At 42.3% G+C, this 69,778-nt stretch overlaps 5 protein-coding genes and 1 long non-coding RNA gene across 9 annotated transcripts in view; 2 read left to right on the top strand and 4 right to left on the bottom strand.

Moving 5' to 3' along the window:
• PLPPR1 (phospholipid phosphatase related 1) overlaps positions 1–2,776 on the top strand; it is a 150,107-nt gene extending 147,331 nt beyond the window's left edge. For both annotated transcript variants that reach the window (XM_035309823.1, XM_035309824.1), the window contains exons 7-8: positions 135–266; positions 1,489–2,776. In XM_035309823.1, the coding sequence (XP_035165714.1) occupies positions 135–266; positions 1,489–1,521 (165 nt within the window). In that variant the 3' untranslated portion in view covers positions 1,522–2,776. The remainder of the gene's footprint in view (positions 1–134; positions 267–1,488) is intronic.
• Positions 2,777–3,846: 1,070 nt separating this feature from the next.
• LOC118156073 lies at positions 3,847–22,473 on the bottom strand. The gene is made up of 3 exons (XR_004746140.1): positions 22,232–22,473; positions 11,902–11,908; positions 3,847–3,857 (listed from the first exon to the last, which is right to left on the bottom strand). It is a non-coding gene; the product is annotated as an uncharacterized LOC118156073 (long non-coding RNA).
• MRPL50 (mitochondrial ribosomal protein L50) lies at positions 8,412–9,613 on the bottom strand. The gene is made up of 2 exons (XM_035309825.1): positions 9,464–9,613; positions 8,412–8,937 (listed from the first exon to the last, which is right to left on the bottom strand). The coding sequence occupies exons 1-2, from the start codon at positions 9,589–9,591 to the stop codon at positions 8,547–8,549; spliced, it is 519 nt and encodes a 172-aa protein (XP_035165716.1). The 5' UTR covers positions 9,592–9,613; the 3' UTR covers positions 8,412–8,546.
• Positions 12,402–22,514, bottom strand: ALDOB (aldolase, fructose-bisphosphate B). Its single transcript, XM_035309822.1, has 9 exons — positions 22,480–22,514; positions 16,049–16,170; positions 15,541–15,752; positions 15,023–15,077; positions 14,707–14,867; positions 14,394–14,477; positions 13,732–13,906; positions 13,372–13,571; positions 12,402–12,886 (listed from the first exon to the last, which is right to left on the bottom strand). The coding sequence occupies exons 2-9, from the start codon at positions 16,158–16,160 to the stop codon at positions 12,791–12,793; spliced, it is 1,095 nt and encodes a 364-aa protein (XP_035165713.1). The 5' UTR covers positions 16,161–16,170; positions 22,480–22,514; the 3' UTR covers positions 12,402–12,790.
• A 9,090-nt stretch (positions 22,515–31,604) lies between these two features.
• On the bottom strand, positions 31,605–41,453 carry PGAP4 (post-GPI attachment to proteins GalNAc transferase 4). Of its 3 annotated transcripts, none has more exons than XM_035310340.1 (2): positions 41,242–41,453; positions 31,605–33,057 (listed from the first exon to the last, which is right to left on the bottom strand). In XM_035310340.1, the coding sequence occupies exon 2, from the start codon at positions 32,938–32,940 to the stop codon at positions 31,753–31,755; it is 1,188 nt and encodes a 395-aa protein (XP_035166231.1). In that variant the 5' UTR covers positions 32,941–33,057; positions 41,242–41,453; the 3' UTR covers positions 31,605–31,752. The 3 variants fall into 3 exon arrangements, with proteins under 3 accessions (XP_035166231.1, XP_035166233.1, XP_035166232.1); XM_035310342.1 differs by lacking the exon at positions 41,242–41,453 and adding an exon at positions 40,836–41,208; XM_035310341.1 differs by lacking the exon at positions 41,242–41,453 and adding an exon at positions 40,859–41,208.
• Positions 41,454–50,736: 9,283 nt separating this feature from the next.
• Positions 50,737–68,941, top strand: RNF20 (ring finger protein 20). The gene is made up of 20 exons (XM_035309596.1): positions 50,737–50,807; positions 53,057–53,227; positions 53,377–53,544; positions 53,652–53,799; positions 53,958–54,140; positions 55,324–55,442; positions 56,364–56,510; positions 56,701–56,778; positions 57,069–57,188; positions 58,949–59,128; positions 59,321–59,456; positions 60,681–60,802; positions 61,795–62,192; positions 62,788–62,905; positions 64,974–65,123; positions 66,058–66,270; positions 66,528–66,653; positions 67,750–67,890; positions 68,259–68,360; positions 68,591–68,941. Exons 2-20 carry the CDS (start codon positions 53,099–53,101, stop codon positions 68,765–68,767), a joined length of 2,955 nt encoding a protein of 984 aa, XP_035165487.1. The 5' UTR covers positions 50,737–50,807; positions 53,057–53,098; the 3' UTR covers positions 68,768–68,941.
• Positions 68,942–69,778: the final 837 nt, after the last annotated feature.

The following is a 69,778-nucleotide window of genomic DNA, read 5'->3' as shown; positions in this document are numbered from 1 at the left end:
GCCTTTAACCAAAACTCCAGGTGAAGTTCTTTGCAAAAACTGGCAGCTGAGAGACCCTGGTGGGAATTGCTTTGAGTTACTCCTGTGGACAGAATATGCTGACCTCATTTTTTCTTTTTTTCTGCATTACACAGGGGATATGTGTTGTCCATAACTTTAAAGGCACCCATGGAGCTCCTTCTAAACCGAAGCCTGAAGACCCACGCGGAATGCCACTAATGGCTTTTCCAAGGGTGGAAAGTCCACTGGAGACACTGAGTGCACAGGTACTGTAAATTCACTTGCCCATGCCATCACCAAAACACATTTTCTGTTATGACATTGAACAGAAGTAATACAAAGGGGAGATTTTTCTTAAAGGCACTTATCTTTTAAACCAACAAATTCTCTTGACCTCCTGCCCCCCTGCACTTCCATAGATAAATCTATAGGATTTCAGGTGTCCTGTGCAATAGCAAAGTTTTGCGTAGAAGAACAGAAAATTGAGAGAAAAGTGAAGATAATGCTGTGTATTTACACTTGAGAATGCTTTGGAGATGTCTTAAAGATTTACCCTAAAATTTGTTACCCTGAGGATGACCTATGCTGCCCAAAAAATAAGAATATAAATTGGTTTTTATTCTTACTACAGTTCAGTATCCTCTATAAGAATAAATCATATACTCCTCTCTAAGCCATCAGAGAAGATGCTAACAACATTCTCTGAAGTTTGCAAAAAAAGTAAGCTAGCATGAGCATCATCTTTGATGGTGTTTTTGTTAAACTACTTTTGAATAGTTTGTGTTGACATAACTGAACTGTACCATCCCCCCCCCCCAAAAAAAAAAAAAAAAAAAAAGAAAATGCCACCTGCAGGTGCAGCATGATCTGGAGATGACCCTGTGCTGCCACTGAATTCCTGGACTTTGGCTTCCAAGAATCAACAGTTTCAATCCAAAGAGGACTTCTGTGTTGCAGTGTATCTATGTCTGCCTGTGTTTTGGCATACTTCCCCACCTATTTATGATCTTAAGCTCTGTATGTTGCCTAATCAGAAAAATACATAGGAACTACATGCATACATCACATGAAGCTAACTTATGTGAAGCTATATCGTGGTATTTTTAGACTCTTGGTGACCAAGGACACACACTAGATGGCATCAGTTGTGTGACTATGTAGTTTTTTGAACCTATAGTGGCACATTTCTCTGGACAGAATCGAGTCCAGTTTGAAAATCCCAAGTGAAAAAGTGGCACCTTCTTTTTTAAGCCTGCTAGTGAGTGTTCATAGCCCAGAAGCAGGGCTCAGCTTCAGCCTTTCCTACCATTAGCTCAGAATAGACATCACATTTGCAGTCATTTCTTGCTTTTAAGGTGCTTTGTTAGTTGGGCAACAGATTTTACATCTTTGCATTTTGCAAAGGGGTTTTGCATCCGTTTCACACACTAGGATGTGTAAGTGACAAAATGTGTACAAATGTTCACATTCACATTTTCCTCTTTGCAGAACCACTCTGCCTCTATGACTGAAGTAACCTGAGATGGACAACTGGCAACAGAAGCTATTTTTTATTACCCTTCAGTACAATATTTCAAGACACACAGTTACTAAATGTCAAACTGTGATGACCAGTATTATGTTATGTCTAGTTAGAGGCTAATGTTTTGTACATTTTTTGTATGAGGAAGTGATGTAGCTTGCCCTGATTTTTTTGTCAGCTTTAATATTATTATGCCAGAATTTAAAAGCAAAATAGAAAAAGAAAAAAGGAAAAAAAAAAAAAAAAAAAAAAACTTGTTTAAAGTGTGCACTGAGGAACTACATCTATGGAATTGTTGGTGTTGTTATGTGATATTTGTACACAGATTTTTTTTCATTTTTGAATTTATATATCTTGAGAAAAAAAATCACTTTTACCTTTTCTTACCATAAAAAGTGCTTCTACAAGTGGGTCAGATTCTGATCTTAGTAAGCTCAGCATAGATCTGAAGTAATTGTGTATATTTAATTCAGATGAAAATAATGGTTATCAGGAATCTAACCCAAATGAGAATGATACTATCAACAAGTAAGCATCCAGCCTTGATTCAGTGAGTTGCTTAAGCATTCCTTAGCATTATGGACTTCAATTAGCCATGCAGTTTCCAGACTAATTGGCAGAATTTGAAGTGTATCCTTAAGCATCTTACTGAATCAGAGCCTGATTGTTCTAGTGTGGGTGATTGTGCTAGTTATTGAAGAATAACTAAAATGACATACTAGGTCTGCAATATAGACAGACTGGACATGAAAATTTATAGTAGTAGCTGATAGCATGTGAGCTGACTATAACACGTCACTAGAGCTCTGTTCCTCCCTGAGGCCCAGCTAAAGTTCCCAGTGAAACCTGGCTTCAGGAATTGACTATGGGGATATACAGCCATCACTGTGGAGCGGAGGCTGCGCTTTAAGTGTTTCATAACTTCATCATAGATTTGTGGGGTAACAGGTAACACTGGTGTAAAGGAAAAGTGACACCGCTTCTTCAATGAAGTGGCATTACTGGGCATTCAGACTGGCATGACCAAGAAGCCAATTTTGCCCTGACATTGTAGTTTTCACCAAGGGGCGTTGGCAAATCAAAAATAAAAACAAACAAAAATCACTAAAACTGACACCGTCTGTAATAGCAGTCTGCATATTTTGTAAATCCTGCCATACAGAACTTGTATCAATACTGCTATTTTAAAGTTCAGAAACGTTGTTTAAGGAATAAAAAAATAATGGGGGGTGGGAGGGGACATGCAGAGGGGAAAACAAAAAAAGAGCCCATATGCCATGGCTGGTACTGGGGCAAAGGCTTCATTACATGACTTTTCACTGTTTCTAGGCGTTTCCTGAATCTCATGCTTCTAGCATGGTGATAACTGCTTTGTGTCTCCTTTAAAGAATGGAGCTTCTGTCTGTACTTTTACTGGAATGTTTACCTCACATTTCCATTTTGGTTCTTCTTGGCTTTTTTTGTATATTTTTTTCCAAAACAGATTAAAATAAATAAATAAATAAATAAAAAGTGTAGGCTGATTGCAGTTATTTGCCTGTGACACAATGTGGGATGTCTGTGTATTTACATGCAATTATTCTTCTAGGCTGGTATTTTCTCGTAATTCTACTGATGTCTGGTTCACTCTTAGGAATATAAGGATCAGACTTGGGCCATGCAGGCTTTCTGTGGCCATGAGGAATCACTGATTGTGTACAGGGTCACTCACTACAACTTTGATCCAAATTCCACTGAAACTGGGGGAAAACTGCTGAATAAATTTGGCCTTGGAGCTGGTCCTTCCTTGTTCTGCTGCTTTAGGAAGGCAATGACATTAGGAAAGCTCATCAGTAATGAACACTCCATTTAATATACCCAGTTAGCAGCACCTAGTTCATTCATACTGCAAGAGGTTATCCGTGGGATTATATTCTAAAATAAATAATATATCCTTTATACTCTTTATATTCTGTAGCCTACTCTTTCTGTTCTGTAGCCCTTTATATTCCCTAGCCTAGTTTTCACAGCTATAGTGCCCAGCATTATGGGTCTCCTGAGTGTGCTGGTAGCACAGCATGCATCTTGCATTCTTGGTTAGTGGCACCGACAAAATTGGTAGTGACACTATGATGCTATTCCCCATTGTTGAGCCATTAGCACGATGGCATGGACAGTCTTCCTGAAGGTGGAAAACATGTTTTCTGAGTTTCCTCCCCATCCTCGAGGATGAAGACGTATTTGAAGAAGGATTTTCCACTTGCTGAAGAAGTGCTTTATCCTTACAGTTAACGTGCAGTGTGGTAAGAAGCCCCCCCCCTCTCCACCGTGAAACATGTGAGCCTTGCTCTGTTCTCTGACATTGGGTATAGGGATGCCTGTTCCTGGAGAGGTCTGCAGATAGATGCAGATCCATAAGCATGAGCATGCTTATACCTATGTTCTGGATGACTGGAGAAATGAAGCTGGGCCTGTCTTACATTAGATTTAGAGTGCCCTCAGCCTTTTCCAGTTGACACATGCCCCCAGTATGGACAGTTTAAACCTAAAGGTGCATTTGCTTTCCATGGTTCTCTCTCCCTTCAGGGAAAATGTATCCACCTCCTGGAATCTGTGACCCAGTGAAAAATCAGTCTCTAAATAGCCTTTGGATTTTTATTTATTTTTTTCAGTTCCTGTTCTGAGGAAGAGTTTTCTCAATGTGTTATGTACAGAGAGTTTAGGCACCTTCCATACAGGGACTCAACAATGGCTTCTGCAATCTACTGTAAAGACATTGCCTAAAATACTGGCAGCAGTGCCTGAACTGCCTGTTTGGGCAGAAGCGACACTGCTGGAGAGCTGTGGTCTCTCTCTGTCCCCCAGGCAGCACTCCTGCTGTACCCACAACTGTTCTGGTTCCTCCTGGCATATAAACTGTGCCTCTTGCTGTGCAAAGGCTCTGGAACGTGACTCAGTATCAGTAACAGCCTTCCTCTGCTTTGATTGAGTACACTTATGAAGGGAAAATTGGCACATTTCACCAAAACCAGTATAAATAAAGTGTTTGTCCTCCCCCAGACTTGAATGGGCATATCCTACAAAACTGTGCTCATTGAAAAGCCTCAGGTGTTGGACAGCATCTTATGCTACAGATAACTCAGACGACATTTCAAATGTATCCAAACAAGGCCTGCCTGGTTTGCAACCTTGCACCTCTTGGTAAGAACATCATTATTTCTTCCAAGATCACTTGAGGCACAAACTCAAGGCTTAGGACACACGTTGAGCCAAAGCAAAGAGAATAATCACATGAAAGCTTTGAAGATCAATGATATGTGATATGCAGTGTTGGACTGCAATCGTTACCACCTGATCAGGTCCCACTTGTTTTCCTCCATCTACCACCAAGCTACAAAACAGCAAGTTGTTACAGAAGCTAGAAATGCAAATTTTAATACTCTAGGGCAAGGGCTGAGACCTTAAGAGCTTGTACCAATTGTGCATAAGTTAAAATTATAACTATTTAATAAAGTAAATTCGTATTTGTTCCTCTCTAAAGAAGGAAGCCCTCAGATTTAATTCACCTGATGTAAAGGCTTTTAATGTTGTGCCTGAATAATCATGAAAAGACTCTTCCTCTGGATAGTGATTGTTCCACTGTTTTGGAAAATAGTCTTTACCTGTTGCATAAATTAATCAGCTACCACTAGTTACAAGATGCGCTCATAACTCATAATGGTTGACCTGTTTTAATTGAGAAATGCTGACTGACTGCTATCTGGGATACAGGGAAAGGTTTTCATTAGCAAGGAAATTATTCCTGGGAGAAGGATGAAGGATTGACACTACTTACTCAAGTCAGTCATTGACACTATATTAACATGTCACTGCATTTGACATGGTGTCACTATGTTTGACATCCCATTGATGCTACCTTCACAGGTGAGCAGAGAGCCCGCTGGAACAGGTTACGCCAACCTGTGTTTTCAGAGCAACCTATTACCTCTTTGTGCTGTGGGCAGCCGCAGGCTAATGGTGTGTAGTGAACAAGTGGCACAGTCAAGTCCAGATGGATGTGCAAGGTACTCACAGTCACATCCTATTTTACCAACCAGTGGAGCAGCTTCTCTTCCATAAGATTCTGTCAGCTTGTCTTTATGCTGCTACTTTAAGGCCAGCTATTTTCTCTTCTAAGGGTGAAAGCTTGGTTTCAGGCCATGGAACAAGCACAACCCCTGCATAGCAGTGTAGCCTTATACTTCCATCCCCGCAGGGCAGCAGCCTGTTCCACGTCCTCCTCAGCAGCACCACTACTTACAGAAGGCATGGATTCGGCACCCTTTCTACACCCGTCACAAAGCTGTGAGGGAGAGAGATTTGGGGATGAATACAAGCATGATCACTGCAGAACTACACATTGTGGCAGGTGAAACAGAGTGCAGAAAGGGACAAGAGGAACAGGAAATGCTTAAATAGAACGGAGTGAAACCTGTATTAAAAATAACAAAAACAACTGAATAAAAGAGCCTCATAAAATCAGGTATCCAACCTATTTACTAACATACCATGGTACTACAGACAGAAACATCGCAGTAGCTGAGTGAAGTTGTGCAGGATGGGAAGCATTTCCATAGTAGAAGTCTATGTTTTGCTCAGACTTTGCAGCAGGAATTAGTAATGCAACACTGAATAAAGACTTGAAAGGGCTCAGTTCCATTGTCAAAAGGAAGAGGAGATACTGATGTAGGTTGTGTTTAATAATAGGAGTTTAATGTGACTGCATTAAGCAGAACTAACACTAGTTTTAAAAAATGACTTCTTATAATTAAGTATAGCAATACTTGGGCAATTCAGTGACTGAAGCTTTCTGGAACAAAATCGTAATTTCTCTTCAAACATACCTCTGCAGGAGCTGGAAAATAATACAATGCTATTGTGAAATACCTTTGGTGTCTGAAATATGTTGGTCTACTTCTGCTAAGAGCATGAGCTTGGATTAGCTCAGCCAAGCAACATTTCTATCTAAAGTGTACTTCTGGAAAGAAACTTCTGGTACCTCATTTTTTACCATGTTCTCTGCCTTAGTTTCCTGATGTTTTATAAATGTTCGTTGTTTCAGCCTTCCTGTAACATACAAACTACGATAAAGCCAGTTACTTTAGTTTACAATGGCTTGGCAGAAAAAGGCAACTGTATGTTTTCACTTTCTCGTTCTTCCCCAGTGAAGTTTTTTTTCAAAATGGTCTTACTTCCAGATCCTCCCTTAAAGTATTCAATTCAAATACCCACATCTGATCTTTTTTATTTTTATTAGTCCTTGCAGCTTATTGCACAAGTGTGCTGACAGAAGCGTGAGACTTAGACCTCAGAGAAGCATGTATAAGGAAACATCGGTGTATTTTCTTTAATGGAAAGACATAATTTCATGATAATTTCCAGTGCATTGTTCCCAGAAAGTCTGTGAAGCAGATGCGTGTTATGTACCTTATTACAGCCAAAACCATCAAGGTGGAAAAAAATAAAACAGCATGTAGAAGTGTCCCTCTGCCCAGAGATAGCAGAGCAGTATGCTTCAGTTCACAAATATCTTAAACTTCCTTACCAGATGAACCCCCCAGTTTTACCTTCAGATCTTCAAGAACCAAAACGCAGCTCACGGACCATTTTATGGCACAAGCTGTGATTATTAGCCAGTATTTGCTTTTGGTGTGTCCATCTAAGCCCACTGCTAATTTCCAGTTTTGTGCTGCTCACCTGCTTCACTTTCATTATGGGGTACTTAAAAACATTTAGAGATGTTACTTATATCCACCTTATAATGCTTCTCTGAAGAGGTCTCTTCTCTCCCAACATGGGCCATATGCATACTAAATTTCTTAGAAAATGTCCTTGTGGCATACATGCCACAGATTTTATGGCACAATCAGTGCTGACCTACCTCTCTGCACACATATTTATCTATTTATCACACTGTGTTCTTCCACAAGATGCAACGAAGGGACTTATTAACAGAGAGCATTCTGTAGTGCCAACAGAAACATTCTGCCCCTTCCTTTTTACCCGGCCATCACACAGTTAGCATGCTAAAACCACTCTGCAATTACATGGGACTTAAAAGAATACAAGAACAGGTTTCTTAAATTTCTTCAGAGCTGTAAGAAGCAGTGCAAGAAGTTTGCCAAATAATGAAACTGAGCACCATCAGACAAAAGCTGCAGTTTCTAAACATGTTTCAACTGGAGATGGGGTTCAGAGGAGTGAACTGTATAATCCAGCACATTTCTCCTAATTTCACTGCTGTCTTCCCTGATTACAAGCCTACACAATCAGTAACAAAGGAATTAAAACTAACTAGTAATGGTTATTACAAGGATCAACAGAACTTAGAAATATGAAAATGCATCCAGAGAATGCTACAAGCTGCCTTGATGGCAGCCACTTTAATAAGACTGTTAGAGTTCACCATTAATGATCTCATAGATTTCAGAGTTCTACCTGGTACTCCCTATGGCCATGTAGTAATTTCTAGTAGAAAAAGGGGAGTTTCATTTTAAGACTATGTCTGTGATGGGTTTTAGAAACATATCTGACATGATTTCAAGTCTCAAAAAGGGGGAAAAAATGCTGGCATAGCTCCCCGCACCTTCCCAGTCTGCGAGCCTAGCCTGAGTGGCTGAGTTGAACACCACAGCAATACACACTTTGTAAAATCCCATTACACAACTCAGAGCCAAAGGCAAGACGTTTATGAGGTGTACAGAAGAAATGCAGAAGCTGGTCCTCTCTGTTTATCCCCACTAGACTCTGTAGCTGTTAGGCAGCAGGGCAGAGGTCATAAAGCAGGCGTTTTTCCTTTACTGACCACACTGTGTCACTGTTTCATAAAGAACTTCTGCTCTTTTTTCAGTATATAACAGAAACAATGAAATCTCAAGATAACTTGATGAACTTTTATTGAACTCATATACTCGGTTGATATCACAGCGAGAGGGCTCTGATTCCACTCTGCACTTCTGCCTTAAGAGCACAGCCAAAACAAAGCAATGCTTCACAGCAGCACTCACTACTCCCAGTAAATCTTCAGGTTTGGGGGTAGCTCTGAGGCATGCAGTTCATCAAACTTTGATCCCTCCTTCACAGGAGTGCTATAGAAAGTCAAGACATCCTGGGCACTGCACATCAGGTGGAGCTGTGAATTGGGGACAGCATAACCAAGTTCTGATGCCAGCTGAGCCAGGAGCCAAAACTTTAGCTTGTTTTCTTTTAGGGACGTCTGCTGCCACTGATCGGGAAGCAAAGGTCCAAAAATCTTCCTGACATGAGACTCGAGTAAGCTCTGTATATCCTCTGGAGGAACATAATTCCTGCTGCGTGGTGGGGGACAGATCACGCTGGGTTCAGTCTTCTCTTCAATGACTGCATTTGTTCCTGCTACTACTTCTTTTTCCTCCTTCCTGTTGACATCAGACAGAAGTATTTTCAATCTCTTGCCTACTTAAGCTGAAATCAAAGCATGTTTCTGTTCCTAGTCACTTAAAATGATGGTCTGAAAGGAGTTTACACATCCTACAAACGCAGCAGGTCCACTATGAACGAAGTGCCACAAAGGTCAACAAGAACAAAAATACCTAAGCTAGACTATTGATTTTGCCCCAGATGCTGCTTGGCAGATGGGTTTTCTCTAAGTAGAAATCACTTGGCTGCTTTATTTTATTAAAGTAAGTAAAAATCCTAACCAGCTTATGTGACTTGTTACACAGCCCCAGCTCAATTTTTTAGGGGACTGTAAAGATGTTAACCGAAAAACAGTAAGCGCTACCACAGAAAAAAACAATTCTTATACACTTGTAAGTAAATACATAAGTGAAACAGTTTCAACCAGAAAATGAAGCCTACCCCCAGCTATTGGACCCCAAACACCGCCCGGTGCCCACGACAAACCCTGGAGCCCCCGGCAGCCAGCACCCCACCAGCCGATACCTGCGGGCGCCCCAGAAGAGCCGCCGCGGAGCCGACCCAAGGCCCCGGCCCCGGTCCCGGCCCCGGCCCCAGCCGCCGCGGAGCCGCCGCCCTGCCACCGCCATCAGCCTCCCGGCGGCCGCCGCCATTTCGCGGATCCCTTCGCCTTCCTCTTCCCCTTCCCCTTCCCTCCCGGCGGCCCACCATGACGCCACTTCTGGCCGCTCCCGCCCTGCCTGACGGGAGTTGTAGTGCCACTGCTGACAATAAAAGCTGGGCACGAGAGTATAAGACCTCTTTTTTTTTTTTTTTTTTTTTTTTTTTTTTTTTTTTTTTTTTTTTTTGAGTGAGTGAGTGAGAGGTGATGCCACAAAGGTCAGCCAAAAGACACACCTGTGCTTTGATTTCCGTTTAGTGCACATCTCTTTGCCCTGGCCACAAAACAAAAAATACATGTCAGAGCCAGGCAAGGCCTCCAGCCGCATATAGCACAGTGTTGGTGGTAGTTGTCCTGTGAAGGAGCAGGAAAGCTTTAGACAAGACACAGCTTCCTCTTGCTGAAGTGAAGGGTTCAGGGAAAACTCTTTTCCACCCTTCAGAGAAGCATCACACTGATACATGGCACAGCAATGAGATACGTAGCGGTGAAACGTGATTAGAAATTAGAGAGCGACTGATTAAGAATAAATGTTTAGGCAACACTCATTGCTTAATATGTGCTGTGCTTGGAAAATAGAATGTTACATTTGTGATATACTGTGATTGTGCTGCACTGGGAAAATACAAAATGTACGTGCAAATACAGCATGAGAGAATGCGCAGATGAGGAGTAAGGAAGAGGACTAAAAGAAGGTCACACTTGCAAGGTGCCTAGGTAACAGGGGGCCCTCCGACCCTGGGAACCGAAACAAACTAACTTTATGGGTTGGACTGAGACCAAGGGTTTAGAAAGCATGCGCAAGAAGATAAGGTGAAAAGTTCAACTCTGATGAAGACATCTTACTTCATCCCAACAACCACCTGGACAACCACCAGAGAATACTGCGCAAGTGCAAAGGACTGATAAGCTAATTAGCATACGAAGCTAGGGTTTAGGTAATGAATATGTATAGGTGTTAATTGAATATTCATCGTTGTGCTGTATAAATGTGAGCTAGTTTGTCACTTCGGGTATGCACGTTAGGCGGAGAGATCCCCCATGCATCCAGCGCTATCAATAAAGAATACTTTGTCACTAAGAAGAAATTTTGACTTCGTTCTTTAAATCAGCAGGAGCAGTGTTATTTGAACTCAGGTGTATGGAAACCTACAGGACAACAACTGAATGAGGAAAGAGGTGTTCATGACTCTGCTATAGGCTCCTGGATTGCTTTCTGGCAAGTCACTTGATCTCCCTTCACGGTTTACATTAGGACACACTAAATACACACACTGATTACCCAATGATTGCACCTTTGTGAAAGAGTTTTGTTATGTATTGCCTCTGTAACACCAGGATTACCAAGACACACCCAAAACCACCACCAACTTCAAACTTATGGGAAACTAATACTCCCTGCTTTCCTTTTCCTCACCTGCAGGAGCAGTGGGTGTCAGTGGCTGCAAGGAGTGAAGCGCTGAGCCTGGTGGCTGTGGCTGCACAAGCTCAGTTCTCCATGGCCCTAGGGGGCCTCCATGTGCAGGTGACATGTGCAGGTGGAGGAGGGAGAGCTTATGTGAAATGTGTTCATCTGATTTGTGTCAATGTGGAGCAATGCTAGGGCCACATGATAAAAAGTGACCTTCTGTCTTACACATCCTTGTATAACCACAAGACTAAGAAACTAGAGGTGGTTACTGTATGTATGTAGTTCTTCTGTTCAGTAGTTAATGTATGTATATAGTTCTTCTGTTCTGCAACAGTCACCTGACAGGACCAGCTTGGACCAGTTTTGTTGCTGGCCAAGCAGTGTTAAGCAGAAGTCTGTGGGGGGAGCATGCATGGAGTCTGGGGTCAAGAAGATTCTAGAAGATTCCAGAAGATGAAGAAGGCATGCTTGGAAGAGGGCACGCCCACTAATGAATATGCATTAGTAGAGGGGATATAAACCATGAATGGGAACTGTAAAGTGTGCGTTTTGGTGGAGTGGAGACTCCTGGTGCACCCAGTGCTGTTTGCTTGCCTTTATTCCTTTAATAAATTGCTAACTTTAATTGGAATCCTATTTCAGACTCAGTCATTTATCACAGCATACTTCTGGATTTTATGCTCTTGCCTGGTGGGCTGTTCCAAGGCATTACCAAGTGATTAGTGTAGCATGTTGACCAGTGAATATCCTGGTATGACTTTAGTTCTGCTGTTTCTGCCATTTATGGCAAAGAGCAGAGCTACATTTTTTCATAACAACTGTCAAATGGTGCTTTTTCTAAGAGAGCTTAGCATCACTAACAACTACTTGGCAACATATCAAAGGTCAAACTGTGGGCCTTCAACATCAACCTAATTATTTAAGTTATGACAACTGGGTAGGCCAAGATCCTTCTCTGGACATTTAATGTTAATTATCATGAAAATGCCACAATATAAGCACCAAGATAAATAGGTTTTGGACAGCACTAAGCCTGTGCAAACCTAAGTCAGTGTATGGCAACCTTGCTGAGCCGAACCAAGTGCGTGATTCTGCAGGGGCCCAGAAGTCTTTTTGTGGTAACGTTTATCTGTCTGGAGTCCAGTGTAGTGCTTGTCACATTCATCTCTGAACTTTTTTCAATTTCTGCCTTCAGTTAGCAGAATTAACATCTCCAGTTTTATCACTATTATTTATCACTATTTATCACCATTTCACATAGATCCGCTTAGGATTTCCCAAGCTCACCAACAATAGCACTTCAGCTTAATTTTTGCATAGGCTACTGAGAACCACAGAGGTGTGAAAGAGACTGGAAAGTTTATACAGAATAAACATTTGTGAGATACAGATTGGTTTTGAATTACTGTTTTATTCACATGATTAAAGACAGGTTTTAAGATTTTGGCGGCAAAAATCTGATAATGGGCAAGGGTATCTAGTGGTAACTACTTAATATGCCTACTACTCTAGGGACTAAGTTTAAACCAAAGGGAGAGCGTATTTGTGATTCAGTGTTAGTTATTGTTTATTCTATGGAAATAATTCTTCATTTTTAGAATGTGTAGATGAAAAAAGAATATCCCCTCTGTAAATTGTGAAAGTCAAGGCTAGACGAGTAAGCTAATCCATTTCCAGTTTTGTTCAGGGTAAGGAAAATTAGGCTTCTTTGTTTTTCTTTCCTTTCTGAGCACCTTTCACCTTATAAAGCAGGACAGGACAAAAGCAGATTCCTGTGCTTTCAATAGGTGTAGCTGGCAGTGAAAAGCGACTGTGTAGCAGCTGCATCAGTCTTCCCAGACACAACATACTGTCCTCTGCATGCTAAACTATTAATCTGAAAAAGAAACAGAAAAGGAGGAGATCATATTAGCTCGGAGTAAGAAAGACAACTGTAGAAAGACAGTAGCAGTAAACAAAGTGCAAAAATTGGGAACATGGAGTCAGCTTCTGAATTCACCGATATTTATGAGCTAGCTTAGTTTTGTGACACTGTCAAGACCTGTTTGACGGTCACTAGCTGGTTGACAGAAAGGGGAGCACTTTTTTTCCGACAAACACAGGGTGGATGTAAGTCCACAATACAAAAGAAAATTATCCAGCTGTGACTAGTAACAGCCTCTGCTGTTTCTTGCATTAGACTTCTGTCATGCCAGCTAGAATAACTTCCTTGGTGTACATGAAGCACCAGGAAGGGCAGGAATAAGAGGAACCTTAGGAAGGTTACACATGTCTCCCATAGAACACAGAGACAATATGACTCCTCTCTGACATAGAAAGGAGGGAGCAACTCCTCTTGGAATCAAGGGGAAGGCCTCGTACCTGCGCCCGCTTGCGGAAAGCCTCCTGTGCAGCCTTCTTGTTCTCCGATTTGCCCAGCCACACTGCCAGGGCAGAAGCCTGCAGAGCCCTTCCGTATGAAAAGGTCAGTTTCCAAGGTTTAGGCAAAGAGGACTGATTCATAGCATTCAGGTTGAGAGAAGCCTCCTCTTCACTTTGACCTCCAGACAGGAAGCAGATTCCTGCAAGAAAGAGATCTCAAGACTTAGAAACTGGGGTGCTTCAGACACCAAGCCACCATCCCTGACCTCTGTGTGCCAGAGGAGTGAGCATGTCAGATGGAGGAGCAAGGCCAGTAAGAGTGACAGTGGAAGGAATATATGGGAACAAATCAAGAATCACCAGGAACAGCAGCAGGAACGGTGCGAAGGAGAGTAGTGACAGTTGCTGCAGCTACATCCTGAGGGGTGTACTTCTTGGGGCAGGCATGCCCGGCTGTCACCATGTTGGGTTTCAGCAGTGTCCCCTCCAGGTAGACATGATGATCGTTCAAGGCCTTGTAGACAGCAGCCAGAACCTGGAGAGTGAATAGGAGGATTGAATACACATCTGTGCTCAAAGTTTTACCTCAACCTGCTGTGGAAAGACACCTTATTCCCCGTGAGTGAGATAAGATCAAACTGAATTTCTTGAAATTTGTCACAGGAATTGCAGCCCTGGAGGCACCACTACTTTTGTGATGACTAGGACACATTTCCCTTTTTTATTGGGTTTGACCTTACAAACTGACATACTGAACAAGGAGTAAATGCCTTTATCACCAATGTATCCTTTTGAGCTCAGGAATGCTTATATTGACAGTTTGATTGGAAATCCAAAAACAGGGATTCTGCTCTCACATTTACTATTAGCTAATAGTAACTATTAGCTACTATGAGTAACCCATTTCTGTGATACAGTTATGGAGGACCTTTTTGGTCAAAACTTCTTGAGATCTGTCAATGCAAACCCTGCATAAGATTAACTACTGATTTGTGAGGGAACAGGGATCAAGAATCTCTTACCTTTTCTGTGACATACTGGCAGCGCTGGAGATCATGGTCACCATCAGGTAAAACTTCTGGTTCCACAATGGGCACCAAGCCATTCTAAGGAAAGAAAAAAACGAAGTCTTTGGAGGTATGGAAGAAAAGCTGTCTGCCAGGAAGAAAAACTGTCAATATTGTCTTTGGTGGCATGCCTTCTTGCTTCATTGTCCTTTCTCCACATTTTCCAAGACCCTCAAAGAGATTCGCTGTTCACAATACCTAGTCTATTGTCAGAGGGAACAGTGAAGAAGGGACAACATCTCAAGAAAGGTGGCAGGATGGTAGATACCTGCTGGCAGATGCTGGCATAGCGTGCCAGTGCGTTGGCATTCTCTTGGATGGCAAGTTGAGAGGGTGTTGTGCTGGTGATCTTCAACACTGCACGCCATTTGCCAAAGTCAACACCATCTTTCTTGTACTGGGCACAGCGCTCAGACAGTCCATCCAGTCCTGCAGGTAAAAGAATAGTGCTTCAGTGAGAACAGCTTTTTCAGAAATACCTCTGAAAAGTATCATGACACCAGTCAAGGCTGCAACTCCTGTTGAGTCTCCCCATGACTTTCACTACACCAGTCATAGCTGAAGCTTCTTAGATCTCTCCTTACCTTCAATGGTGGTTTCTCCGTTTGTTCCTGCTAGTGGTGATGTTCCTTTATCCAGCTGAAGAGACAGCAGAAACAGAAGGTGTTACAGAGTGAAGGAGGTCAGTCTGAACCTTGTGCCCCAGACTTTGTCTGCCTTTGCAGATTGACTGTGAGTAAAATATGGGGCTGAACAGACTGCTAGTGGAAGGAAGGGAAAGGCTGCAGTAAAGGGGAAGAACAGAAGTGAATTGGGTAGGGGGGACAACTTGCAGGTGGCAGTGGGGATTGGCTCAACAGTTCTGTCAGCTGCAGAAAGGATTGAATTGCATGGAAGGATGTAACTGCAGTGAATAGTGAATAGATGGGTGTTGTTGGACAAAAGGGTCCTGCATCAGTTGCAAACGTTTCCTAGGTCAGTTGTACAAAAGCAATGCAGAGAATGGTGGCAGAGATGTTCTAGGGATTTCAAAACCAAAAACAAACAAACAAAAGTTGTTGTAGAGAGTAAGTATAGCCCCCACACATGTACAGATACTCACTTTTATTCCCACCACAATGCCTTTTTCTTTGATGATAGCTGGAAAAGGCTTTCCACTGCTGTCTTTCTGATAGAGAGTCTCGTGGAAAAGTATCACTCCCCCAATGCTCTGGTTGATGGAAGTATCAGAAGAGAAAAGTATCTCTCGAAAAGCACGGCGATTTTCCTCAGTGTTCTCCACATTGATCCTCTGCAGCCTGTTCCCCATGGTACCTAGAAAGGTGGCCAAAGGCCAGACAGAAAAAGGTGTTAGGCCTGGCTGCCCTCCTGCCTTCCTGGTCCCAGAATGTAGTAATTAGAAAGAACTGGGGCTTCAGTGAAGAAGTGCATAATTTGTCAGTATTTGCAGGCAGAGATGTTACCGCTCAGTCAATGGATTTTAGGATTTATTTATTTATTTATTTATTTATTTATTTATTTATTTATTTATTTATTTATTTTCCTTCACTGAATTCAAAGATAAAGCAATATGAGGAGAAAAGTCTTGGGTATTGCTATCCAGAACTCACCCACTGATTCATCTGCAGCTAGGATCCCCTTTCCTGAAGCCACAATCCGCTGAGCAATGTCTGAAAGAGCTTTCTTCTGCTCTGGAGACAGTGCTGGAAACTGGTGAGTCATGGTGATCTATCTGTGGGAGAGAACTGTAGTTACAAGCTGATGGGAGACTGTATGCAAAAACCACCATCCTAAGGCACCAGGCTTGAGTATTCGTATCGGAGGTCTCTTGGTGCTTGTCCGGTCCACGTTGTCATAGACACATGCCCAGAAATCCTGTGTTAGTCCTTCTTGGTTTGGTACATCTGGTGAAACTAGAAGAGGGAAATGCAGGAGCCACATCCCAACACATCCTTCCACTACAGAAGTAGGAAAGACTGTTCTGCATGGATTTGCTCAGAGACTAAAGGAAGGTAAGCCTGTCAAAAAAATGTTTGTGCCAAATTAACAAGTGTGCTAATTGCAGACACTGCAAACTTCTTTGTGAAGCATTTACAACCTGTTGGTCCTAATCAGAAGACTGCCAATTATCACACAGTTTGCTTTTCCACTTTTCCTAATAGTGCCTCTTCTCCCATTCCCTTGCCTGTGTTGGCAGTATTTGATACTTTGCTTGCCTTTTCACCTCTGCTGTTCTGCCTTGCTTTGTTGTTCTCTCCTCCCCCACACCTCCTCTCAGAAGTGTACCATGTTGCTTGCAGTGGACAAGATGTAGGAGTTAGAAGGATTCGCCATCCATTTCTGTCTTCTCAGCTCTGGCAGAGGCTTACCAGCTGCACATATCTTGCACCTGAAATCTAGGTTCTGTCTTGTTTTGACAAAATGTTTGGTCTTATTAAAGTTCTCATTAAATGGGATTAAATTATAGTTTATCATATGAATAATCCACAGTACTTCACTATGAAGACTCTCTGACTTCGCCATGAAGACTCTCTGTCTTGTGTTCATCATCTTCTATACCTAGACGACCACCAGTGTTTTTATTAGCAAGTGGTACATCCGTGAGATGAGTCATTGAAAACAACACAAAATATCTCTAATAATAAGTTTTATTCCAGAGGAACAGACCGGTGGGTAGCATCTGCGCCTTCTGTTTCCCCAACTCAGCCCTAGAGAGGCAAGAGAACGTCAGTTCCCAGTAGCTGCCACCAGCTATTTCAGCGTGTACAACCCCCCATATAAGCATATATGCAGCCAAGTCCTCCATCCTCTCTCCCTGCCCACAGTTACTACATTGCCAGGATCCCTGTGTAGCCTTCCCCATTGAAGGGTATAATAGACAGTATAAGGAGTCTGGCTGCTACTAATGCTATGGTAGATGCTGACATCAGTGGAGCTCTGTGCACCATGCCATGCCAAGTGGTGCCCAAATTTCCTAGTAACAATGCTATCACGCTGCTCTGACTGCTCTCATGTCTCTTGTTTAAAGTTCAAGGTGTTTGTATTGTTACTGTGCAAGATTCAATGGTATTTTCTGTCAATACAGGCTGGTCAGTATCCAGATATTTTACTTTTACCTTTTTGTGAGTTCTTTGAGGCTAGAATTTATCCTATGTGACTTAGCAGCACTGAGTCATTCTAGGTTTAGAAGAATTTTGAGAGAGGATGTGATGAAGAGTATGCTAAATGAAGGGGATACCCTCTTCTCCCAAGTGCTGAAGTGCATTGTTGTGATCCTGCAAAAGCATCCTTTGGTGAATTTTCTGTGGCCAGAGCTTTGGGATGCATCCTTCTACTGTGGTGGCTGCAACTACATCACTCCTGTTTTTTATCCTGTTTGGCCCACCTAAAAGAACTTGAACTATGGTTTATTCTACATAGTTATAAAGTTGACCTCTAACCTTCCTCATCACCTGCTTCAGTGTGATAACTATAAAAATTAATGTTCTAAGCACTTCAGCCAAAACTGTAAATTACTATGTGAAATGATGAGGAACAGCTCTAGTAGTTCACAGTCTCAGTGGAAAAGACTGTCAAAGTTTTAGAAAATGTGACCTAGTCCAAGGTCAAATTAATGAATTGCTAAACCAGTGAAGGGATTTCAGAGTTGCAGTTTGGAGGTGTGTTGCAGCATAAGCAGGTGTATCCAGATAATCTTTAATCCAGCTAGTTGAGGTACAAAATCATCAGTCACTATGGTTACATTATTACGGGTATACATTCTCTCCAGTAATGCATTAAACAATGATACTAATGTCTTCTGTATTTTGCATGTTCCTTGTGCTTTCATAAAGATAACGAAGACAGTTATCACCCAAAACCAGCCTGCAAAGCAAATTGCTGGAACATGGAAATACGAGCTTTTAGTAGGTAATATTGGTCCCGCTGTGTGCTGAGGGAGACTGAAACAATAAAGTGTAGTTCCACAAGTCAAAGATGAATTGGAAGACAGTAGATTAGTTCCAGTTTTCATGCAGGTATCCCATAGTGTGTGAAGAAGTAGACGGAGACTTGACAAAGGGCTCCCCAAAGCCTGTGATCTGTAAGGCTGTGGTGAGTGGTTCCCTGCTGCTCTGCCGAGCTACAAGGAGCAATAAAACACACAGTGTGTCTAACTGAAATGGAGAATAAATGAGTGCAAAAGAGCGCTTGTAAGGGGAGTGATAGCTCAAGGTCCAAGATGTTCAAGGACCCTTTGTTTAGGGTTTTATTTTCCTGTGAATCTCTCATGAGGAGCATAACCGCTAAGGATCTTTCATGATGGATTCTGGAATGAGTTTCCCTACTGTAAGGTACAGCTCTGAGCATATCGAGGGGGCTGGAGAACACTTACAATTCAGTAACACTTCTTATAGCTGCCTTTTAAAGATTAACCTCCCAGCACATCCACTGAAACATTAATGACCAATTAAGGAGGCAGTGCAGTCTCTCCAGATGTGTCACCATAGATGTCCTGAGGAAGAACAGTTTCACCCAAGCAGGCAGTTTCTTTCATTTTTCCATGAATGAAGCCTCTTTGCCATATAACTCTGCTTTATTTAATTTGTCCAGTTTTCCAAGCAGGGAAAAGCTCAAACGAACTTTGTTCTGAGTAACAGTATCTAGAAGTTGTCCCACCAATATTTTTTTTTAAGAAGTTTTATTTTTCTTTACCTATTTTAGGCTGTGGGCTAGTGTCCTAAGCATCATAAGCTCAAGTCATTTCTCATTGATATCTATATGTACAGGACAGCAATTATTCTCTTTGTGTTAAGCACTCCTGTAATGTATTTTCAAAAAGTGGAAGAACAAAAAAAAATGGAACTGCTCAGAATGCATAACTACAGCTTTATGACTACCTGGAGTGTTTGTCAGGCTTCAGCAGCAACTTAAACAAACCAAGTTCTTTGTTCAACCCCCAGGCTGTGACCAGGAGGGGATAGGGCTGGGGAGAAAGAGAATGGCACAGTTCTAAAAGTAAATATTGTGTTGCTGAAGTCTCAAGTTTTTCTCAGCCACTGTAATAGAGGACTGCAGGGGAAATATCTTCATGGATATCAGCACAAACACTGCATCCTGTTAATATTAATAGTGAGAACCAAAGGGCAGAGGCAAGCTGAACAGCAGAAGGAACAAACTGTTAAATTCCACATCAGATTGTCTTATAAAAATTAATATTCTTCATCTTCGTTTATTTCCAGACACCTGAAGTGACTGGCACTTCTAGTCTTACAGAAAATCTCACCTGAGTCCTGGTTAGCAGGTGGGGAGGGATCAGATTAGTGTCTGTTTTGTCTTGGTCTCTTCATTGCCTTCTTTTATAAAATTGTTTCCAAATGTGCTGGACCAAACTCTGAAAATACAGTTTGTATCCAATGCATGTAGCTGCGGCTGTTCGGCTACTGGTAAACAAAGTCCTTCAACGCCATCCTTGACAGTTAGCAATACAAACCACATGTGCATATCATTGCACTGTGCGCTCAGGAGATTCTAGTTCAGGCACACTAGAGGGTTCGAAGAAGCAAAAGTTGCACATACAGATAAATGCATGGTGTTGATAGGGAGAATGAAATGTGTTCAAAAATTTAGGCTGTCACATTTGGGCATAGTGTTAACCTGACTGGGTTTGCTCCTCATTCACAGATGTATGCATGGGAGGATCAGTTCCATAACGTGGTACACACCTGATATGCTCTCTATAGCTGGCAGATCTATTGGCCTAACTTCACCGTGCAACTCTGTTAAAAACCTTTGTCTAAGCATGTTTGGTTCCTTGGCCACTGGGCAAAACAGAGATACAAATGGTTGGACAGGCCTGGCACCATCTTCCTGACGGAGCACATTCCTACCTAGCCTGCTGAAGACACCCATCTGGCAGCAGTAGCTGTACACTCCATTGCAGGGAGACCGTTCAGGGCAGCCAGATCAGGGAGTGAGGGTGCCAGCAGGAACACCATGAAGTTCAGCCAGGACAGATGCCCAGCCATGTCCTGGGAGGGCAGCCATCCCACCAGGGCCATTGAGGCTGGGGAGCAGCTCATGGGAGACTGAGCCCATCAGGCAGCGAGCTGAGCAGGGACCAGCAACAAGGGCCAGTAGCATCCTGTGCAAGTAGGGCTATGGCCAGAGAGCCATGGGAGGACAGAGATTATCCCCCTCTGCTCAGGACTGGTTTTACCATGTCTAACTGCATCTACGTCTGTGCTCTTGTGGTACAGGAAAGGCGTTGACAAACTGGAGTGAATTCAGCAGATGCCACCAAGAAGGTTGGTGGCTGGAGCACTTGCCATGAGAGAAGAAGGCTGCAAGGCTGGGGTTAGTTCAGCCTCATGCAGAGATGGCTTTGGGGACACCACATATCAGCTACTAGTACCTACAGAGGTGATCTGCAGACAGAACCAGGCTCTTCGCAGCAGTGTGTGGCAGGAGAGTGAGACAGCAGGCATAAACTGGAAGTAGAGAGGTTCAGAATGGATATAAAGAATTTTCTTCACTACTGTGACAGCTGAGCAGTAGAGCAGGTTGGCAGAAAGGCTGTGCTGTCTTCATCCTTGGAGGCTGTCAAGACCAGCCTGAAACCATGAGCAGACAGGTCTGACTCCCTGCTTTGAGCAGGAGGTAGGGCTACAGACCACCTAACATACCTTGCAGCCTGAATTATCTTGAGACTCCACATGGGAGTACTTGCTTTTGGAAGCTGAAATGAAAGCAGTGACTTCTGTATGTGTGGTGAAGGAGCTGTTAGGAAAGAACAGGATGTTTCTCCCCTCATATTTGTGGTAGGAGTGAAGATTTTAATACAGCAAAATGTTTAATTTCTGGGTGCTAAGAAGTGAGACAAGAGCATGGGACAAAAAGATATTGAGAACTATTTCACCTAGAAAAAACAGCAGATGTTTTTGATTGTCATACCAATTCTTGTGAAAGCTCTGAAAAAGCAGATTTCACCATTTTGACAGGCCTTTAGGGGCATATATAAAGGCAAATTGTTTGGTAGATTTTGCTGTCTCTTAAGAGGTTGAGAACCTGAGTGCATGTACCCCCAGTTTCCCCTCTCTAGCAACTGAGAAAGGAAGATATGTTTTCAGGGACCTGGCCTCTGCATTTGGTGTAGAGCACTCCTGGAGAGCTCGTGATGGCTAGAGATGGCTGAGGTGGCCACAAACACTGATTTCTTGGAAGTAAGCATGGTCATTAGAGTGAAGGTTCTTCTCTCCCAGGGCTGGGCTCTTAGAGTAGGTAAAAAGTTGCTGTCAGACTTGCCTGAGAAGAACTTGCCTGGCTGCAGGGGAGATTGAGGGAAGTGGTAGTGACAATTTCAGGTGGGCTACCTAGTTTTGGGTGCTAGGCACATGGGTTAGTTGAGAAAGTGATGGAAGATCACAGGCTCAGTCAGGATCTGAATTTCTTGACAGGTAATTTCCTGAAGCCAGCTATTCACATCTAGAAAGGTTACAGCCTGTTGCAAGGGCATAAAAATTATATTCCCAAGCCTCTCTTTCGCATTTATTAGTTTTCTGTATTGTTGACTATTGTTGACATACCCTGCTGAAGAATCTTATCAGCACTACTGCACTAATACTTCAGAAGAGCCACACAGTACACACAGATAATTAAATTACACTTTTGTCAGCACTGGCATTCATCAGTACCAACTGCATTCTCCATTGATTCTTTCTTTTCCTTGCAAACAAAAATTTATGTACACCACGAACATGAATGAACACATAAGAAAATGAAGCAGTAGAAAGCAATGCAGGTATGTTATCATAGACTGAGGATTCACTTACTCTAGGAGTTTCAAATTACTAAACTAAGTTAAAAAGCCAGTGTTAGCAGCAAATGGGTCACATTGGCAGATCACTGCAGAATGGCTGAGTGCTTATTCCTTGCAAGCTTTTCCTGGAAAATAAAAAAAAATAAAAACAAAAACAACCCCCCATCCTCTTTAGATAAACACGTGTCACAGCTGCTGATTCGCATTACCACCTTTACAAATTAGAAAAGAAATGGTTATACTTACTTGTTTGTGGACAGTGCCTCCGTTGCCCCAAGCTTCTGGTGAGGTGGCTGCAGGCAAAGAGACCCAGTCCTTACAGTTGCTAACTTTTATAAAATTCTTGACAGTTTTTTTTTTTTTTCATTTTTTTTTTCCACTCCTTTTTTCTCCCTCCTCTCCAGGCTGGTTGGGGAATGTCACTGCACAGGATCATTGATTGGCTGCCAGACAACACACACACCAATTGTTGGACCTATTCGGTCTCCCTGCTTTTCCGCCCACTTTCCCTCCCCCGTATATATACCACAATTTATCATGCTGTGAAACTGACACTTCTTGATTTTTTTCAAATTATTCCTCTTTCTAAAACATATTGCAAATATTTACAAGATAAACCATGGCAATTGGTTACAGGGATTTGGGATAATGCTTTCAGTTTAGGTTTAGATCTTCTGGAAGCTTATATTTAGGAAACCACACTGTTCAGGAAGGAAGAGCAGGAAACAAAATGCAGAACCTCTGGGGCAGATCCTTAACTGACATGAGTTACTATCATTCCTGTGGCTTCCTATGTATTAAACTGATTTTATTGAATTGAAAATTTAGCACAGAAACATATTTTCACTTCCTAATTAGTATACAGATTGACTAAATGCAATCCTACAGTACCAGGGTTAATGAACAGCAAGTTCTGATTTCCTTTAATGTATGTGATTCACATACTGTATGTGTAAGAATGATGGTTATCAGAAGAAATATGCCCATTTAGAGACGTACAAGCACAAGTCAAACTCTCCACCAAAATCCCATTGAAACACCTTCTCCCCATGTTACAATGACATGCAGACTTTTCAGTTGCTTAGCTCAGTTTTTCTGTGAAAAATACCAAAGCTCTATACATGGTACATCAGCATTCCATTTTATGTCAAATCACACCACAGCTATTCACCAAATCCAAGTACATAGACCTCTTTTTTATTTTTTTCATGTTGTTTTCTTCATAGTACAGGTCTGTATTTCTGGAGAAAAGTACAACATGAGGACTTTTAGGCAAACATCATACCCTCAGCAAGAGTACACTCTGTGACCTTGGACATTAGTATGTCTTTACCCCAAAGACCCAATGTTTGCCTGAAGAATGACGCAGTTTCTCCATTTGTTTGGCTCGAGTGGTGACACCTTTAGCCTTTACATGGACACAGTGAGATGACTGATTTCTCCTCTCACTGAGCAGCACCATCTTTGTTACATCTCTTCCTCCTTGGTCTGTACTAGAGCTAGGTGCCAAGGTCAGTGCCTGTAGGGTATCATAACAGCTAACACAATGCCAGCATTAGCACTCCATGACAGTCAGTAAAGAAGCCTCTGAGAAAGCTGAAGGACAGTCTAACTGCTTCTAAATGAGGGCCTTGTACTTGTAATGTTTTGTTTCCTTTAACTTTCTCCTCCCTGATCCAACGTCCCTTTTCGCTGAAGGATGCCATACCACATGACACTGATAGAAAGCTGTTGCTGCTTTATAATGTTGGCTTTATATTCCATTTCTCCCACCCTAGCAGATAGGGGAACCCAATGACATATTAAAGTTTTGCCAGCACAAACATGAAGGTGTCTTGTATGGGTTAAAAGTGTTTTTATTGAATTATATTATCTAAGACCCTTTTGGGACCAAGAAGTTGTTATAATGATGGTCTTCTTCAGGTCACCATTGAAAATCCAAGTTTAAATCCTACCATTCCTGGTTTGGTTAGAACCTGTCATACGTAGGAAAGTACTTGGAAGTGTTTCTTTCCCAGTGCTGTCTGTGATATGGACTGGCAGTCTTTTAGAGAAAAGCTGGGGGAGTCTTCATGGAAAAAAAATAGTCTCTGATATTTGGAAAACACTTTAGATAATCCCATGCATTGGGATTATCTTGCGTTCGTAATTCTTTCAGAACTATATATATTTTTTTCTGTATGGCAAGTGACTAGGTTGTGGCTTTCCATTTCTTCTAAGCAAAAATCCAGCACTTATAGCACTAGGATTACAAGTCCTAGCAGAGATTCTGAACACTGAGGGGGAAAAGAAGTGAGAGAACATTATGGCTGACTTCTTCACTTATTTTAGGAATGGGAGCCTTTTCATGTAGAATGAATGATCACTCTAGATAATATCCCTGTAAGTAAGATTCAGTACTGTTAACATGCAGAACCATGAAACTATCTGCAGAACCATCTGCAGAAATTAATAGTGGAATGACATTAAAAAGAGTAGGTACTGTCTTCATCAGGGCTCTGTAATCATAGTTTGGGGATACCTGCACCACCAAAGATTAAGTTATAGTGGTATCGTATCTCCATAGGTGGTAAGAGGAATAGGCTTGCATGGTGAGGGGAATTCAGCATACTGGCATTCAACCCAGAAACTAACCTTCCCCATAAAGTATATCATTGCCTGCACTAATGCTTCTACAGCAAATTCAGTGTATTAGCCAAGATGTAAATGTGTTTCATTAAACTGTTTTTCAAACTCATATTATTGCCATCTCTTTCAGCTTTCTAGTCACCTAACTTGTTTTGGATTTCTATTGTTTTTCTTTGTTTGCTTAAGCTTTATTCAGAGAATAATGCAGCTGTAGGGCTATGGCTAGCAAGATGGCTGTCTGCTGACGTGAATAGCCATGGTAGAGGTGCCTACACCTGCTTCGAAACAGTTGAATTTGTGGCCATGGACAGTGAGACTTTGAAACATGCACCAAAATAGAGGAAGGCTGGGAGACCAGAGTTGGATGGGGACTGGGAGGAGAACTGAAGCCCTGGTGGGAAATGTCTTCAGAGGTATAAGGACACAGGTTAGGCAGATTTGAGGGCTTCAGGAAAACAGAAGGCAGGAGGCAAAGACAAGCATGCAGGTGAATGTTAAGAGGGTACAGATAACAACTTGTGACAAGGTGGCTAGTTAATGGAGTGAAACAGATACCCTTTTGTAGCATCTCCTGTCAGTTGTGTTGCCACCCTCCATGGATGATGTTAAAACACAATTGTCTAGCATTTCCTCTCACAGAAATGCAGTACAACATAAGTTGCATATTTGAATGGCTTGAAGTTTTTGCTAATGTTGATATTTCAGTATGAAATTACCAATGCAAAGGTTTAGAGAACTATTCAATACATTAAAGAATTTTAAAGACCATCAAAATCCATCTTTACAGGTGGCTAAGGTTATTACTTGGGTTTTAATTTGTGGTTTTGCTTTCTTTGCTTTTTCTTGAGTTTGACTATGCCCAATATATCATCTGCAAGTATTGAGTTTTTACAGCAGAAGATAATTTAATAGATGTCCTTGTAATATGCCTGTATTATTCTTGCTGTCAAAGGTTCTGTCAATTCTGCATTGAGGTTATGAGTGAAGGGTGTTGATAGATGAAGTACTTTAAAGTCATTGGAAAGCCTGGTTTAATGGAAAATCTGGTTTAAAGACATCAGGTAAAAATAATAATAATAAAAAAAATAGAATAGCATACAGATCTTCAGGTTGCTAATTGTATTTTTGTATGTGTTTCTACCAGCATCATTCTGATACTGATTCTGGCCTCATATTAACACACTTCTTAAATGGAAATAAGTAAATGTGAAGAGAGAAAAAAAAGACAAATTGTAGTACCTCTGAGAAAGACACAGAAGAAAGAAATGGATGAAGCCATTCTAGAGATTACATAACTGGCCATCAAGTGAAAAATCAAAAGCATAACAAAGTTAAAGCTTTCCTCTGCACTTTAATAAATGACATAGTATTAATCTTATCAAAACTTGTGTGCATGATCAGACCTGTGAAAAGATTTGAAATGAGATGGAAAAAAGCAATGAGCAGAAAAAAGTTGGAAGAATGTCTGAGAATAATATTCATCCACATGATAAACACCTGTCTCTGTGTGCCTCAAGTGAGTGCTGCCTGCGTGATGGGGTTAAAATCTAATCAGGACAGACTTGGGCTGAGTGGATTCTGCCTCCTCTTCACCTCTCTGCACAGTGCTGGATATTTCCTGTTTTCTGTACTCTGCAGTCTTGCTTAACTGTATCAAAGTCCAGCTTGTTCATCCCTATCTAATCAGAGGTATTGTTTATTAAGTGGTTTGTTTTCCTCATTCACCTCTCCTCCTAACCCCTGATGCAGAGAGCCTGGCCTTTAGTCCTGCTGAAAGAAATCACCCATATGTCTAGCTCTGCAGTATTCAGCTGTGTCTGCAGTCACGTGCATGGAGGGTGCTGGACAAGACTGGTGTGAGCCCACGTGTGCACTGAGAAGATCGCACAGGGAGGGTCTGCTTGCTCTTTGGTCTTCTGGCTTAAAACAGGGTCACAACAAACATCATGACTCAGAGTGAAATACAGGCAAGCACGTATAGTGATTATTATCAAAACAAATGTTTGTAATGATTTCAGTGCTGCTGACAGCAAACGAGGATAAAACTTCAAATCAAGCTCTCAGTGGCGACATTTCTGGACTGTGCAAAATAGCTGTTACAGGTCTTCTTCCACTTGTAGAGCACAGGACGTGAAGAAAAATTCAGTAATGACACTGGTCTCTATGCCTTTCTGCTGACATTTTGTTTTTAAAAAGGAAAGTAGGTAAAATAGCTGGCTACCAAAATGGGACACTTACCTATTTATTAACAATTTATCTAAGTGGCACACAGTCCCCAAAAAGCACACTTTAATGCTTCTTAGTGATGTTGATACACAGTTTGCAAAATACCAAGTACAGCAGGTGTCAGAAGTGGACTTACTTGCTGAAAAGCCTGTTATAATTGTGGTTTCTACAGTGCAGGAGGCACGTTGCGTACTATGACAGAAATTAAGAGAAAATGGCCACTGAAAAATTCATAGCTGGCCAGAGGCTCACTAACAGTGCTAGAAAATATAACACTATTTTTCTTCATCAGCACTTAAAAATCTTGAGTAGTTCCACGACTGGGAATGTGGCTTTCATAGCTTGCCATGCAGTACAAAGCCTTGAAAATGGACCTTCCAGTCTCTTTGCCTGGAGGTGCATGAATAAACTGACTGGTGGGGAGAACTCAAAGCATGAGCTGTCAGGATAGGAGGCAGTTTGGGGAAATGGAGAGACACATGAAGCAAAGAAGCACAGACAACAGAGTGCCTAATTCCATATGCAGTTTTGGCAGATGTATGTTATACTGAAGATTATTCAGAACCATATGCTGCACCCTATCATCTGCTGAATTTGGATAAAACATCTATAAAGCTGGTGTGGAAATACATGAAAAGAAACTCAACTCCTCAAGAGAAACTGCCAGTGCATTTGTAACTACAGTTGCTCCTTCGCAAAATTCCCTTTTTTATTTTGTGAAATATGTAGCCTTACTGTACAAAATTATACCAGAAGTTAAATACCAGCACTTTGAGCTTGGTTTTATCTCAGGTCCTTAGATTTTATCTGAGGTTCCCCCAGTACTTGACTGGAGAAGGGCCTGAGCAACCTTCTGTAGTAAGACCTGTTTCAAGTGGGGAATTGGACTGGAGACCTTCAGAGGTCATTTTCAATTGTCCTTGGATTAAGTTATTATGTCCATGCATATGCATGAAGTGGTCAAACAGAGAAGTATCTTTCTTCAGTCAAATATAGAGATGGACCTGCCAGTCAGGAAAACCATCAGTGACATACAGAAAAAAGAGACAATGGAGTTTTAATAGAAATGTTGTTTATTTTGTAGAAAGTTTGCTTGTAAATATCTTTAGAAAAAAAACTCCTAGATTTAAAAAAAAAAAAAAAAAAAAAAAACCTGCATCCAGACATACTGTTCTTGAAATATCCAGTCTGCATATTCACAACTCCTCAAAACTGAGAGGAAATGTTTTTCCTTCTCTCTTCAAATGTAATGACTTCTCACTAAGACATTGATACCTGTTATAGTTAGAAAATCTGCTTGGGCTTTCAGTGTAAGAAAGACCTATCAATTTATGCTTTGTGTTCTGCCTGGAATCATGCTTTGGAAACAGAGGTAGTTTTTTGTTTAATTGAATAATTTTCCCTGCATTGTGAGTCCTGCTGTCTGTCCTGTCAAGCAAGAATCCTCTTGTGCAAACAATAGCTTCTGCATTGAAAAATAGTCTCAGAACTATTGGGAATGAACCAAAACCCAGAAAAACCTGTATTGTTTATTTCAAAAATTGTCAGCCTGATTTTTTTGAATGTAAGAACAATCTCAAGGCTGTGTTTCAAGGAGTTTATGCTAGCCTTGACCCCTTGAACTTACATAGCCTGAGATATGGCAGCTCAACTCCACTCTTTTAATGCAAAAGAGACGTAAAAGATTTGAGTGTTTGAAACTGCATTTGTAGCCAAAATGGAATTTGTAGTCCAAACCATGGAACAAAATCACATTAATAACTAACCACCCATTTTCATTCCAAGGGCAAAGTATAATTCTCCAGCTTGTCATTTTTAATAAAACTTGTAGCAAAGAAAACATTAACAAAAAACTATATATACACTTTTCAGAGTTCAGAAGCAGCAGAGATCATGCTTGTCCAAGGTGTCACAGTGTTACAGTGGGTGCTAAGTACCCAAATGACTCAGAAGAAACTGCAGCTGGCTCAGTGGAAAGAACCACCTCTGTTTTAAAGGTGAATTGAGCACTTAAGATAATAACTCCAGAAGGATCAGAAAACTCTATTAGCCTGTTCCTTACAGAAGGGGGCTGTTTCCTGGTAGGTTCATCAGGAACTCCCTCACTGGTAAGGTAAAGCTGTAGCCTCTCTAAGTGTTGTTTGCAGCTGATTCTCCTAGCCAACTTCCCATGGCTCTTTTGCCCTGAAAATTGTTTCCTAATTTAGAAGGGATGCCTCAAGCTCATGTTCTCAATTTTTACATATGAGGTTCAGTGAAATTATTGACTTCTGGAGGACAGATTATGTACTACTGGAAAAATAATTAAAAAAAAAAAAAAGAAAGAAAATAACATGAAGACAAACAGATAAATCATTTCCCACATCAAAACATTTATTAACTCCATATAGTCAGTTGGTTTCTTTTCTAATGTTCCTTTCTTCTTTTTCCTTCCCTCCTTTTTCGTTTCCCTACCCCACTTATTGTACCTTACTGTGAGATTTTCACTGTGGTAACAAATGGACCCTCACAAAAAGAACAGGACATTGTTCTGGATTTGTATAGTACAAAGATAAAAAAAAAAAAAAAAAAAAAAAAAGAGTGAAGACAAAGCACAGCACACTGAAACATTCACAGCTGAAGGAGCATAAACAAACAACTTGTATTTGTATTTGCAGGTGCAGGCACTTAGTGGAATAAATAGACAGTGACACTCAAATCCTGCCATCAAATCCTGTCATTTTATAGAGAAGCCTGAGAACAGGTTTGCCCACCTGCCACTGGTGGTTCTGTGTGACTGCTTTGATATCTTTGGGGTTTTAAGTGCATAAAGATTAATGGCTTAGTTCTGCCTGTGCAATTTTTCCTTTGTCTTCTGGCAGAAGAAATGTTTTGCCATTGGAATTATATGAAATCCATAAGCAGCCCTTACTCCCATCTGATTTCCAAGATGTCATCAAAGTGTTCCAGCTGATCTACAGAGACAGCAAAGTTCACGTGCCTGAGCACGCATTGCTCAGGCTGTGAGGGCATTTCTCACTGGCTAGCTTGAATTATGCATGTGTTTTTTGTGCTCAGCACCCATCGTGGACTAATCACTGGAGATCTGCAAATATTTTCTTTAGTTTCATCTCTCAGGAGCTGTATGCCTTTCCAACCTGCAACGAGACTTGTTAAAAGTTAAAGGTTTAAATCACCCAAGAGAGACTGGCGGAAGTAAAATTCAAAGTAGAGCTCTTCCTTCACCAAAAACAAAGAAACAATAACAACACTCCACACAAACAACTCCATCAAAACTCTGTGAAAATATTGTACTTGGTTCATTCTGAAGCTAGGAAAATGATTTCAAACATAGTTCAACCAAACTCCACCAGGAAGTGAATTTCATTCAAAGTTCACCAAAGTCCAGGTGTGTTATTTTCAGACAAAAACATTTAAGTGAGAGTTTTGATCCTATATGAGATTGCTGTCATCCCCACAATTTTATATTTAACTGCGCTCACAACTGGGATACAAAGTACTCATCCTGAATGCCCAACAACCACAGTAAGTTAGTTGGTCGGTGTAAGAGTGGCACCCTGATCTATTGTGGTACTGTTGCTTGGTTTTAGGAGCAGCTAGCTATGTTGCTTATGGACATTTTGTTTGTTGCCAAGAAGAGTGAATGAACCATTTAAGCAGAGCTGTGAACTACAACTCCAAAATGAAATAAAAGATCCTGCACCATGGCAGCTGATGTAATCTCCCCTTTGACTTTGTGCTGATAGGAAGTCAAGGTAAATTCATGTTGAATGTCTAAGTCCAGTCAGCAACTGATAAGGCCTCTTTTAATGACCTGGATCCACTACAGCTAGCGGTGATACCAAGCAACATGTTAGTCACCCTCTATTATTTATAACATCTGGAAATGTATCCATGAGAGTGTGCATTTGTGACTAATGGCTGTCATTACGTTTTCCTATTCCTACCCTCAGAGTTCACCTTAAACAGAGACTTAAGCTTTTAGGAGCCTCTGTTCCAAGAAAAAGGAGTGGGAATGGTGGAGTTACAGACAGGATATGTACAGTAAGACAGTAAGAAATAGAGGCTTAGTGGAATCTACTTGAAATTTCAGGGAAAGTAATTTCAAGTTACTGAAAGTAATTTCATGGTTATAATTTCATTATAACCATGCTACCTCTGAAAAGTCTTCAAAACACAGCTTTGAAGCAGAAAGGTCACACATCAGAACTTAGTGAGGATGGACAAATAAAGGCACTTCCTCCTCACTAGGCTGAATTTGAAACATTCACTTTGTCCAACATTGCTGCTGCCCTAAGTTGAAGATTTCTGTCACCAGTGGAGAGTATGCAGTATAGCTGCTTATATTGTTGTGAGAGCTTTTTGCTAAGAATGATGGAGAACAGGTAATACACACCCTCAGCTGAGAGCTTCTACTTCCCTCCCCATGGTGTACAGTGATTAGTTCAAAATATGTATTAAATAAGGTCCCCCATGTATATGATTATTTTTAAAACTTTTTTTTTTTTTTTTTTTTTTTTTTTTTGTGCAATAGAGGTGTGTTCTTTGGCCACTTGGAGACACTTGATGTTTGTCGTGAGTGGCACAGTATCTGAGCTTGCACAGCATCTTTCAGCCCGGAGGCAAGGGCTCTTAGGGCTTTGTGTCATGAAAGGTGTGAACCCATCACAGCAGTTTGGGGTTGTCGTTTAGCCGAAGGCTGGAATACATTCCCACGTGCCGCACTAGATTGGGTTCCACCACATAGGCATTCTCCCCCTTAGTGCGCAGCAGCGAGTAGAGGGCGATATCCTTCGCAAAACCCTGGCGGCAGTGCAGCCCCTTCAGGTATCCTAAGGCACGCTGGGCAGAAGGAGCAGAGAAGAGCATGGCAGGCGTGCAGCACTCAGTGACTGGCACAACGTTATACAGCATGGGGGCCAGCCGACGCAGCTCCAGCAAGTAGTGCCGTCCCACCAGCTCTGACAAAGCCATGGTGTACAAAGCAAAGAACAAGATGATGGGCCAGCTCAGGCCTGGGCGACCAGTTGCCCAGGAGTACCCACAGTTCAACACAGGCCCCAGAAACATGCCCAGGCCCAGCCACTCAAGGATTCGCATGGGCTCGGGGTTGACATAGTGCTGAAGCCTCTCAGGATGGTAAAGCTTGAAGTAGAGTGCATCTCTGAGGTATGGTTTGGAGAATCGGTCCAACAAGAGGTGCTGCAAGACAGGGAATATCTCGTCCTCTGGCACAGCATCATCTTCCACTACCAGGACATATTCTGGGTTATATGCCAAGAGCGACTGCTCAAGGCAGAAGACGTAGTCCTGCTTCTCCTTCTCAAACTGGTTCAATCCAGGGTAAGGGTCCTCCCCAGTTTTGTCACGACTGACCATCGGAAAGAAGCTGCTCAGCAGCCTGACATCCTGGTGGCGGCTGGGGTCTGACTCCACATTACAGAGGAGGACACGGTGGCTCTGGCAGCGTGCACCACATTGCTGGAGGAGGTGGTGGAAGCGGGAGGCCACCTGCAAGACGTAGTGGAAATCATTCCTCCTCTGCACAGTGACAATGGTGACCAGTAACAAGGGCTGGAAGGTCTCGCTGCCAGAGGTCTTGGAGATGTTTGGTATCGGCAGCTTCTCAAAGTAATGGAGGGCAGCCTGGCCCTCCTGCTGGTTCTGCTTCAGGAACTCCTGGCTCATGGGATTCAGGTGCCAGTGCCACAAATAAAAATAGGAGTGGAGGAGCCGGTGACAAATCAAAGGAGCCAGCACACCGAATGTCACTACAGTCAGCGTGAGGAGGTGGACAAAAGGACTGGACCAACGGCACCACCTCCCATAGAGCTGCCAGGCATGGTGTAACATCGCTGCTGCAGAAGGGGGGCACTCCTGCTCTATTCATGCCTTCTCTCCTTCACTTCCACTGACTCTTATTTGGGTTGCAAGACATCACTGCAGCAGTGGCTGCCAAAGTTTTTCTTCCTAGAGAGGAAGAAGAAAGGTGGTTAGTGAAATTGGAACAGAGTGGGAAGACCATGATTTAAGAAAATGGGAAGCTGAGGCTAGTCACCAAGTAGGCCAAAAGAAAAGGCTGCTGAGGAGTCCCTTGTGGTGGGGGCATCACAGAATTGTTGCGGGAGGCTGAGGAAAGATGAGCCAAACTTGGTTACCTGTAAAGTGCCCCACCGCCTTTTCAGCACATAGGAGCTCCAACCGGAGTTAGCCAAGATAGGACTTTGCTGTGCTTGTTACTGTGCTTGAAATGCATAACAAACAGGCAACAGGGATGCAGGCAGTCTGGACAAAGATACCGTTTTCTTTAGACAGAGACCTTCATGTTAAAAGCAGAGATACCATTTTTGGTCACAGTGACATAGTAAAATTTGGGTCATAGCCAAGAACCAAAGCCAGATGATCTCTGTTATCGCCACCTAGCACATATTTGAAAGACAAACTTTTACCTCTGTGGAGTCACACATGCTTCCCTTCTGTCACTCACACACTTCCAAAAGCATGCATGTGTTTATTCGTTACTCCACAGAGTGTGAAGTTAGATAATAAACATACCAATTTACTTCACTACAAGCATGTGTACACTAGGTGCAATGTGTCTCAGATGTCTCCTCCTCCCTAGACCCTGTGAAATACACAGTAGCAGAAGGATTAACAACTTGTAATTGAGCCATTTACTCATATTTATAACTTAAAAGCTTATGCCTTTCATTTGAATCTGCAGCATTTATATACGTTTACATGCACATATGCGCACACACTTTAAGCAAGCACCCATCTTCACAGAAATGAGATTTTGCCATTTTGGCTTTTCTGTTGTGCTTCTCTGGACTGCTACAGACAACTAACTGCCAGGCTTTTGGTAGCTTTCACAAAACTGTGGCATTTAGGCTGTTCATATAAATTCTACTGTGCCAGTAATTTCCCTTTTTAATCTGCCGTTTGCCTTTCCTTTTTACTTTCCATTCCCTCCCCTTATGAAATTAGTTATTCATGCCCCCCAGCTGACTGACTCCATCCCGTGTTCAGTGAAGAGTTTCTCCCATTTTTAATCTTCTGCCTAACAATTTAACCTTTTTCTAACTATTAAATGGTATTCCCAGATGAAAATGTTACCCATTTTCCTTCTACGCCTGCTATCTGAAGCATCCTGAGGAATGATGTGTGGATGGAAAGAAATCAGTGCCATGACATTTTTACTCTGTCTCAGAAGAAAGGGCCACCATGTAGAATCATAAAATATCCTGAGCTGGAAGGGATGCATAAGGATCAAGTCCAACTCCTTGTAACACACAGGTCTACCCAAAAATTCAGAGCATGTGACAGTTTGGACAAGTGCACAATCCAAACACTTATTTGGATGAATTCACTAATTCATCCAAAACCCAGGGCTGTTCCAGTTCTAGTTTTCTGCTAACCATTAGCAAACGCTAAAGGAACACACAACTACAAGTCCCAAGTCACATTGGCATACTTTTAAACCTCCTCGTGATGTAAGCAGTACTGTTGGCACTGTGACTAAGTCAGGCTCCAAATGTGAAAGTGAGGAAAATACAAAGGAGATGAAGAAGAGCTAAAAGATAGTTTAGATCCCAGGTGGTAAAGAAACTGACTTTTCATTTGCCAGCTATGCCAGTGATCCACACTACAGGAGCTGTGAGACTGCAGTGAGCTCCATAGGATATACATTCTGGGATATACATTTGTGCATTAATAACCCTCACCCAAGCAGGAGCCCTCATTTATTTTTTTTTCTCACACCAAAAAGAGGCTCTTGCATCCTCCTTGCAACACTGGGAGAAGCTGTCTGGCAACTGGCTGAGCTCCACAGGCTTCAGCATCTCCCATGAACCACAGAGCGACTCGCCTGAGGTCCTGCTCCTCTATGGCTGCCCCAGGAGCAGGATCTGGGGCAGCACAGGATGGTGCTGACCAGGTGCTGGAGGGCTCCCCAAGTCTGCTGCCAGCCAGTCATCCCCCAGCCCTGGGACTCCCACTGCCTTGCTCTGGGCTCCCAGCACAAGGAGGAGCAGGCAGGCACCTCGCCAGGGTGTCCCTGTAGCACAGGGGGAATATGTGCTGGCATCCAGTGCTATTCACTGGTCTTTCTGACTGAACCTGGCTTTGCTTTGCCTCCACAGTAACAAAATTCACAGTCTTGCTAAAGAACTTGCACTGGTTTTGCAACTCGAGGAAAGCAACCATCTAATGGGCACTTGTCCCTCTCCTGAAAACTTCCTCTGCCTCCCAGGCTGTTAGCACACACACCGGCTGCCATGCCAAATGGCAGCTTACATCCAGAGGAAAAGGGTGCTTTCACCGGGTAGCAGAAAGGCCATGGAGCCTAATGATGATCAAGACCATATTATAAGGCAGGCCAAATACTCTAGTTCATTCAACAAAATGCAATGGAAGATCTAGAAAAGAAGATGGACACTGCACCGGCCTCCTCACCACTTCTTAGATGTAACACTGAAAACCAGGAGCTCCAGATCAAACAAACAAACTCTTGCTTTCACAGAGATAACATTTGATCTTTCATGCAGGACTTGAGACCGGAGTTTCTCATCAGGCTGTTTTCTAACCACTAGGATGGTTCCAGGTTTACTGAAGCTATTCTGTTTTCAGAACCTGTCAGTACTGTCACTTCCTTTCTCTTCTCCATTTTACAGGGTTTGTTCTTTTTCAAATGGCATTTCAGACAGCAAAGTTAAGTGTGAGATAAAAAGAAATAAATTTGAATGGGGTTTTACAGTGTTTTAAAAACAGGTTGCATAACTCACGAATAGTTGCTTCACAGCTGTGTGAGTGCTTGCAAGGGAAGACATTTTTATACCTGCTCTGTGTAGAACTGATCCATCACTCACACATACAGCTGCGGTGCTACAAAGCTTTGAGTTTTTTTCTTTATTTAGACCCTGTTTATGCATATTTCCTCCAGGAACACCTGGTTCACATCCAAAATCTACATCCCCATCTTCATTAGCCTCCTAATTAGTTGGCTGAATTGTACTGTTCAGGAAAATGTTACCTCCGCATACACTGAGGAAGAGTAGAAGAATGCCCAATTTCCTCTTTCGGACACGGAATACTGTCACCTGTGCTGGTGCTTTAAAAGAGAAAGCTGTTTTTCTGGCTACTCCAAACTCCTCTTCAGGGTGTCCTGAGGGCAGGTATTCCTGGAACAAAGCCTCCCACGTGTCACAAAGCTGAGAAATTCTAGAAGGCTCCTGGATTGCTGAGGCAAGAGAGGGCATCTCTGTCCTCTGTTGCCTCCTCTGTGAGATAAGGCCATAATTACTCCCTCATGATTACATCTTAAATGATCCTTTGCTTAACTGAAGTTCTGATCATTGTCAATGGAAAAAGCCAGTGCTTTTCTAACATAAGGAACAGCTGTAAGTAATCACATCATCAGATGTCATAGTGTCCTTGCTGAAACAGGGACTGTTTGTTGTTCCAGTCCCCACCTTGGCCACACTGGTGGTAGCAGCAGCATCTGCACTAAGCTGTAGCTTTGACTTGTATGTTTTTCCTGCAGAGGCATCCCCAGTTGAAACTTTTCAGAAAATAATAATTATGATAATAATAATAATAATAATAATAATAATAACAACACCTCTACTCCCCAGCCTAGCTGCACCCTCAGGACTAAGTTTCTCTACCAATTGACTTCCTCTGGCAGAGAGATGAGCTTTGTCTTGAGGATGGCATTGTTAGTGCCCCAGCAAACAGTCCTGCTTGAATCTGAGGAAAATTGATTCAAGCTCCACAAAGTCACAAAGAGCCATAGAAATTTCCTTCTGCTTCATACATGCATGCTGTCAGCTCACAATGCTGTATGGATACTCTCATCTTCTGAAAAGTGAGGTCCCTAGCACCAGCTGATGAGTATGTCTGGACCAGATGGACAGCTTTTCTCATCTGCAATTCATCATGCAATAGTTCTTTCCCTGTTTTCTGGCAGTTTTCAGTAAGTCAGTTGCCAGATAATGTTTCTGCAATGTGTTCAGGCTTGCATTGAAAACAGCAGTGTCAAGTAGAAGCCAAATATTTGCAGATCTGACCACTGTATTTAAATACAAAACTGGGCGCTGGGCTCCCTAGAAAATACAAACCACCTTGGCCAGAGATGTGCTACTAAAAACATTCAGCAGAGTGCTAATGGAAGAAGCCCAGCTGTTGTTCTTAAATAGTATTTATTAGTAGGTATCAAATATATTTCTTATGTCTTCTATCAAGCACTGCTTAAGGAAGTTGCCATTATGTTGTTTTTAGTCAAACTTAAAACATGCTAGTACCAACAGTTGGCCAGAATGGCTAATAGCCAGTAACAAACACAAATTTATAATGAAGCTGCCATTTGCTATGGAAGTCATTAAAGGTTCTGCTTGCCTTTCTTTCTTTACCCCAATGGATGTCAAATAAGCCAGCTGTTTCATTAAGCTTTCATCTAAAATGCTCCTTGCTATGGCAAAGAGCATGCTTACTGGTGATACATGTGACTTCTCTGTTCTCTCTGAAAACTTTTTATATTTTTTTTTGTCTATGTACTAAAGGCATAACACAGTTTTGGTCTAACATATTAGTGGCAGCTGGAAGTGTAAGAGGGGTGGTTTGGAAGGTGGAGAGGGTTTGGACTTGGTCCTCTGCAGGAGTTACGTGGCATGAGAGGTAGAAATCAAGGGCACATCAGTCTGTACTGACCTGCCGTTCCCGACAGCCTGTCAAAGAACAGTAAAACTTCTTTGGTCCAAAAAGCTGGAATATAAGCACTACTAAATAAATAAATAAATAAAATACACTGATCTACAGGCAGTGGTTTGCAACTCTATCCTGTTAGTAAACCTCAGTAAAAGTCAGTAAAACTCTGGAATTCCATCTTGAAGATATATTTGCTGATAAGCTGGCTTGCTCTTCTCTACTAATTGTAGTTTACTTCACAAGTTGTTCAGAAATCCCTGGAAATCCAGAGACTGCAATTTGGAAGCTACTGAACTACGAGATGAGGTACATGGGTGTGGCAGCTGGAAAACACTTTCTCCATATTCCTTGAATTAAGATAGTAAAACTATGCCATCAGTGAACTAGGCAATGCACTGAATGTATTTTAATTACCTATTTCCCCAGCTTTTCTCTTCCTCCTAAGTTTTATTAATTTTCCTTTACCACACCAAGCTGAAGAGTGCCCATTCTCAACACTTGCTGACTTTCAGCTGGCCACCTTTGTACTGTGCGAAGTCACGGGAAAGCAAAGTTTTCCCCTGTTGCTATTGAGCAGCAATGTCAGTCAGTATTAAGAGCAAGTGGTACTGAAAGGAGCCTGGAGAAGGGAGTTCTGCAAAATAAGAGTTCACACAGAGATCTGAGGCAAGGGATTTTGTGAGGAACTGTATTTTATCTTCTAAAATCCCACCATCTTCTGGCACCAAACATTTATGTGGCTTTAAAATTAATTATGCAATCTGTATCCATCTAAATTTACATTTCCTTCTGTGACAGAGGTAAAACAAAATGAAACAAAACAAACAAAACCCCCACACTGTTACAGAATTTGATAATCTGCATAAAAACTGTTGCATTTTGTCAGAGATCTGCCTGGCACCCTCCAAAATCTGAGAAATAGCTTTTGGTTTCAGCCCACTCGTGCTTTATCACAAAATTTGCATCCCTATTTGTTAAAAAATAAATGGTATTAAACAAAGCTGCTGCTAATAATGGCACCAGCTATTACCTTTTGCTATCAGCTCTTGGAATCTCAAAGCTAAATATTATTTGAGTCACTGGAGGTGCTATAGATAATTTGTATTTTAACCCTTTGTACATCACAGTCTTTTATTTAAATGAGACCAGGGCCTGTGCATGCAAGACACTGAATATAAATATGGCAAGAGGCAATTTCTACCATAATGGATCCTCAGCCTACACATATAAAAGGCAGGAGGGAATCTGTTTTTATCAGATATGTAAGAGATCAGTCCGCTTCTGTTGCCATGCACAAATCTTATTTTATAGTTTAATCACACTGGTAACCCACACAGGTAGGTTACCTAAGATAACTATTGAAAAAGCAGCTGCTAAATATGGTATGCTGAAGTAACAGCAAGTCCTTGCAAATGGAAACAACCTGAACAGATCAACAAGCAGAATTCTCAGTCCTGGAGAAGTTTGTTCAGAAGGAGCTATTACAGAAGAGGCAGGAACGAGATATCCCAGCACAGCCATTGTGGAATAGCTAATCCCCCATAGCTTTTCTGTGCAATTTCTATGTGCAGTTGTGCCCCTGGGGCTTGCTAGGAAACCAGCCACATTTCACAGTGCATGGAAGAGCAACATGCCTGTTAGACAGACAGAACCCCGAGTACCTGGGCAGGGCAGGGGGTGTGGGTATCTGGACACAGACAGGGGGAAAGAAAAGCAAATGGATGTTGTGGTGACTGCACCATGCAGAGGACATTGCAGCTTTACTGTTCTTCATTTATGACTGCAAAGATTAAAAACCCAGCAATAAGGAAATGTGACACTACTTTTGCAAGCAAAGGCCTTTGCTGATAAGGCTGTACGTTTCCTGTTGGCTCATATCTGTGTAACAATGAAAATGCAAAACTGTACCAGGTGACAACCAAGACATTTTGATTCTGACCGGTATTTGAAAGCAAAACTGTTTAGTCATTCTGACAAACATCACTTCTCTTTTTAGGGAGACACCGTCTACTAATGTTAAAAATACTACAGCCTTTTCCTCTGTATTCACTTGACACTGAGGGATTCTTCATTTTCTCCTTCATCTCCCAATGTATAAAACAGGCTGCTTTTCTTGCAGAGAGGCACACTACGTGTGATGTCCTGGTTCTGGAAGGTGCTGTGTCTGATCCCCATAGGAAGAAAATGGGCTAAATACAGAAGCTGGAAAATATTCTGTTATATAATTAGTATTGCCCTTGTTGGGCTGGCCAGGAAGCAGCACATTTCACATGGGCAGGAGGCTAGTTCTGTTTTTTTGTGCTTGCTGAACCTGGCGTGTCTTTATGGCAGCCATTGGGTGCACATGAAGTAGTTTTCTCAGCAGCTGCATGACGGCAAGCAAGCCTGTGAACCTGTAGCTCACACTGGTTTGACTTCACACTTTGCTGCACATCAGCTCAGGGCTGCACATTTCTTCCAAAACCTATGGTTTTAGGTGTCAGTGGCTTCAGCCCTTAGTTTTCCTAGCTGCACCCCCTTCCTTTAGGGAGAGCTGCCAGGTAGCAGCACAAGGTGACCCACAAAGCACTGGGATTACAGCAGTTACCTTACTGGGATGGTCACAGTGGATGGGGCATTGCATAAGCAGAGCTGAGCCCCCCACCTCCCTGTCCTCAGCACCAAAACGCACCGATGGCATCCCCTGCGTGCCCCGTCCTGACCCCCCCTTGTCTAGATTTTTGGCCCAAAAAAAACTTGTGCGGAGGGCTCCTTTAGCTGACACCCACCACAGGAAGGAAGCTGGCGATTTTTTTTGTTGTTGTTTCCGTAACATTGTGCCGGTTTTTTGATGCACCCCCCGCTCATTCTCTGGGGGGAAGGACTCTTTTTGGGGGGTCTCCGGACACCCCAAGCCCTCCCCGCCGGCCGTACATTCCCCTGCGCGCTGCCCCCGGGATGCGTGGCACTTGCGCCGGGCGACAGCTCCGCGACACCCCCGGCCCCCCTTCCCGCTTGGACCCCCCCTCCCCCCACCAGCAACCGGCATCCTGACGAGGATCGACCAATTAATTCATTCATTAATTACCCTTCCCCCGCCAGAGGCAGCCGTCCGGCCCCGCTCCCCGCCGCTCCGCTTGTTGCTCATTTTGCTCCAGCAATTTATTTTTCCTTTTTTTTTTTTTTTTATATATATATTTTTTTAATTTTTTTTTATTCCTTCCTCCCTCCTCTCCTCCCTCTCGGGCAAGTGAGGGTGGGATTAAAGGCATCTGTGCCCAAACATGTGATTGCGCCGGCACAGAGATGCTCAGAAAGAGGGGAAAGACGGGGGGGCGGGGGGGGCAAAGCGAAGCGGCACAGAAAGGCGTGTGAACGGAAAACCGAAGTCCCCGGGCGGGGGAAAACTGCCCCGCAGCAGGGGTCCCCTCCTCCTGCTGCGCTCGCAAGGAGCAGGGAAATAAATGTTACCCTGGCCGCTGCTGGAGCTGCGTCGTCCTCTGCGGCTGCCCAAAACCGGCTCGGAGCCCTGCCCCGCGGAGCCGGGTGCGGAGCTCGGACCCCGAGACCCCGCCTCTGCGGCACGGCCGCCGCCTGTGCGGTGCAGCCCGCGTCCCCCTTTCGGTTCCTCCTCGTTCTTCGAGCCCCCGGCCCCTCGCTTAGGCTTTTGGCCGATTCAGGCTGTCTGCCTGGCTTCGAGGGAAAGGCGAGGGGCGAGGGGCGGAGAGGAGAGGGAAAGGAGAAGGGAGAGGAGAGGCAGAGGAGAAGGGAGAGGGAGAGGAGAGGCAGAGGAGAAGGGAGGGGAGAGGAGAGGAGCGGAGCGAGGGGAGAGGGAGGGGAGAGGAGCGGAGGGGAGAGGAGGGGAGAGGAGCGGAGCAGAGCGGAGAGGAGCGGAGAGGAGATGAGCCTCACATCACTCCCTGCTTCTCCCCATGATGCTGGAAATTGCTGCAGACACCCCAGACATGCTACTGAGGAAGTTTTCTGTCCTTCACTGTAATACTGGTTCCCTGGTTAAGCACAGCTTGCATTTTGCTGGACTCAGTCCACTGGTTGTATGCTTCTAGAGTGATGTACTTTTTTGTTAGTTTTACTTAATCAGCTTATATTGTTCCCTCTAATAAGCAGTTTGTTTAGGCGTGCCTATGGGTCTCGCTTCCTATGGGTGGCGAAAGCTGAAAGGCTTTTTATTGTGGAGACCATGTGGGCGAGGGGACAAAAAGCCAAAGTTACAGTAATGCTTGTACTATGAGCATCGTAGCATCAGGCTTTGGTTGCTGTACTGACTTGCTCTGCCAGCAAAATGTGAGGCGCTTGCTTAGATGCATGTTAATACATGAAATAGTAAGGACAATAGAAGACATTTTTCAGATTATTTGTTTTCCCAAATCCTCCTTTTATTCTGACCTCCTTCTTTGCCTGCCACTCTTTAATGACAGCGATTCATACTTCATCTTCCACTTATATGTCATCAGGTCTCCAACTGCTGGTGCACTGGAAACATGACAGATCCTGGCACACAACAGAGGCAAAATGGAGTGCGAGAGTAGGGGGGTGAGAGAGAGAGTATGCATCCCTGAGAAGAACATTAATGTACTCTTACTGGGATGAGAATTGCAGAATTTGTGAGAATAATAATAATAATAACAATAATCTCTTGTGACAGCATGTGTGTGGGAGAGCTATTGAGTGACATCAGCAGAAACACATCTCATTGCACCCAGTGTTACATTTCAGATGGGTTTTCAGCTAGCAGAACAATTTGGCAGTAGCAAATTAACAGGAATGGGCCAAAAGGCCTTTTCTTCGGGGACAAATGTTTAGGTAATTGTATTTTTGTGTGGAGCCTTTCTTTATAGACTTCTCTGCTGCTAGCTTGCTCAGTTGCCTGCTTTTTTTTGAAAAACAAAACAAAACAAACAAACAAACAAACAAAAAACTTAAAGGCTTATTCCTTAAAACAGCTCCTGTTAGACCTGAAAACTGAAGGAGAAAAGTCACCAGTAATTTTGGGGCAGTGGCATGTTCTAAGGAAGTCTGTCATCTCTGACTGCTCATCCTTATCATAGTGTTGTCTATCCCCTGCTGCCTGCTAGCATAAGTGAGAATGGTCTGGCTGAAAAATAAACCTTTTGTTCTGGTGGATTATTTCTTACCTGTATCTTTTTCTCGTCAGCCCACCCTGCCAAATGGCTATGTCAGCACAACAGGGAGGGGCCTGGAGAGGAGAAATGAACCTCTGGGGACGTGAACACTCCCACAGTAACCTAAATGCAACCTGAAATGCACACAAGTAGTTACTTCTGAAACTACTCATCTTCTGCAACAACAGGACAGTCCTTCAAGTTTTAATTGACAAAAAGGCCTATGGTGAGAATTGTCTCAGAGCAGGGAAGCCACACAGTTACAAGTATTTTCTGTTGCTGAAGGAGTCTTCTCCATGCCATCCAGTTGGCCAGTTCGCGCAGTACCAAGCATTTGTGCAAGTAATTAGTATTTCCTTTGGTTTGCTTGAGATCACGTACAGCTCTTGCTTTTTATAGAATGTGCAGAAAAGGAGCAGAAATTCACAGCCTTGGGGGTAGTTGAATTGATTGAGCTCCTGTCTCATGTTCCTTGTCCCCCCTAAGCCTGCATTCCTTAGCTTTCCTCCCACACAGCAAGCCCTGCTTGTTCATGTTTCTGCCATAGGCAGCATTGTGTCTGTGCATGTGTTCACACTTAATTCCAGTTAATTTTGAGCTTTGTATGCTGATTATCTGTACAGGTACCTCTTCAGGGTATGCTGAAGGCTTCTGTTCAGCAGGACAGAGGTGTGGGTCTCTGCTCTGCACAGGACTGCGTGAAGTATAAAGTAGCAAACTTACATGTGAAATTTACCTCCTTCAGCCAGCTGCAATTAAATTCAACAAATGTATTCAAAATGTATTATGGTCAGGGAGATAGCTGTGAAAAGACAAGAAAAAGAAAGATGGACCAGATGGACAGAGAGAGAGAAAGGAAGAGAAGGAGGGATGAAGGGAGGGAGGGAGCAAGGACGAAAGTAAGGAAGAGAGAGAGAGAGAGAGAGAGAAAGATAGATTTTGTAAGCCTAAGGTCCTCAGAAAAAAAAATCCAAGGAAGCAATGAATGGTATGTTTAGCACAACGTGTTGTACCAGTTTGTGTATAACCAGGTCAGTTGTAAAGGTTGTGAACTTCTGCAGTGTGGTGACTGAGTTATTCATTTACATTTAGTTAGCAGATGATAATAATTACCCAGTTATTCCTGTACCTTCACAATAGGTATTTTCTTGCACATATCTGCTGCTCGCTTTCAAAGCTAATTTTATTAAATGTTTTTCTTCTTCTGCCTCTTACTTAAAGGAAAAAAAAAAAATAATCACAAAGTAAAACAATAAATAACTTCCTGCTTACATTCTGCTTCGTAGGAAACAGCAAATATTTTTGATCACTGTTTTCAAAAGAAATGCAATATTGATGAAAGCCAAATTACATACAGTGGCTTTCTCTGTTTTCCTTTTATACTCAGTATTGATCACTGGGGACAAACAGAATACAGTTGTATACTGGAGACAGTGAGCTCACATTGTCTGGGCTGTTGTGTTTGACTTTAGGCAACAGTAGTGAGATGAAATACAGCTCCAAAGTGGATAAATTCATGCTGGCTTAGCTGTCTAGGGTACATTAATGTTCTCTGAAAGGGCTGGAATCTTTTGATCTTCTTTTCACCATGGTCTGTACAAGTGGTTATCTATTTAGGACTAAGCACACCTCAAGTACTTCCCGAGCCTTCAGTCTGTGCAGCCTTTTATACAGAAGTGCATTTCAGACTTTTCAGGTTTATTTCTATAACTAACTCATCTTGAAGATATACTATAATATACCATTAGTGTAAGCTCTTGTACGTACACTGTACACATATGAAGATAACAGAAACACAATTACTGCTAACCCATTTCTTTTTAGAGGCTACTGCATATCACAAACATTCACAAAGCTCCTCTATGCTTCCTTTGCTTCTCTGATCAAATCATTAGGTGGGGCTGCTTATAGCAAAAACAAATAAACAAACAAAAAACACACAAAAACAACTGACATAAGCTAACACTTGTTGCTCCAACATTCTGACTCTTGCAGTCCACAAAATGAGTATTTCAAAGACAGGGACAAAGGTTTTAACTTGGAATTGGAACCACACAGCTCTCCAAGCTGTCTGTTAGAATACACTGCCTTTCTGTTACTTGCTCTGCATAGTAACACAGGAGAACAGTCTGGAACAGTGTTACCTTTCGCAATGTGAAAAAAGGGAATGGGGTGAAGTGGCAAGACACAAGATTTCCAAACTAAAGATCAGATGGGAATTATCTCACACAGACTTCTGGAAAGATTTTAATTTTCCCTTGCAAAATGCAGTCAAGTTTTTTTTGAATGGTCGCTGGGTATATTTCACTAACAAATTCTATGCTTGTATGAGAAAGCATAGAGCACAAGTAATTTTTCTTTTTTTTTCTTTCATTTTATTTTTTCATTTCAAATGTTTAGGTTTGCATTTTTAGAACCAAAGGTCTGCTACGGGGGTGTGATAAACAGCATGTGTAGCTGGAAAACCTGGGTAACACCAACACAAGGACTGAACTACATAAAGACTCTCAGGCAAATTGTATCAAAATATGGCTACTTTTAAACTGAGTCAAATCTCTAAGAGACAGTGTTATTTGAAATGTAAGCAGTTTTATTTCAGTTTAGCTGAAAGGTTTTTGGAAGTGAAAGCAGCAAGGTAAAATTTAAGCTTTTTCCATTCTAAATGATAGTGTTTGTACGGGATGAAGCACAGAGAGTAAATAGTTCAATTTTAGGTTATATTTTTAATTAATTCAGATTACTTTTCTTGAATGTGTAAGTTTAGACAAGTCCTGGGAACCCAACTAGGGCACTGGCTGTACTTGAAGAGGGACATAAAAGTCCAGGAACGACACATTAATATCTCATCTAGACCTAGAAGGATAACCGGTTACATTAACTAGAGCTCCATTTGCTAGTGTAAAGCTTTGAGTGATTTTTCTAGAACTTATTCTGTAAATTTCTCAGCTGATGAGTATTTTCAGATAAATCTTATTTTTCTTTTCCCAGTTTCACAAGGCAACAGTATAGATCTCACCAAGCTACAAAACAATTTCTGACTGGCAGCTCTTTAAAATTTAAGCACATCTGTTAGTATGGATAGTACACCTAAGTTTGAGGAAACTGTTCACAGCACTGTTTCCCAATTCATAAGCACATAGTAAATAAGTATAAGCACATAGCAAATTAAGGGGGTGTGCTGGCCAGCAACAAGAATAGAAAGAAAATGTGCTCCTGTTCCATTTGCAGGGCCTTTTTTCTCTCTCACTGTCATTATTGCAACCAGGGAGTGAGACAGCAAGGCAATAGCTAGTAATCTCTGTCGAGTCTGTTCAGTCTGTGTTACTGACTGGAGACTGTCATTACTTATTTATTCAGACTGCCTGGCAGAATGCCTTGCGTGGAGAGGGAGAGCAACGTGCACTTCTCTTCCAACTTTTAACTGATCTGATTCCAGCATTTATCTCCTTGTAGCTCCAGGGTTGTCCAGTACTTCAGGCACCGCCAGTGAGTGGCGTGAGCAAATAGTGTTTGTGTTACTATTGGCGATCTTATTTATGACTTATTGAGCAGTGTAGGAGCTCCTGCTGTAACTATATAGTTAGATTGTATGCAGCACTAGTGTCTGGAAAATACATAGAGGGCCATCCTTTTGAGTAACTAAACAGGAGCAGGAAGTAAGGCACGTTTCACAGACCTCAGTATTTCACAAAACACAACCACCTAATCACCTCTGGTATTTATACCTGTATTCTCCACTTAGATTGCAGCACCAAGTGCTTCTCTACAGGAGGGAGACAATTAGGGAAGTAAAATGTCTGCAAGACAAAAGTAAGAAATTCTGTGCAGAGAATAATTACATTTCTGTCCAAATCAGTTCTAGTTAGCTGAAAGTGGAATTTTATTTACCTTATCAAGGTAAAATTTTTATATCCCTTCCAAGATGCATCATAGGTATTCTAGCGTTAAAGCTGTATGCTGTAGAACTAACTTAGATAAATTGTAACTAACAACTTTTTTTTTTTTTTTTTTTTTTTTTTTTTTTTTAAGTAAAAATTCTTAGACTGTAAAGCGAGAACTCACTTAGGAAGTCCAAGTGCATTGGTTACCAAGTTGCAGTTGTGTTAATTTTCTCTGTTCAGCTTTTCTAAGAAAATTGTAGCATCTTAAATTACATAAACAGTAATTGTTGCATACACCAAAGGTGCTGTACAGTGGTTCATTTTTGTGTGATCTGATGCACATTCTGCATTGGATGGATATCAGGTACAGTACCCGTGATGTTATTAAATACAGTTCCACTGCTGTCCTTAAAAATGTATACCCAGCACAGCACACAGCATCATTACCTTCTGGTTTCATATAATTCCCACAGCAACAATGTTAGTTGCTTGGCAACATTTGTGAGAGAAAAATAAAAAATGTCCTATTTTTAAAAGCACATCCTTAAAGAGATGCAACAAGATAGGATGCTAGAACAATTTTGAGCAAGGACTGAGTGAAGCTTTGTGGTTTAAATGTCATATTTAAAACATAGGATGGCAATTTTCTTATTGTCTATCACACTTTGGCAGCATGAAAGTAGCTGTTACACAGATCAGCCAATCAGAAAGGGATGTCTTTTAATGCGCTGATGTTTCTATTTTTGCTTCAAAAAGCTAATGATCAAAATAGCAGAATAAGATGGAATAATCTTGGAGTGTAATCAGCATATGATGAAATGAGCAGCTGTTGGTGAGTTCTGTCTAAGCCCTACATCCCATTTATTTATTGATTTCAGTTTTTTTCCAAGAAATAACTACATTTCATTTGCAACCTAAGATCTGCACATACATAAGACAGGATCTGGCACTTCTATTTGGAAGTTTGTCCCACTGCTGCTCATCTTCCTATTTTTGTTTTGTTTTGCTTTGTTTTCTTTTCTTTGTTGAGACTTCCCTTACTTTTCCTGAGCACATGTGACCCAAACTAGTAGGCTCTGAGCACACATGTAAAACACCACAGGACACACTAAGGTCTGTGATTCATATCCTCTATTCAGCAGTACCTGTCTCTGGGTTGTTATGAAGTAACCACTGTGCTTCCAGTTTACAACCTAGCAGATGAAAAGCTGATGTGTGCTGACACAAAAAGAAACTTTTTCTACCTAATGATTTATGCCATGGGCGTTGCTAAATTTAATTTTGGCCTCTAGTTAGCTCTTTTAGGACAGTTAATCTCTTCCACAGTAGTTGCCTAAAATGACATCTTTCTAGCTTATTATTTTACCTATCTATCTACTGCCTGTCTAGACACATCTGGGTAATGTTTGAATAATTCACAACACTTTGTCTCAGCATCTTGGCTGGTTGAAGCAGAAGTATTTTAAGTCAATTTGTAAGACTTCCATATCAAGTTTTGGTATATGCTACTCTTTTTGCAATTTGAGGGAGACAATATTGGGGCTTTTGTGGGTCCTTTGGATTTGGAACAGAGATTAACTGGCATCAGGTCTGAGTATCCTCAGCACAACTCTGGGCACAGGATGCAGCTCTTGCATATGCAGGGATAATCAGTCACTCTGGGAGTCCTCTTGGGGTCACAGCATTAGCACACTGCCACTAGGAGCTCAAAATTGCCCTCTGTAGGCTATTCTTTCACAGCGTTATTTATTCAGTTAATCTCTGGGTTTCTGGCATTTTTCTTGGTATCAGTCTCCCCTCTGCTCATATAAGCACAAGTGCACACCCTTTCTAAGAAACTCTCTGCCATTCAAATTGTTAAGCAGCTGTAGTTTTGAGTGAATTATGTGCTTAACTGTCTTACAGAAATTGCAAATGAAGGACTGTGGCTGAATTTGCCAGTTTCAGGAAGGAGCAACTCTACCTCTAACATTTCTAACAGACTGAAAATTGCAAACTGCTGCAAAACATTCTCTGCTGTTCCTCTTCGCTGACAATGGATTGCTCAGTTCTCCCAGTTTCTTCACAAAAGTTTCTCATTTATTAAGTCACCCTCTCTTCCTCTTTCCTTAGCACCAGTACTTAAGCTTGCATTCTCACCCACTTCTGTACTGCCTGCATGTAACAATTCACAAAGATGTGACAGTTAATCTAAAAATACCACTAAGGAAAATAGCACATTTCTTCTAAAGGAGGTAAGTGTCTGAGTGCCCAGATGAAAGTTATGTGGCTTTCAAGAGTTGTTTAAGATCAGAGTGAAAAGGGAGGAGAGGAGGACAAGGGAGGAGGGCAATCTGACTAATTTGCAGGCTGTGTGCAAAATTATACAAGTATCTTGGAGGACAGCACCCCTTATTAGCACTACAATCTGGCTGGCTAAAATAACTTTCACATTTAAATCCCATTTTAGGGCAGGCCCCAGACAGTATCTGGTAATGAGCTGTATAAAAGAACAGCTAAAAGACCAGTTTGAGTGCCTATCTAAAACATGATAATTAACACAAACACAGAAGGGAATGTACTGAGTGAAAAGCTGCTTTGCAGGAAGTTGCTTTTTCTTTTCCTATGGAAGAATGCAAAGGTACATACGGATAAAAGAAAGAGACAAAATGAAAAAAGAAGTTTGCGATTTTTTATTTTATTTTTATTTTTTACAGTTTTGCTAACATGATGTAAGCTACTGTTTTTTCTGATCCACAGTTGAGGAAAAACAGAGAGAAAAAAAAAAAACAAACAAGCATAAAGCAAAGACTGGGAAAACACAAAGACTGAAACCTATGCTGACTTGAAGACCACATTTGGAGTCGATACAATTCAAAATAAATAAATAAATAAATAAAAATAAATCCTTTTTGTTTCAAACATTTTGGTCAAGGACTGGCTACGCTGAGAATCAACGACTTCCATACCTTTTCTTATTTGTTGCAATGCCTCCAGTTGGAAGGAAATGCTGTGAGAGGAAAATGCATCAACAATTTTTTATTTTATTTTTTTAATGTTAGGAGCGGTTTGAATGCAATTTTTAAAAAATATTCCCTGAGGTACTCACCTTCCTATTTCTGTTATGTGACATTTATTTTCTGCCACAGTGCTATGTAAATACAGACTCCAACTAAACTAGTATACTGTCCACCCTACACGGGCTGGTCTCACATTTGCTCAGGAAGCCACAACAGCTAATGTGCTTACCAAGACGGTTGCTGTAGCTAGCAAGCAATCAAACACTTAAAAAAAAAATCATTCGGGAACTCAGAGTTCTGTTGTGCTTGATGCCTTCTCCCCCCTGGGAGAGGTGGGCACAGCAGCCAATTACATTTTGTAATGTGGTGATCATCTCACTTTCGGTGTTTCAAGCAAGGAAATCCACTGTAGAGATAGTAAAAACATGATATAAAAACAAGATGTAAATCGCCCTTAAAATGACTGAAATAGAAACGCTGTCAGCTTGATGGTATTTGTAGGGGGCTTCCATTTCATGCTTTTCACTTCCTACAAAAATGAGCGGGCATGAAGATGTTGTTTTAACCCCCAAATCTTAATTTTAGCTTACCTAAGGTAGTACTTCAAGGTTTGAAGCATTTGGGGTCCAGGAGAAAAAATAGGGAACCAGCGCCCCCTCCTCTCCCCCTACCGGCGGGCCGGCAGACGCCATTTCACTTAAGGGCACGGGCGCCGGCGTCAGGCGCTGCGGAAGCACCATGGCAACGGCGGCCATCTTAGGCGCGGGCAAGCGGCCTCCCGCGCAACATCCATGATGTGTGAGGGCGAAATGGCCGCCGGAAGGGGAGGAGGCTGGCTGCTCGGCCTAGTCTGGGGTCGCGGCGCGGGGGCTGGCGGCTTCCTGCGGGCCGGAGGCAGGTGGCGGACGTTGCTGGTGTTGGGGCCGGGGCCGGACCTGGACTTGGACCTGGACCTGGACCTGGACCTGGACCTCGGGGCCGGTCCGTGTGAGGGCAATCGCGGGACAGGATCTGTGCAGGGGAGCGGGAGGGTGGCCGTGGTCGGTGGGTGCCCGGGGGGTGGGCGGGCGTGCAGCGGGGCCTCGGCTATCTGAGGGCGGCCCCCGGGGATGCGAGGGGTATGTGGCAGCAATTTAGGGTCCCCGCTGCGTGTGGAGGGCAGGGCAGGGAGCAGAGGGTTGGCAAATTACTGGGAATGCAGGGGAAGTGACATAAACAACAATTGCGGAGGATGCCTGAGTTACTTACGTGATCGAGGAGAAGTTTTGAGGGGATGGGCTTGTTTGGATCAGAACGAGCTAAATATTAGGCCTGGGAAGTTCGCTGTCAGCAGGAGGCTGATGGTGGCTGGGATAGGTGACTTTGGGTCAGCATGGGGAGCGCCAAGTAGAAGTATGTGTTAGTCTCTGCAAGAGGCTTTTAGGAGTAAGAGTGGGAGTAAGGTGAAATGGGGTCCCTGGTATGGGAGGTCTGTCTTTGGTCAGGGTGGTCTGTTGCGGAGGGATGAGTATGAATAGGCTGGGACTGAGGTAAAGAAAAGAGAGGGTCTGTGGTCGTGAATGCTTAGTGTCATGCAATATGTGAGGAAGTGAGTAGTGGACAGAAGGAGAGCTACAGCTGTAGGGGTTGGTGTTGGCAATGAAGGAAATACTTTGTCTGGATAAAACAGCTGGAAGGGGGTAGTCACTTGTGTCTCACTGGGCTGATAGATAGTAGATGATTTTATCGGGAGGTGTTCTTCCTCCCCCCGCCCTTCCCAATGGCCTAGCCATTCTAGCTAAAAATCAGTGTCCACCAAATTACGTTGCTAATGGGGAGAAAAGTTAAATGGAAGTTATCTTTTAATTTTGAGATGTATTTCATATTTATATTTCAAGACACATCACAGGAATACTGGACGAGATATGTGTCATTTCAGTAACTAACTCATTTAGAAAAGAGCCACTGTTCTGTATATGGTGAAAGCTGCTGTCATGCTAAAATGGTTGTTGGACAATAAGATTTGGCAAAGCAGTCAGTGTACCAGCTTTATCTTAAAAGTACAATAACCTTATGACTTTCAGTAGAACTTCTCAAGTAAAGTAAGTACGTAAGAACTGCCTGGTTTAGTTTGTTCTACAAAACGAAAAATATAGTTGTTCTGTAAATGATATTATAGAATGAAATGGAACAATGAAAATCCTGTTTGTATGTTTCATTTACTTAAGGGTTTTATTTAGTTTAGAGGTAGATTGAATGGGCACAAGACCTGTGAATATTGGAAAGAATCCTGCTTATGTCTAGTGAAGACTCTAGTTTTGTTTTCCAGCATTAACCTCTGTATTTGTTTGGAAACCCTTCAAGGAAATAATTGTTGCATTGCTAAATAACGTGTTAGGAAAATGCAAGAAATACTGTTTAAATAGGAGGGAAGAAAATGTTTCAGTGATGAGGATTGTCAAGCACTGGATCAGGTTGCACAGGGTGACTGTAGAATCTGGAGATACCAGAAACTGAACCGAACAAGGCCCTTGGCAGCCTGCTGTAGCTGACCCTGATTTATTCAAGAGCGCTGAACAGATGACCTCCAGAAGTGCCTTACAATCTCAGCTGATCTGTGATTTTCTAAATAGCAGTCCTGAACTTTTAAAATTGCATTAATTTGGTCATAAGTCTACTCCAAATGTGTCTGTCTCTCCACTAAAACGTAGGAAAAATCTTCAAATGGGTCTTTGCAAATCTTTGCTTGGAATTGCTGCTCAGTTCAGTACGATTTTTCAGATTTTTTTTTTTTTTTTTAGCAAACTTAGAGGGCTCATCTTTGAGGTGCTGCTGCCATTGAATTTAACTGACTGAATGTTGATGTAACAAGACTTTGGTGTGAAGTGAACAGGTGCCATGTACGCACAGTCGTAGGAAGTCTCAGACATATATGGCAGCCTGCTGAACCCTAACCCAAATCATTTTATTAAAACAGCAAGAGAAAAAGAGACTGAATCCGCATTAAATTTTATTTCTGAAGAGCATGATAAAATCAAGTGCTACTGCTTGAACATTACAGATCAATGGTAATAATGATGGATGTTTTTTTCCATCATATTGCTGTTCACTGTGGTGTCTTTTAAGGTTTTTGATCAATATTTGCCCAAACCTTCTGAGTTACATGATCTGTACTGTGTTGGGCATCTTGTTAACCATGATGGGTTGGTACATAAAACCCCCTAAATGGCACTGGTTATGTCGGTATGTTTGCTGGTTTTTAATGGTGTTCTTTAACACTTAGGCTGAATTTGGAGAAGAGGGAACCTTGTATATCTCAGTCACCATGTCTGGAATTGGCAATAAAAGGGCAGCTGGAGACCCTGGCCCTTCTGCACCTCCAGAGAAGAAGGCCGGGGTTGAAGACTCAGGTACCACAGTGGAGACCATTAAACTTGGTGGCGTTTCTTCAACGGTATGTCTTTTTTGTGTAAGGCAACCTCTGGTTGCCTTTTTTTTTTTTTTTTCAATCTGGGAACAAAAACATCTCTCTTCCTTGCTGATGAGCCTGGACTAGTGATCTCGCTTGTGTGGGATGTGCCACTGATTTGCGCTTTTGCACAGGAGGAGATGGACATTCGGACCCTGCAGACCAAGAACCGGAAACTAGCAGAGATGCTCGACCAGCGGCAAGCCATTGAGGATGAGCTGCGGGAGCACATAGAGAAGCTGGAGCGTCGGCAGGCCACTGATGATGCTTCTCTGCTGATCATCAATCGTTACTGGAATCAGGTTAGCATATGTTTGGTTAATACTTCTTTCTTGCACTTTCTTCTATTCCCTGTTCTCCATTAATTCATGTCCATACCCTGTCTTGTCTTGCCTGTTATGTTATTCAGTTTGACGAAAACATCCGCATCATACTTAAACGCTTTGACCTGGACCAAGGTCTTGGAGATCTTCTGTCTGAAAGAAAAGCACTGGTGGTACCAGAACCTGAACCAGACTCAGACAGTAATCAGGAGCGCAAAGATGAGAGAGAGCGAGGTGAGGTACCTGGCTGGGAACAGTGGAAAGGATGTTTTTCAGCTGTGGACAATGTTGGTTTCCCTTTTTAAAGGCTGTCACTGGTCTTCTGATTCTGAAGACCAGAATTACTTTTCTGCCAGAGCACATTTACTTTTTGCATCTCTTTCTGTTCCCAGGTGAAGGACTGGAGCCAGCATTCTCCTTCCTAGCCACCCTAGCCAGCAGCACTAGTGAGGAGATAGAGTCTCAGCTGCAAGAGCGTGTAGAGTCCTCCCGGCGTGCTGTTGCCCAGATTGTCACAATGTATGACAAGCTGCAGGAAAAAGTGGATGTGCTGTCCCACAAGCTGAATAGTGGAGGTATGACCAAGGGGGGGTAATCCTTGGCTGATACTCACGGACACTGTTTGCCTCCAGCATAGACACGATGCTGCATTGTAAGCGTTAAGAATGACTAGGTTGTAATCTCATGTAGTTTCCAAAATAAATTTGCCCAGCTTTCCAAACTTCTAATAATCAATACCTCCAAGTACTACATGTTAGAAGTATATGATAATTGCCTCTAACTTTGAATGCTGAGCGCTCTGCCCAGTGTTGGGCTAAGGAGAGGTTTGGTACTGCCTGCAATGTGTTTCTGCACCATGAGAAGTTACAGATTGCAGTTGAACCTTATCACCCCGCTATTCCTGGCCACCAAGTTAAAGGTTTCAAGTGAGGAAATCAAACGAGTATTGCAAACTGATGCTGAACTTCTCACTTGCAGTTGAGTAAAAGGCTTAGGAATAACTGACTCCTCAGTTTCATCTGGGTTTTGAGCAAAATGGTACCCATCCAATGTCTTTTGAACACAAAGCAGAGTTTTGCAGAGGAAACCTAAGTGACTAGCATCTGAAAATTAGTGTAGAAGATTCACTTCACACTCAGATGAATATTTGAAAAACTTGGCTTAAGGTTAGAATTCTAGTCTTTTTAGAGATGTCAATGCTAATTTACGTAGAAGTACCAAGTCATCTTTGGGTTTTCCTACTTTCTGGAGTGTTCTATATGGTCTGATCAAAGAGCTCTGCAAATCTAGCTTTGGTGTGCTAGAGCATTACTATCCTTATTTGGCAGTCTCAGACTCTGTTGCAGTAGTGCTAGTGCTATCATGCCAGCCTGGACTCAATTGTTACAATTTGTCATTTTGTATATTAGCTTAAACCACCTGTTGAAGGAGGTTTGCACATGAATTTGACCTGCCATAGCATGTCAGTGGGATACAAGGGCATGTTCTATATTGCTGATGCTGACATGATTGGAATTATTTCTGGCATTAGGAGATTGTGACTGACAGTTGAGAACGTGTGGTATGTTAAACTGCAAAACCCTTTGCTTACTGAGTGATCTGTGTGGATTGAGATCAAACTCCAGGAACCACCTGCTGGAGGGATATAGTAAGCACAAGTTAACAGCAGAAACTTTTTTTCCTCTTTCTCTGCTGTTTAAGAATTAAAAACAGCCTTCTTTGATTTCTGTTCATTTCCTTTTCTTGTGCCTTTCTCAGATATTACATTGATGGAAGAAGCAGTCCTGGAGCTTAATTCTTACCTGTCACATGAAAATGGACGGCTGCAGGAGCTGGCTGATCTTCTACAGGAAAAACATCGAATCATGTCTCAAGAGGTATAAAAAGGAGAGAGAAAATAATTCTGGGGGGGTCTGTGCTTGGTTATTTTCCACTTAGAATAATTTGTGGTTAAAGTTGTTTGGAAGGCAGGTTATTGCTCTGGAGAGGGGCAAGAGCAGTGGAATTTGAAAGACAGATTCTGAACGAAGGTTACAGAATGGGTGGCTGTATGTAGATTTTTCTGTGTGGTTCAGATTCATTTGCTTTTTATATTGCTGAAGGAAAGAGAATAATTGGATCAGTGAGTTGAGTGTTTTTGATTTTAGAAAACAGAGCAGAGGAAATGGTAAGGTGATGTTAAGATGACTGTGTGAATATCTGAGATGAGACATTTGACTTGATATCCCTGTCATTTTTATCTCTCTTGGTTTCTCTGTGTCATGTGTGAAAGTGTAAGAGCCTTAATTATAAGATCAACACAGTCATTAAGGGATTCAGATTATTGGCAGTATTTTCTTCAGAGGCATCAATTCCTTGAATACCTGTTCGTGTTAACCATGGCCTTGTTCAGTGTTAGTCCAAAGGCACTTCAGCAGTTTGTAGAGTAGATGACTATAAGGATTAAAAAGATTAAAAAAATAGTGTCTTTGAATAAGGTGAGGTGGCAGCTTCTACACTCTGCTATATATCCCCAACTTCTTGCCCTTTTGCCATGATCAGTTTTGTCTTATTTTCATTACTGTTTTAGGTACTGTTTTTTGTCTTTTTTCATTACAGTTTTTAGCCAGTATAAAATTCGGACAGTTCATTGACTAATCTGTCTCACTAGCAAAAGGCAATAGCAAAAGGTGCAAAGGACATGAACTCAGGCTATGATGCATTCATACATTAAAACAGAAGAAAAATAAATATTGAGCACTCTGAAAAACTGATGATTCTATCTAATATTACTGTCTAAAATACTCTTTTGATTGCAGTTCTCCAAGCTGCAAGAGAGAGTGGAGACAGCAGAGTCTCGTGTGTCTGTTCTGGAGACCATGATTGATGACCTTCAGTGGAATATTGACAAGATCCGCAAGAGAGAGCAGCGTCTTAACCGACACTTAGCAGATGTACTTGAACGGGTAAGCACTATTGTCTTTAATAGGAATCCACCTAAATGAGTGTAGTTTTGAGCTGCACAACATCTTCCTAGGGTACTTTGCTTTGAGAAGTTAGAATCTCTGCTATACCATCTTTGATTCTGAATATGCTGTGGCAGCATATTCTTGGTGTTTAATTGAGTGTTTATGAAACCTGTTGCCTTTTTTGCAGGTAAATTCCAAAGGCTACAAGGTGTATGGAGCTGGGAGCAGTCTCTATGGAGGCACAATCACCATTAATGCCCGCAAGGTAATCTCAAGGATATGGTCATGTGCAGAGGGAAGGATAAAGTCAAGGACAGATTGTATAACCTTAGGTTGGAACAGAATTTAAATACCTTCTTTACCACAGATCTCCTGGGTGACCTTGGGCAAACCATTTTGTTTGTGTCTTAAGTTTCCTGTGTGAAAAGGACCTGAGGGAAATAGACTGTCTCACTTGGTGTTGTTATCAGCCCATTACTTTTGAAGTAGTCACTTAATTAGTACCATCAGTAAATATATTAATGGTAGAATTTAAAAGCATTTTATCCCCAACAGTTTGAGGAGATGAATGCAGAACTGGAAGAGAATAAAGAGCTTGCTGGGAACCGCCTCAATGAGTTGGAGGAACTGCGCCAGGATCTTGCGGAAGTAACAACACAGAATGAAAAACTTAAGGTGCGGTATCTGTACCTGTGTGACGATGAAGGTGTTATCTGTGGTTAGGTCCCATTTGTTGTGTTGTACTGTGTCTCTGGGAATCCTTATTTGTATTCTTCTATTCCGTGTTTCTTCTTCACATCCTGGGATGCATAAAAAACAGGTTGAGAGATTCTATGCCTCTACTCCACTATTGTGATCACCACTTCGTGTACTGCATCTAGCTCTGGGGTCCCCAGTATCTGAAAGGCAAGAAAAAAACCTGTTAGAGTGGGTCTGGAGGAGGGCCATGGAAATGACCAGAGTGCTAGAACACCTCCTATGAAAAAATGCTGAGTTGGCTGGGGTTGTTTAGAGCTGGAGAAGTTTCTGGGGAGACCATATTGCAGCATTTCAGTACCCAAAGGGAGCTTACAAGGAAGGTGGAGAAAGACTTTTTACTAGTAGTAACAGGAGAAGGGGGAATGGTTTTAAACTGGAAGAGGGCAGATTTAGATCGTATTTAAGGAATAATTTTTTTATGACTGGAACAGGTTGCCCAGATAAATTGTAAATGCCCAATCACTGGAAGTGTTCAAAGTCACATTAGACAGGGCTTTCAGGAACCTGAGCTAGTGAAAGAAAGCTTTGTCTATGGCTGGGACACTGGACTAAATGATCTTTAAGTGTTCTTTCCAACCCAAACTATTCCGTGATTTAGGTGGGTTATGTACTGGACTTGTGCACGTTTGTGCAACTTAAGTGTACAATTCAGTGCACTGGTGACACCATGTGGTCATCAGTGGGAATTATACTAGTTTCTTATTTCCATTCTCCATTCTGATGCATTTATTTGGTACATCTTAATGATTTCTGTTTTTTTTTTTAATTCCACATCTCTGGCTTGACCCCTTTCAGTTCCTTTCCACCACATGTGAGTAGAACTAGGGAACCTGTGTAGGAGAGTCTAGATTCTTAAAATAATAGATGAACTTAAATCTTTTTCATGTGTTTGAGTGGTTGGATAAGAAATTCATATGCTATTTCCTATCTTATTGGTAGTGACACAAAAAGTTGTGAGTCTATAGTGGATAAAATTTAGTTAATTCTATATATCATATACTTAACTTAGGTTGTTGCTAGGATCATCTGAGTTTATTAGTCAAGCTTCAGAGAGGAGATTCCAAAAGCTGTCTTGAGGCACATGTAAATTATATTTATTCATATGATTTTGCTTCGAGACCATTTGGCATACAACTCTCCTTTTCTCTTGAGCTTTCTCCTTTCTGTTGAGCTTTCTCCTTTCTGTTGAGCTTTATGTGAGTATATGTGTATCTACTTCACTGCTGGTAGTCATACCCATTTGCTAACTTTTCTGTAGTAAAATTCACATGCTATGCTTTCTTTCATTTGCTTTCTGTCACTATATCTCCTTTTCTTAGAAAGTTAACAATGCCTAGTTGCACCTAGTTTCTGTAGTGCCCAGCTGTACTTTTCAATGTTTCTATGTTGATTGTTTTAGGTGATTATGGTTTTGTAGTAAAGTATTTTTATAGTAAAAAAATGTGGCTCTGTAAGAGAAACATATATATGAGTAGAAAGAAAGCACAGACTTTTTTTTAGCTAATACTTAAGCATATCATGTGCATCTACTTCACAGCAGTGCTTTGAAGTTCTACTTTTAATATACTTGTGCTGTTGCCACTGTCAAGTTGCTTGTGACAGCTTAATTCATTGTTCTTCTACCTTGCATAATGGATGCCAAAGACAGGAAGATGATGTCATCTTGTCCTGACCAGGTTGAGCTGCGACGAGCAGTGGAAGAGGCTGTGAAGGAGACTCCAGAATACCGCTGCATGCAGTCCCAATTTTCTGTTTTGTATAATGAGAGTCTCCAGCTGAAGGCACATCTTGATGAGGCCCGCACTCTGCTTCATGGCACACGCACCACACACCAGCGTCAGGTGGAACTAATCGAGGTAACACCTGTGCTCCGTCAGACTGGGGAACATTATCATCCTATTGACTATCACTGTTGATTTGGGTGGCTCTGGAAATGTTTGGGAAATTTCTTCCTGGTGATAATTTATCTGTTGTTGTACCTTCTGTTGATGAGGTGAGAGATACTCCAGGGTCACAGCACCAAGTTCTGTCTATTTCTTATTCCACAGAGGGATGAGGTCAGCCTTCACAAGAAACTACGCACAGAAGTGATTCAGCTAGAGGACACTCTAGCACAAGTCCGCAAAGAGTATGAGATGCTGAGGATTGAGTTTGAACAGACACTTGCTGCCAATGAACAAGCAGGTATGGAGCTTTTCTGCTATGTTAAAAAAAATAAATAAAATAGAAGGCTGCATTGCAGCATGACAATTCAATATCATTCCTTTTCCTTTATTAAACGCTTGTTCTGTCATGTTTCAAAAACAAAGCTCTTCTCATGTTTCAGGGCAGGCCAATTCCATGTTATCTGACTTCCTTGTAGGTGTTGCAAAATACTGCATTTTGCTAATAGTTTGGTTTATGACAGAGTATTTTGAATTGTTAAAAAATACTTTTGGGAGGATTAATTTACAAATCTGGGATAACAACCTAGAAAGGATGCTGGTAATGCTCAAATTCTATCCAAAAGAAATAAATAAGTTGTTCTTAAAGTAGCCTTTAAAATTATAGAGATTTCTTATAGCGTGACTATTGTGGGTTAATCTGGTAGGCAACACAGAGCTGCTTGCTCATTCCCCCTCATATCCTCAGTGGAACAGGGGAAAAGGAAACACAGTAAAAGCAAGAAATCTTGTGAGTCAACGTAAAAAAATGTTTAATACACAAGAAGGAATGGAATAAGAGGGAGTCATCAAAACAGGTGATGCAAAGGCATCACCTTTGAAAAAGAAAAAAAGGTGTGAGTCATTCACCATCTTCTACAAATGATATTCAGCCAGTTCCCAAGCAGATGTCTAACCTCCCTCTTTTCACTTGTTTATTGCTAAGCCTGATGTTACATAGCTTAGAGTATCTCTTTGGTTTGTTTGGGTCATCTGCTTGGTTGTGCCCCCTCTCACCCTCTTGTACATCTCCTTTCTATTCTCTGTGGGGGCAGAGTGAGAAACAGAAAAGACCTTGATGCAGCAAGCACTATTCAGCAATAACCAAAGCCTGGTTACATACCAATGCTGGTATGTTATCAGCATTGTTTTGGTCCTAAATCTAAAAACAGAACTGAGTGAGCTGCTATGAAGAAAACTAGATCCATCCCACCCAGACCCAGTGCAATTATATTTTTCCCCAACATTACTTAAGGGAAGAGTAATGTTAAGGGAAAACTAGGGCTGGGAATTTGCTAAGACTTACGGTAGCTTGTAAAGCTAGCCTGATTTTTTTCTGTAGACGTTCTGTTGTGCAGTAGAATTATTATAATATTGTTTTGATCCCTTGTCACTTATCATTTAGCTTGTTCTCCATCTCTGTGAAGGTACTAACAGAAGATGAACAAAAGTGTGTTATTACAGTTGTGTGTTTCTGGTTTTGTAGGTCCAATTAATCGAGAGATGCGTCATCTCATCAGCAGCCTCCAAAATCACAACCACCAGCTGAAGGGAGAGGTGTTGAGATACAAGCGCAAACTGAGAGAGGCCCAATCTGACTTGAGCAAGGTATCAGAGTCAGAAATGGCAGAGTGGAGCAGTGAATGCTTAGTGGAATGGTGAATGCTGTCAGTCCTTTCTAGAATCACAGAGTGGTTTGGGTTGCAAGGGACCTTAAAGATCATCTAGGTCCAACCCCCTGCTGTAGGCAGGGATGCCACCCACCAGACCAGGTTGCCCAAAGCCCTATCTGACCTGTTGTTGGCCTTCCAGGGATGGGGCATCCACAGTTTCTCTGGGCAACCTGTGCCAGTGCCTCACCACTCTCTGAGTGAAGAAATTCCTACTTATATTTAATCTAAATGTACTATCTTTTGGTTTAAAGCCATGACTCTTTGTCCTATCACTACACTCCCTGACAAAGAGTCCCTCCCCAGCTTTTTGTAGGCCCCCTTTATGTACTGGAAGGCTGCTATAAGATCTCCCTGGAGCTTTCTCTTCTCCAGTCTGAATATCCCCAATTCCTTCAGCCCCTCTCCACAGGAGAGGTGCTCCAGCTGCTTGATCACCTTTGTTTCCCTCCTCTGGACTTGTTCTAATACTTCCATGTTCTTGTGCTGGGGGCCCCAGAGCTGGGTGCAGGGCTCCAAGTGGGATCTCACGAACACAGAGCAGAGGGGGAGAATCACCAGTGCTCTGTGAAAAGTATTAGCAATTTCAGAAAAAGCACACGAGTTGATATCTGGGACAATGAGGGAAGAGGGATAAGGTTCCTTCAGGAAGCCATTCTTCACTGAGAGGGTGGTCGGGCACTGGAGCAAAATCCCCAGGGCAGTGGTCATGGCACCAGGCGTGCCGGAGTTCAAGAAGCGTTTTGACATCGCTCTCAGACACAGGGTCTGACTTTTTGGGTTGTTCTTTGGGGACCCAGGCGATGGACTTGATGATTCTTGTGGGTCTCTTATAACTTGAGTATTCTGTGATTCTGTGATACAGGTTTCTGGCTAAATACTTAATGGTTAATTTCCTTCTGTGTCTTCTCCCTTTCTGTTGCATGACAGATCCGTTCTCGCAGTAGTAGTACTATCTTACAGTCCCAGTCCAGCACTGAAGACACAAAGGAGGAGCCTTCAGAGATCAAACAGGAGCCAGACGATCCTTCTGCCCAAGTACCTGTGCCCAAGGCTGCTTCTGAAGATGCTAGTGAAGTTAAGGCCAGGCGAGATGAAGAGGAACGGGAGCGGGAAAGACGTGAGAGGGAGAGGGAACGAGAGAAGGAAAAGGAGAAAGAGAGGGAGCGAGAGAAAGAGAAAGAAAAGGAAAAGGAGCGGGAGCGGGAAAAACAGAAGCAGAAGGAATCTGAGAAGGAAAGAGAGTCCAAAGAGAAGGAGAAAGGGAAACATGAAGATGGAAGAAAGAAGGAGGCTGAAGTGATTAAGCAGCTGAAGGCTGAGCTCAAGTAAGAGTTGCTGATCCTCTCTTTCCTGCATGAGTTGAGATAGCTTGGGTGATTGTGTGAGATAACTTGCAGCTCTTACTTAAGAGATTGACTACTGAAGTGAGAGGTTTCTAGCACCCTATCTGTCTGATAATGGTTTGGACAATATAGTAACACTTCTACAATTGCCTAAACCATGAATACCGAACCAGGTACTTCTTAATGTGGGTCAAGTAATCTTCGGTGTTGTCATTACAATTGTGTAAACCTTTACAGCAGCAGATTATTAGTGAAGGGCACAATGGTCTTCCCTGTCTTAGTACCAAAGCAGAGATGGATGGCTGTTGCTATCCATTTTCCATTGGGTACGTACTTCTGTCACCCCTCTGCCTTCTCTAAGCTTTTCAGCCTATATGTGCCTGAACCTGTTTCTTTTCAGTCTCCATCTTGTACTCCTTGACTATTTTGCATTTACCAGCGTGCGAAGAGCCAGGGAGAACTCCATATATGTGCATTGTGGGAGATGGAGCAAATACTGGTCTGACTCTCATGCTAGTTATACAGCAATGTAGCTTTTCTGGCAAGTACTCACAGTTGTCTATCTCTGTGTTTCCAGGAAGGCCCAGGAGAGCCAGAAGGAGATGAAGCTGTTGTTAGATATGTACCGCTCTGCCCCCAAAGAACAGAGAGACAAAGTGCAGCTGATGGCAGCTGAGAAGAAAGCAAAGGCTGAGGTAAATTTCATTTCTCCTCCCTCTTTTACTTTTGCATGGTACTTAGAACTTAAAGTACTCTGCACCTGCACAATGGTGCTTTTATCTCCAGACTGGAGGTTGTTTTTTTTCCTGTGTTACTTACAAGAGAGGTTGGAACAGTCTGGAGATGAAAAGAGAAATTACAGGATGTCCTTTTGAGGGGTATTGTTTTCATCATCCGTATTAAAGGTGGTGCTTCTTTCAAAGCTGTGTTTAGCTTTCTGCTGCTGTTACATGTAGGTTATTAACTTTACATCATTAAAAAGATTTTAAAAGTCCTGAAGACAAAGAGGGCTATGCAGCAAATCAGACAAAAATTAAACTCTGATTTTAGGAATATTTTGACAGCATGGTCTCAGATTTCTCAGTGGATGTGGCAAAGAACCATCACCTGATGTATTTAAAGTGAGGCTTGAACAATGATTTGAGAATAAAATTTTAAAATACTGCATCTGAGTGAACATGCAGAAGATTCATTGAAGAGCTACACTCTTAATCACTTAATGATATTAAGTGATGTTACTATCACTTAATGATAGTGAGTGCTATCACTTAACGATATTAAGTGATGTTATGAGCGTGGCTGCCTTCTCCAGCCACTCTGGTTTGGGACTTCCTCCTGTCCAGCCACTGGAGCTCGTTCTGGGACTCAGGATCTGCCCAGGCTGAGGGGTGTGGCTGCTACTTTCTTTTTTTGTGGGTTCAACAGTGGTGATAGTGAGCACACATCCCAGAGATGTACACAGAAGACACAGGACACTGACGCACCCTATCAGACAGATCGCCACTGAGAAGCCATTGCCTTCAATAGCACCCACACATAGGACTCAAATAAAACATGAACACAAATAGCCAAGTTCACCTCCTCTTCCACTGGTAGAGATGAAAGCTTGGTATTGAAGGTGTGTGCACACACAGCACTGTCCAGGTTCACAAGTGTGTACACATCTGCAGATCCCTCAGGTTTACCTGGTACCTCTGACTGTCCTCGGCCCCCCTACCCAACTCACAAACCAGTTAACCAGTAGCTGGCACTTAGTCCCTGCAGCACATGTACATGTGTGTGAGGTTACACAGAGATGGCTAAGGAAAGATTTACAAAGAAGGTATAAGTAGAGAAGCCAGACTGCCATGATCAGGCAAATGACCATTCTGACTAGCTGTATTTTACCCCCAACTGGGTCCTTTTGTACCCCTTTCTGTCTGTAAACCTCTTTGTTGATCCTTGCTCCCCTTCCCAGTGCACATCCTTTCATGGGTTTGTAGAACTCCTACTGATTTCCATAACCTCTCCTAGTTTGGGGTCCCTTCTTCTGGTTTAGTCTGTTCAGTTGCAAAGCCCAGGGTGATCTTCCTGGAAGTGGCATGGTAGTTTGTTTGCAGCCCAGCGATTAGTGTGATTGACAGGGTTTGTTTCTTGTCATTGTCTCCATGTCTGTTTTGTCAGGTCTGCACCTCTGCGCTCCTCTGCATATTTTGTTTCTAGTTTCTCCCCCACTTTTTTTTTTTTTTTTTTTTTTCCTCCTTGGTGCCCTAGTTGGCAGGGTTCCCAGCCAGATAACCTTCCTGGGATAAACACACTTAAGTTCTCACATCAGTAAGGAACCAAACTTGGTCAGTCACACTATCTCTGCCTCCTTTCTTTTGTCAGTCAAGTTGTGTCTTTGTATGTTTTGTGTATGGTGTCTTCCTTTTTAATTATCCCTTTTTGCACTGAAAACGATGCTTGACCAGATGCCTTAAAGGAGCAGATCTTCTGCTTAGCCTTATATAGGCAACTGTAAGAGATAACTAATGTTCGTACTCTGATAAGAGGTACTATGGAATTTTCAAAAGTTTTGAAATCAAGATCTCAGTCTTACAGCCTGTCTTAATGCTTTCTCTGCCAGTAATACAATGACTTGTTCAAGTGAGATGGGTTTTATTTTCCCATGCTTTGAGGGCAGTTTTTCTGAAGCTTTGACTAATTGTGGGGAAAACCAGCTCTTAGCAATGTTCAGGCCACATTCTGGTGTTTAGTGTCATTTCTATCTTGTCTTTCTTCTAGCTGGAAGAACTAAGGCAGAGGGTGAAAGAATTGGAAGACAAGGAGAAAAAGGAGAGTAAAAAGATGGCTGATGAGGATGCCCTTCGGAAGATCCGAGCAGTAGAAGAACAGATTGAGTATTTACAGAAGAAACTAGCCATGGCTAAACAGGTTAGAAGTTTCCGTTAAGTTCTGTCATGGTTTGAGCGTATTGGAAGTAGGTGCCTTCAGTTTACAGCCAGGAAGATTACCTAAGGGAATGAATATCTGAATGAATTTCTGTTTCTGTAGTGATGTGCAAGTTTTGTCCCTGTTTATTGAAGCAAAAAAAGAAACAAACAAAAAATACCAATGCCAGCTGTCACAGAGCTCATGTCAGGTGTGGTGGGGAATCTTAGTTGTCCATGTAGCTTAGGTGAAGAGTACAGAAGAGAAGTAGCAGGGTCAGCCTCTACAAGAGGAAGTTGTAATTTCTTTTTAGAAGTATTTTTATTGGCACAGTTCATACAATTCATGCTTGTGCATGGTGCTGAGACATACCTTACCTTTACGTTTTTTTCCACAAAAAAGGGCTTAATCTAATGTTAACAGGGTGGGACCCATTGAGCAGGGGAGAGGCAAGCCAATCATTTGATAAGTACTTTTTTTAGAATTGAGGTTTTTCTCTTATTGTACAGAACTGCACTGCCTTGTCATTTACTCCATTAATGTTGAAGCAGCCCAAGTGAGTATAAAGGCCGTGTAAGCATTTTATCTGGAAACTATTGAGATGTCCATAAATGGTGTTATTGGCCTAGTTTATATGGCAGCTATTTAGCTCCCTGAAGCTAGGAGGTGGCCTGTGCCACACCTGTCTTTTTTTCCCAGCAGATATAAGCTAGAGTCTGTGAATTCCTGTCAAGATGGGTCTCTTTTTTGTACACCTTCTAGTTCAGGGCATCTCTGCTGTGATGCAGACTTCTAGGGAGTACTTCTGTCTGGTTGCTGGGAAGATACCATGAGTCTTCTTTGGTCTGTGCTAGTTTTTGTGTCTCTGAGTACAATTTTTAGGGTAACAGCTAGGGTACAGGAATCAGTTCTGCCAGAGCCTGTAATCCTCTTGCAGGAAGAGGAGGCTCTGCTGTCAGAAATGGATGTCACAGGCCAAGCCTTTGAAGACATGCAGGAGCAGAACATCCGCCTGATGCAGCAGCTGCGGGAGAAGGATGATGCCAACTTCAAGCTGATGTCAGAACGCATCAAGTCCAACCAGATCCATAAGCTGCTGAAAGAGGAGAAGGAGGAGCTGGCAGACCAAGTTTTAACACTGAAGACACAGGTAACCTGGGAGAAGTAGAGAGGACAACCAAACTCACAGGAAGGTGGAGGTGTTGTGGGTCCAGCCCTCTGATCATCCTCATGGCCCTCCTCTGGACTATCTCTACTATGTCTATGCTCTTCTTGTGCTGGGGTCCCCAGAGCTGAATGCAGTAGTCATTTTCCTATGTTAACAGTTCTACATATATATTCTGCCATCTCTGAAGACTGCAGAGCATGCATTTCAGTCCTTCTGTACCTCCTCTCTCCTTTTCCCAGGTGGATGCCCAGCTGCAAGTTGTACGTAAACTGGAGGAGAAGGAACACTTACTGCAAAGCAGTATTGGAACTGGGGAGAAAGAGCTAGGTCTCCGAACACAGGCTCTGGAAATGAACAAACGGAAGGTGAGCAGTTGCTTCATTTCCTCTTGGATTGTAAGATGGAGTGGGCTTGAGGGAAGCATAGAAGGCTCCTGTCTTTCATTGGTATATGGTACCTGATATTCCTTCCTTTTGGACTAGTATACCAGAATGCTGAGGAGTTCTAAAGAGAGTTCTAATTGAGGTGTGGTGGACTGATGTTTCCTTTGATAAAGATGAGCATGGTGTAGTTTCTGTGATAGGTTTCCTGTAAAAGGCACCTTAGCTCAGACTTATCATGAAAGAGGCAGCAGCCAGATTAAGTTAACTGGCAACAAGTAAAGCTTTCATAGGGAATATGAGGTAAATAAAAGAAAATTATGGTTGGGGAACGTTAAGACACTTGTTAATTGTGTAAGATGATAAAACAAAGTAGGCCTGTTGAGTGGAATAAAACTGAGAGTCATGACTGATCCTGCCATTGTTATCACGTCTTTAGTAGAAATACAGGAATGACATAACAGATAGAAAAGAAGGCAGGAATAGCACTTTGAAGAGGAGATGGGGGAATTCAGTGCAATCACTGGTGCTTAGTATCTCATTCTGAGGTACTAAGAGAACTTGGCTAATGGATTTACTAGTGCAGGGACAGTTAGAGAATCTGAAGAAAACAAAACAATTTAAAAAAAAAAAAAACACCAACCAACCAACCAAAATGCAACAGAACTCATCTTGCAGTTCTCTCTAGTTTAGCTTTAGGCCTACCTATAAATTCAGTTGAGAAAGTGTAGAAGTGGAGGGCTAAGAATACTTGAACAAGAAAAAGAAATATGGGGGCATTAATGTGCATAAATGCACTAAGTGAGTTGCCTTACAGTGTCATAGGGCTTATCTTTAACAAAGAGGAATGTTTAAACTAAATTATTAGAGCTTGTTGACAAGAAGATAACTTGTTCTTGTAAAATCTAGGGACTAAATTCAGTTCTTCCATTTGAAACTACCATAATAAGATTGAAAAAAGTAAACCTCCAGCAGCCCTGGAAGTATTCCCTGGGCAATCTTGAATTGTCAGGTGGAGGGACTAGAAATCGCTAGAACTTTTTCCTGTGTCTGTTACTTCTATACTGGTTTACTTTTTCAGGCCATGGATGCAGCCCAGCTTGCAGATGACCTCAAAACCCAGCTAGAGCTGGCTCAGAAGAAGTTACATGACTTCCAGGATGAGATAGTGGAAAACAGAGTAACTAGAGAAAAAGAGATGTTCAACTTCAAAAGGGCTGAGGTATACAGTTTGTGCACATACCTGTCTCCTTTGGTGTCTGTCTCCTTTTGCATTGAACTCAGATCAGATTCCAACTACGTGAGTTTCATTACTGTGTCCTAGCTAAAACTTATTTTTTGTTGTCCATTCACTTGGATTTCAGCTCAATCTATTGAAACAGTCTCTTGGCTGTTTAGGTTTTGATATTATTGACAATTCAAGTAGCACCAGGTGATGTCATCTCTCGTCTTTTGGTCTATCAGCAATAAAAGTATAGGTGGAATGACTTAGCTAGGTGCACTGTTGGCCAGGTGTTACCTCTGTTTCTTCCTTGGATTAGCTGTGACAGAAGACACTGCTCATTTATTTGCTCTCTTGTTTTCATACAGGAAGACATTTCTAGGTTACGCAGGAAGCTGGAGACCACTAAGAAGCCTGACATGGTTCCCAACTGTGATGAGATATTGATGGAAGAAATCAAGGATTACAAGGTGCATAGCTGTCTCCCACTTTCCTCTTAAATCAGCTTTAACGAAAAGGCTGTGTAGTCATGCTGTCAGTATATGACATTATTTGTCTAAACTCTGGCACTGTAGACCTATTTTGCATAGAAGAAAGCACCCTTTCCACATGAGGAGTGGAAAGACCTTCATCTTTAGTCATATTTTAATGTATCTAGTGCAATGCAGTGAGCCCTCTCTATAATGATTCTGTCTTGCAGGCCCGCCTGACCTGCCCGTGCTGTAACATGCGCAAAAAGGATGCTGTCCTCACAAAGTGTTTTCACGTCTTCTGCTTTGAGTGTGTGAAAACACGCTATGACACCCGGCAGCGTAAGTGCCCGAAGTGCAATGCTGCCTTTGGAGCCAATGACTTCCACAGGATCTACATCGGTTGATTCTTTCCACTAGAGTCACAGGAAGATGCTGCTTGTGGTGACCACCCAGCCTCCCTCGCTTTCTCTTATTGTCACCTGTGGGGCAGTCAGTGCTTCTGTCTGTTCATCTACAATCTCTTCTGTGCAGTGTGGTTAGGGAACAGAAAGAAAGAGATTGTGGATTTTGGTTTCTTTCTTGTTCATGTTATTTTGTTCTCACCTTCATTTTTTTTGTGAATTTTTTTTGATGCCTCAGAGGCCATTTTCTGTCTATCAATTTCACATTGTCAAGTTGAAAAATACCTCAATGAAGTCCTGGCTTGGTGGGATGAGAGCTGTCTGTGGTTCTGCAGAAAGAAATGAGGCCTTTACAGAATCACACAATCATCTAGATTGGAAGACACCTCCAAGATCACCTGAGTCCAACCTCTGACCTAACACTAACAGGTCCTCCATTAAACCATATCCCTAAGCTCTGTATCTAAACGTCTTTTAAAGACCTCCGGGGATGGTGACTCAACCACTTCCCTGGGCAGCCTATTCCAATGCCTAACAACCCTTCCAGTAAAGAAGTTCTTCCTATTATCCAACCTAAACCTCCCCTGGCGCAACTTTAGCCCATTCCCCCTCATCCTGTCACCAGGCACCTGCGAGAATAGACCAACCCCCACCTTGCTACAGCCTCCTTTAAGGTACCTGTAGAGTGCGATAAGGTCACCCCTGAGCCTCCTCTTCTCCAGGCTGAACAGTGCCAGCTCCCCCAGCCGCTCCTTGTAAGACTTGTTCTCCAGACCCTTCACCAGCTTTGTAGCCCTTCTCTGGACTCGCTTAAGCACCTCGATGCCCTTGTAGTGAGGGGCCCAAAACTGAACACAGTACTGGAGGTACAGCCTCACCAGAGCCGAGTACGGGGGACAATCACCTCCCTGGACGTGCTGGCCACACTGTTTCTGATACAAGCCAGGATGCTGTTGGCCTTCTTGGCCGCCTGAGCACACTGCTGGCTCATATTCAGCCGACTATCAACCAATA

Source organism: Oxyura jamaicensis, chromosome Z, assembly GCF_011077185.1.
Source record: "Oxyura jamaicensis isolate SHBP4307 breed ruddy duck chromosome Z, BPBGC_Ojam_1.0, whole genome shotgun sequence".
Classification (NCBI taxonomy): Eukaryota; Metazoa; Chordata; class Aves; order Anseriformes; family Anatidae; genus Oxyura; species Oxyura jamaicensis.
Note: the sequence above shows the minus strand (reverse complement) of the source record. Positions and strands in the feature narration are given on the sequence as shown.

Coding starts and splice junctions, on each gene's coding strand:
- MRPL50 (XM_035309825.1), bottom strand. CDS start 9,591: ATGGCGGCGGCCGCCGGGAGGCTGATGGCGGTGGCAGGGCGGCGGCTC. Junction 8,938..9,463: donor CTCTTCTGGGGCGCCCGCAG/GTATCGGCTGGT, acceptor TGATGTCAACAG/GAAGGAGGAAAAAGAAGTAG.
- ALDOB (XM_035309822.1), bottom strand. CDS start 16,160: ATGACTCACCAGTTTCCAGCACTGTCTCCAGAGCAGAAGAAAGCTCTT. Junction 15,078..15,540: donor GCATTGTGGTGGGAATAAAA/GTGAGTATCTGT, acceptor CTGTCTCTTCAG/CTGGATAAAGGAACATCACC. Junction 13,907..14,393: donor GCCAGTATGTCACAGAAAAG/GTAAGAGATTCT, acceptor TTCACTCTCCAG/GTTCTGGCTGCTGTCTACAA.
- PGAP4 (XM_035310340.1), bottom strand. CDS start 32,940: ATGTTACACCATGCCTGGCAGCTCTATGGGAGGTGGTGCCGTTGGTCC.
- RNF20 (XM_035309596.1), top strand. CDS start 53,099: ATGTCTGGAATTGGCAATAAAAGGGCAGCTGGAGACCCTGGCCCTTCT. Junction 53,800..53,957: donor CAAAGATGAGAGAGAGCGAG/GTGAGGTACCTG, acceptor TTCTGTTCCCAG/GTGAAGGACTGGAGCCAGCA. Junction 55,443..56,363: donor ATCGAATCATGTCTCAAGAG/GTATAAAAAGGA, acceptor TTTTGATTGCAG/TTCTCCAAGCTGCAAGAGAG.